General features: G+C 42.1%; 1 protein-coding gene across 4 annotated transcripts; it reads right to left on the bottom strand.

Moving 5' to 3' along the window:
- Window positions 1-21,971: 21,971 nt before the first annotated feature.
- Window positions 21,972-71,561, bottom strand: LOC147602988 (OVARIAN TUMOR DOMAIN-containing deubiquitinating enzyme 12-like). Of its 4 annotated transcripts, XM_086797485.1 has the most exons (12): window positions 71,415-71,439; window positions 71,103-71,249; window positions 70,633-71,001; window positions 70,356-70,525; window positions 70,064-70,137; window positions 69,046-69,100; window positions 44,312-44,386; window positions 44,082-44,155; window positions 43,916-43,964; window positions 22,604-22,688; window positions 22,461-22,517; window positions 21,972-22,308 (listed from the first exon to the last, which is right to left on the bottom strand). In XM_086797485.1, the coding sequence occupies exons 3-12, from the start codon at window positions 70,916-70,918 to the stop codon at window positions 22,232-22,234; spliced, it is 1,002 nt and encodes a 333-aa protein (XP_086653611.1). In that variant the 5' UTR covers window positions 70,919-71,001; window positions 71,103-71,249; window positions 71,415-71,439; the 3' UTR covers window positions 21,972-22,231. The 4 variants fall into 4 exon arrangements, with proteins under 4 accessions (XP_086653611.1, XP_086653610.1, XP_086653612.1 ...); XM_086797484.1 differs by lacking the exon at window positions 71,103-71,249 and having other exon boundaries at window positions 71,415-71,561; XM_086797486.1 differs by lacking the exon at window positions 71,415-71,439 and having other exon boundaries at window positions 70,633-70,985; window positions 71,070-71,396.
- Window positions 71,562-72,089: the final 528 nt, after the last annotated feature.

Here is a 72,089-nt window from a genome sequence, read left to right as displayed (position 1 = left end):
CACTTGGATTAAAAAGGTAAGTCGTATCACCCTAAGCCACAAATGTATAACCACTTGGATCAAACACAAAGTGTCTTCGTCCCACCATCGAAAGATCGAATGGAAATCCCCGAAATCTGCCACCAAAAGATTGAACGGAAATCCCCAAAATCTGCCACCAAGTTAATAACATGAATATCTGTCTGGAGGATCAAAGATGAAGTGTCATGATGACATGTCACATCCATAAGCACGATACTTGCCAAATGACCTCCAACATGACCAAAAGTGAATGCCATAGATCTTATGTCACTTGGGTCAAAAAGGTAAGTCGTATCACCCTAAGCCACAGATGTATAACCACTTGGATCAAACACAAAGTGTCTACGCTCCACCATCGAAAGATCGAATGGAAACACCCAAAATTCGCCACCAAGTTTATAACATGAATAAGCACAATACTTGCCAAATGACCTCCAACATGACCAAAAGTAAATGCCACACAATTGGTATCTATATCAATGCATAGGCATCCATGAGTATCACAAAAGATTGCGTGTAATCCAAATCAATGTTTGGATAAAAAACTGATGTATTATGATGGAATGCCTTATCATCTAAACCAAACTAATCTATATAGCATCCACCATGAATAAACATGAATAACCATGGGTAATAAACCAATGCCATCAACACATGAACCATCTTGCAACTCAATCAAGGCATGGTCCACATAAACATAATCCATAGCATGTATATCCATAGAAGCCTAATCTGCATGAACATATTCATCATGATCATAATCCTCCTCATATGCGAGCTCATGGACATGGTCTCCAACATGTGTCATGTGTCAAAGTCCTATAGACATCTAATGTAACATCAATATAAGAAGGATTTGCATCAAGTACATAAGCATGATCACCATGTACCAAATCATTATATTTACAATTATCATCACGTATATAATCATTCCATTCAATGAGTAATCCTGCTACTACACTGAGGTCTCACCTCAATGAAGTCATCATCACTACCCTCATGTATAATGCTTGGTTGCTCAAACACATGAGCTATATCCACATGAACGCTGCCAAGAAAGCTATGAGAACTAAGAGAGTTGGATGAATGATGAATGTCTCCACGTGAACACTCTAGAGGACTAGTCTAACACATGTGGAGTATCACCAACCCCATTGGTAATAATGGATGCATCACTAATCATTCTCATGGGCATCCAATGCATAATCGAATGCTCATGATCCGCTAATAAAACCTCATGATCATCTAATGCATGCAAATGATCCCTAGGAAGGTTAGTGGACATAGGCGTATCAAACACAATGCTCGGTGCCAACCTTACCCTCGAGATCATGTCCACATGATCTAACTCACATGCATCACTATCACATACATCATGATATCATGACTATGTGCATGTGTCAATATCATCACCATGTGCACGTGTATTAATATCATCATGTGTATGTGTATGTGATGATACATCATCATTATTTGAATCGGTATGGCATACTTCTGCCTCGCTAGAACATAATTGTAACGCTTAAGAGTGTAAGATACTAATACAAGTCACCAAGAGAAGAATCATCGCATGCGAACAATGTCGAACCATTCGTGTCTCGGTAGCCAATGAAGTCATCATGTGCAGACCATCTAGACCATCTAGCACATACATCCACCTCATCAAGCAAATGCCTCAATTGACTAGGGATCAAACCCTCAACTCGAACATCCAACCATGGCATGAGTATGCCACCTCATCATAGCATGAAGTCGGTGAATGAGGATCTAGAGATCTAAGACTCCAAGTGCAAAAGGTATGTGTAAACTCGGCAAAAGATACGCGAACCATGACACCAAATGGCAACTCGAAGTAATGAGTGTAGAGCCATGATGACATGCATGAGTGGATCTCCTACGATCGAAATATGAAACAGCATCAAAGTGCTGTTGATGAGAGTTCGCACCATGGGATCATAAGAAGGATAGAAATAATAGCCCATGGTCGTGTGTGAATGACCACCAATCACAAATAATACACCACCTAAGATGCTCAAACCCAACACCAAAAATGCTTAATGCATGCACAAATCTACCCAAAAAATAACTGCATGTAAACAACTCCAACACAACTCACACATGGCCACAATGCACAAAAATCGCCTCTACATATGAGCTATCTCTTGTATAAGGGAGGATGTGTGGGTAAAGGCGGATGGGCAAGTAGGTGTGAATGAACAAGGGTAGAAGAGAATGTCAAATATTGCAATAAAGTTTGGAGAATCAGCTGGGATAGGAACATTTGGAAGAAAAGGTGGAACCTGATATGGGAAGCTTTGATCCTAGTGAAAGCCCAAGTGTTCTTGTGGAGAGTTTGCCCACCACTGGCTTTACCTCCCATTTACACACCTGCACAAAACAACATATAATAATTAAAATATCAAAAACCTACATTAATAGCTACATCAATAGGGTCTCAATCTTCATCATCACATCTAGAATAGAAAATTATAAAATTAAAAAATTTATGAAAAGCACAAAGAGTCTTTTGATTATGATTGGATGTACAATAACAAAAGGCACTCCTAGTGGAGCTTGAGAAAATCAGCAACTTTATTAGTTAAGGCACTCCTCTTGACCACCCCTGAGCAAATTAGCAACTTTATCTTGGAGCCTTTGGCTTACACACATTTGGCTTATGGAAGGCTATTTCCATCCTCATGGTGGCGAAAGGCTAAACCACTTAGGCATCATGAATTTATATGTTATTTTTACTTTGATTACATGCAAGCTTTCATGGTGATTATTCTATTTTCCCTAATCTTAGCTTTCATGTGCACAAGTGATTCTCCATTACATTTGGTATTGTTCTTGGCTTTCATGTGCACAAGTGATTCCATTACATTTGGTATTAGAGCTTTGATTTTGATCATGGGAGCTTTTATTTTCAATTTGGGCAAGAAATTTGCAAGAAAATGAATATCTAGATACATGTGATTTTGGCAAATTATTGATTTCTTGCACACTATTTTCTCTATTTTTTTAAATTTTCTTAGAAAAAATTGCATAGATTTTGGGAAATTTTGTTAGATTTAATGGGGATGTTCATACTTTGGGATTCTTTTGCAAAATACATTCAACTTCGCTATCCACGGCAAGAGTAACCATATGCATGTAGACTTTGGGAAAATTTCAATGATTTTTTCCCCAAAAAAAGACAAGTTTGATGTTTGCATTTTTTTTCCTCTTTCTAAGCTTTCATGGCAAACTCCTTTCCTTGCTCTCTACCACTCCTTGTGCTCACTATTGAAGCTTCTACCCCACCCCAAGTGATGCACCACTTCATGAGAGTCTTGTAGAGCCCCATATTGGCTTGAAGAACTTCACAAAAAGCATCCCTGCTGCTACATCCCAAAAATTGCATGGGATACTTGAAGATGCCAAACACCTACATAGGGCTCAACCATGTTATGGAGCTTCTTCTTCTACATCACTTAAGCTTCCATTTGATCCAACTCTTTTGCATGTTTCATGTCATTTAGGAGTTCCACCAAAATAAGGGATTCTACCTTATTTTGGCAAAAATTGATGCCATATTCTTCTTTCTCTCTTCATACATGCTATTGGTTGGTATTGAAACCATGGGATTAGGGTTTCTTTCCCTTTTCTATCAAATTAGGTTTTCCTCCAAAATTAAGGTTTTGCCTCCCTTTTCTCAAGTTTTTCATTGTCATGGGCTTCTACACTCTCTCAATATCCTATCCTATGACCATATGAAGACACTTTGGAGAATTTAATGGTTTCTTGAAGGTTCTTGGATTTAGGTCAAGATTTGGGAATTTTGCTCTTGATCTTCAAAATTGGACAAATTCCTTCACATGGCATGTTTCTCAAGCTTCCATAAACCCATTCCCTCTCTTATGTGTAGGATTTCAATCAACCTCATTGGGAAATTAGGGTTTTTGAAAAAAGTAGGTTTTGGATCAAACTCTCTTCATAAGTTACCTCTTACACATTCATGTAGATTCTAATTGGCCTGAATCAAAAGGATGAATAGAAAGAGTATGATAGAATGACTCACCAATTATGCATGACTCATGCCAATTTTACAACTTATCATCATATATTTCGCTTTTCAATCTCCTCATTGCCACAAGTGATCAAAACCACCAAATCTCCATGTCCACATTAGCATTAAAGTGTAATGGAAGCATCCAAATCCATTCAATCCAATCCAAAAACCCTAATTTTTGATAGTATAATATGTATAGCCGTGCTCACTCAACACATATAGAACAAGTGTACTATAGATATATGTATGGTAAAGACTCTCACTTATATAAACTTCCTTGCCTAGAGTTTTGATTTGATTATAAATATCCAAAAGCATAAAATTATCTCCTAGTTTAATCATAATGTTTGATCATCTAATCTAAAAAATCCGCTTTTGGTCAAAAATCTATAAATTTGCCTTATTTGAATGATCTCCTTAAAAAGCATGCATGCATCTATTGATAGGGAAAGTTCCCATGCATGTGTATTCAAAAAACTTTCTTTTAGAGAAATAAAGGTGACGTTAATGAAAAATACAATAAGTGGGAAAATGGGCACTATTTGGGAGGTTGTATCTCTTAAAACCGTTTGTCTCGCCATGTAATGAAGTAGCAACTTCATTAGTTCAATTTAGGGATCATGGTCATGGGCTTAAGTATAAAAGGGAGCTCATGGGCCATTATGATATCTTTTCTGGACATTCTATATTTTGACAATCTTGAAGCCTTTGGCTTTCCTAAGTCAGGCCTATGGAAGGCTATTCCATCCTCTTGGTAGAGGTTAACTCACTTAGGAATCCTAGCTTTGTATGAGATTATCTTCTCGATATATGCAAGATTCCATTGTGATTTTCCATATCTTAGCTTTTAAGTTTTGCATTAGTGATTCTTTAGGCATCAAGCTCTTGGCTTTGATCCTGGCAAATTTGAGCAACATTTCTATGAAATGCAAAGGTTCTTGATTTTCTTGAAATTTCTCACTTTTTCTTGAAAATATTGATTTATGCATGAAATTTTTCGAGTTAAGCATACTTAGATTAGTGGACATGAAGATATGGTACTTGGCTAAGATTTGAGCTCACTTTGAAGAAAATTGCATCAATTTTGGAGCATTTTGGACGACAACGATTGGCCATGTTTTGGGCTAAAAATTTGATTAAGGTGGATGAATTATGGAGGTGTGGACTTGTAAATCATGCTTCTTCTTTTTCCCTTCTTGTGAATGGTAACTTGGTAGAGATGGAGGACTTAGAGCAACCATTAAGCACCATGGAAGCTTCATTAGGCATTGAGAAGATTAATGGCAGGCATGGCAAGCTGTGGAAGGTGCAACTGAGAGGGAGGGAGCTGTTATGAACCTTACACGTGGTGGCAACATGCGGCACACGTACACATCGATACATGGAATTTACACGGTAGTTATACATGGGACACACAAGCATTGCTAGGAAAACCAATGGCGACATACTATTGCACATCACTGTTAGCCTTGTGCCTCAGGAAGTTCAGGTGTAAACAAAGATGATCACAGGCACTTTTTACCTTGTGCTGGCACGGGCTTTCCCCCCGTGAGAACACACCCTTAGTGTGTTAGCAACCACGTCAGCCCTTGAAGGGCCACTAGTATGCTGTACTGTACACGCTCAATATGTGATTGAGTACTATCATCTCTGTTGCTCTCTGAGCTTGTGTGTGTGTTTTTTCTGTCTTTGATGAATATGCGTCTCAACCCATGCTTTCCTATCGGCTACAACCATCCTTTTGAAATTCTGGATGTATTTGATACCTTGTTGCCTTTGTTTGGTACTATGCTGACTCCTTTGAGCCTGCTTTGCCTCGAACTCAACCACATGCTGCTACAACCCATCAACGGATTCGGTGGTTCGGCAGTGTCCCTGTTGCTTCGAGTCGGCGGCCCTTTAATCTGGATGCCTTGGGTGATGCATTAATTGAAGAGGATGCAGCTATTCGTGATTCTTAGTGGATTCCGCGCTGGCTTTGGGCTACTTTACATGATAGCAAGCTTCCTGAACCTTTGCTAGGAAGGACACAAGCTGCTTCTAGACATGCATCTCATTTTGTCGAGACAACTGTATCTGTTCACGCCATTCACTAGCCTTTTGCCTGCAGGAAGTTCAGGTGTAAATAGAGCTGATCATGGGCACTTTTTACCCTGTGCTAGTGGGCAGGGGTTTTTTTCCCATGAGAACACACCCTTAGTGTGTTAATAGCCATGTCAGTCCTCGAAGGGATACTAGTACGTTATACTCCACCCGCTCAATATGTGATTGAGTACATTCCAGCTATTGCTATCGTATCTATTGCTCTCTGAGCTTGTGTGTGTGTTTTGTCTGTGAGTCTGTGCATAGCATCTACTTTGACTTCCGACAATCACTGCTTATATTAATAAGTGTGAATAGGTAACATTCATGGGTTATAGTTGTGTAGGCCAAAGACCGTTGATGTGTAGCATGAGGGTAAGGTACACACTCAATGCTCGGGGTCATTGGAATAAAGGTTGGGTGGTTAAACACATGGTATGCCAAGCTAGGTTTATTTTTGCTATTTTGGAGCTCTTCTTCTTCTCTCTCACATTTTTTACATGAGGCATAATTCATAGAGCCAGGGTTGCTTGCATGGGGGCTTGACATTTGGTATCAGAGCTTAGGATTTTCTTCATGATTATGAGGGAAAGTTTGGTGCCCGTTTAAGCTTGGAAGGGAGGGTTTTGTGTCCAACAACAAGGTGCATCACAACCCACATCCATGGATTCCCATTGAGGATAGTGAGAGCTCGTTATGTTCTCTCTCTTACAAAACTATAGGCAATCCTAACCTGCACAACAATAGCGTGACGTTATCAGCAACAATAGTACCTTAGTGTATTGTCGCCTCTCTGTTCAACCAGTAGGCTACTGCACATCCCTTCTGTGGAGCTGCCCGACGTTTAAGCACAACAGCCAGGCATTTACATGCCCCCTCTTAAGCGTTTCTCAATCCAACAATGCACAGGAGTAGAAGACGTCCTCTTCTTTAAAAAGCAAGAGACGCCATCGGCTTCTGCAGAGCTATGTGTTGTTAGTTTTGAAGTACTTTTTCAAAGATTTCCATTGTTGCCATCGTCGATTGTCAAGAGAGAGAGAAGGCCACAGTTTCTTTTTTTAAAATAAAATTTGACCTAAAGCTTCTTAAAAAAAATAAGCCTAAGGTTCTCTATTCAAAGGTTGCGCGGGTGAATCTGAGGAAAAATCTCTCCTCCGGTGGTTCATTATGTGTAGCACCTATACATATGTGCAAACCTGTAACGTTTCCGGCAAGTTTTCTATTGGTGGCACGCTCCACGAAAATGTAGCTCTACATGGCTTCAACCTACATCAGCATTGGACATCTTTGAAACCAAGGGACTCACTTATCCCTTCTCTTTCTATTTTCTGTTGTTTGGTGCTTCTTGCATATTATTGCTTTAAAACGGAATTTAATCACTGTGCCCCACAATCACCGGAGTCTGTTCCTCTTCGCCAACAAGTGCATGATTCGTATAGGAGCAAATGAACTTATTTATGAATGATATTTGCACTATGTTAACACTTGCAGTGCCTCAACTGACTTCGGATACCTATCACTTCGGTAGTCGTGAGGGTACACCGAAAAAGGGATTAAAACCAAAACTTGCACTAAAGGATTTGAAACCACCAAAGTACACTGGCACTTTACCTTCTCGCACGACTAACGCAGTAGATTAGTGGCTTTCTAAGTGGTTACTTTATGTGATATCATTTATGAGCACATTATAATCCAGCATGCTACATATAATTTACAAGATGTGGCTCATCATTTGGTGGAAAAAAATTCAAAAGGATAAGGCAATTCTAAATACTTGGGAGGAATTTAAGGATATGTTCATTAAAAAATTTTGTGCCACCAGATGAGCAGAGTAGAGCCCTTAATACTTGGTTTTTTATCTCTCAAAAGAATCTTACAATTCAAGAGTACGTTGACAAGTATCGAGAGGTGCTTATGAAAATTTTACAAGTTTTATCAAATTTCTTACAAGTTCATAAATTCACCTTAGGGTTAAATGATAAACTTTGACCATTAGTGCGCCATGAGAAGTGTTAAACTTTATCAAAATCTATAGAAATGGCTTTGGTTTATGAAGATGGTCGAAAGGGTCAAAATTAGGCAGTAGCGCAAATTTCCAAGTCTCATTTTATGCGACCTACCTATGAAGCGTTGAGGTACACTAGTGAAAAAAGGGAAAAACATCTATGTGTCTAGTGTACATTCCTTTGCACTCTTGCAGGAGTTAAGAGAAAGGTGTCAGTAAAGAATGACCGCATATCTTCTCTTACTCCAGAATAGTTTGAGAAAGTAAAAATTGAAGGCTAATGCTATGCTTATATGGGCAAGCATCAAAGGCGTGATTGTACATTGAAGAAGCAGTGCATAGCTGCAAATATGACCATTGAGCCTATAGATTCAGATCACGTTGATGATCTAGAGGAAGATTTATTAATGATACTCCAGAGCAAACACCCTAGCAATCTACTAGGATACTCTCAATGTCAATTGAGAAACGGTTGCCCATGGCTGCAGATATGGTCTTACCTTCAGAGGCAAGTTGCAGTTACCAGTTTCCAGTTTATAGAACTTATTTTACTGAAGGGTTCAATTGAAGGGAAACCAATGAAGGTACTCTTCAATATGGGCTCTAGCCATAGTGTGGTTAGGTCTCAACTTGTCGAGAAGTTAAAATTGAAGACCCAACCATCGCCATATCACTATATGCAATTGAGCTAGAAGATGGCAAAAAGAACAACGATTTGGGACCGACAGTTGTAGGCCTTGGTCTCACCATTCAATCCTACTTTGAGGAGCTCACCTTTGATATCAATCAACTAGCATGTTTTGATGTTCTGATAGGGAAAGAATGGCATGCACGGAAGAAGCCTCTCATTGACTTTGCAATGCATGCATATTAATTCATGCATGAGGGGAGACGCATCACATTATAGGTGAGCCAGATCTACCCAAGAATGCATTAATTTACTGCTGCATAAATGCTTAAAATATCTTGTAAGTCTCTCTTTTTGGTTGGGTTCAAGAATTTCCAAGCATTTTAGACACGCATGAAAGTAGAACTCAAACTTGTAATGCCACAAAATCTTTGCAAAGAGAAAATTTTGACAAAATTTTATGATGTTTTCAAATCTAACTGCCCTCTTCTTTACCTCTGCGCAGAAATGTGGAGCATCGAATAGAGCTTATGCCCAGTGCAATTACAGTCAATATACTTCCGTACTGGATAAGTTTGGCCGAGGAGTACAAGGTGTCAAATTCGGATGATTGAGGAGTACCTAGAAAAAGGACTCATTCACCCTAGTTTCTCACCGTTCACTTCTCTGGTTTGCTAGTTAAGAGAAAGATGGTTCTTATCAAATGTGTCTAGACTGTAGAGCCTTAAATAAACTTATCAAATGTATATAGATTGTAGAGACTTAAATAAACTTACTGTAAAACATCGATATCCAATGCCAAGGATCGATGATTTGATAAACGCTCTAGATGGCGATAAAGTCTTCAGTATTAAAGATGAAGATGTATCTAAGATTGCTTTTTGTACTCGTTTTGGTCACTATGAGTACCTTGTAATGCCATTTTGGCTTACTAATGCACCAACCACATTTATGATGTTAATGAATGATTTCTTTAGGCCATTCATGAATAAATTTGTGGTGGATTTTATTCATGATATTTTGGTTTATAGTAAATCTTTACTAGAGCACGAACCACACTTGTTTATAGTGTAACACGTAGTGACTCACTTCAGAAAGGAAGTTCAGCCACTCGCTATCCAAGTGCTCAGGAAGGGCATCAACAACAGTTGGAATGTGATAGTATTTGGTTTGCTCAAGGAAAATGTGTTATATGCCAATAAATATTAGACTTCCCTATGTCAAGAGGCAGTTGAATATTTGGGACACATTATATCGGCGCTAGTAAAGATTGATCCGAAGAAAGTAGTAGTAATCTTAGCTTGGCCCGTTTCACAGGATATTACTACACTCAAATCTTTCTTATGACTATCTAGTTTTTATAGAAAGTTTATTATTTTCTATTTTGAAGTAGTAGCACCATTGAATGACTTGTTGCAAGTTACTGTTGTTTATGTGTGGATTGATATTCAACATCAAAGTTTTGATAAATTAAAGCAAGCGGTTTGCAACTGCACCTGTGTTTAAGATTGTGTGGATCCTTCATTATCTTTTATTGTTGTTAAGATAAATTCTAGTATCATTGCCATGTTGAACCAAGAAGGCTCACGAGTGGCTTTTGAGGAGTAAGAAACGGAGAAGTTTGCAATGCAAATGGCCCACACATGAGCTTGAACTTTATGCAATTATACATGCACTCAAGGTGTGGAGGCGTTAATTGTATGGAGCTAAGCTTAAGGTAAACACAAATCATGATACACGGAAATTTTTTAATGACTAGCCTGATTTAAGAGTCCATCAAGCAAGATTGGCTGAATTGATGCAAGAGTTTCACATGGAAATCTTGTATTGATGAGGTAAAGAGAATGTTGGTGCTGATGCATTGTCTTGTATAATGTATCATATGAGTTTCAGTATAGTCGAGAATGAGATCATTCATAGAATACGCGAAGCTCAAAAGACGGATCCTATGTTCATTTGTTATGGAATAAGGCTAGACAAGTAGATGAGGAGCCAACCCCATTTGATTTATTGTCTGGTAAACATAGATTTACCATTGACAATGGGATTCTCAAGAGGAACGACAAGATATACGTTTTTGACTCAGGTGATCTGAGCGTATTAGTGACACAAGAATGTCACGATAGTCCATGTACTGGACACTTGGGAATTAAGAAAACCATTGAGCTCATCAAACGTTTTTACTAGTGGCCCCCATAATTAAAGAAACATATTAATCATTATGTGACACATTGTTTATCGTGTCAGATTACTAAATTCGGGCATGTGAAGTCGTCGCGATTGTTATAGCCGTTGCCTATAGAAAGAGGAAATGGCATAGTATTTCCATGGATTTCATTATGGGTTTATTCACAGAACCAGGAAAGGTAATAATGCTATCTTTGTCATTGTGGATAGATTACCTAAGATGGCACATTTTGTTTCTACTATGAACAAATTTAGCTCCGCAAACTAGCATAATTATTTCTTGCCAATGTGTTTAGATTATATGGCTTGCCATAATCCATTATGTCGGATAGAGATCCACGTTTGAGAGGCCCCAACAGTCACTCAAGCAAGCACCAGTAGATCTCTTGCCCCACAAAAAGGAAGTGGCACGTAAGTCTGCATGAGTAGCGATAATCATCCCTAGATTGATGGTCAGATTGAGAGAGTCAACCAAGTCTTAGAGGATTTGAGAGCTTATGCCACACGGAATGACCTTCCTAGGGATCATGGGGATGAATTAGTCGATCAAGAGGGTTTTTTAGACGATCATAGGCATTCGACTAGTGATACATCTATTGTTGATTATGAGATGATACTTCACATATTATTGAGCATATGATAGACTATTAGGAGCATAGGCCTGAGTTCTTGGTGTTAGATGTGTTAGGCTACTCTTCTAGAGATTTCACATTTGGAGTCACATTTGGACATAGTCATCATATGATCACTACTCCTAGTTGTTCATAGCTTACTTGGCAATGTTTGTGCTGGGATAGTTATTGTATTTAAGTAGCCAAGCATAGTGCATGAGAGTAGTGATGAGTTTGTTGAGGTGAGACCTCGCACAAGAGACATCTTTATACACATGGATCTAGAGTGTTTTACTTTTGATTTGGAGATTTTTTTAGATCCAATATTGATAGAGGTTGACTTATCATGGGATATAGGTCATATAGGAGTACCATTGATGGAGGTAGATCATATGTTATGTGCGCATTATATTATGTGCATCTACTACTAGGAGACTAACCCATCCTAGGCATGTGAGCATGCTCTAATGGGGTAAGGGTTAGACCTAACCTTGGGTTGAGGTTAGGGTCATCCAACCAAGGGTCACACATGGAAATGGAGAGTCAAGAGTCACTTGAGCGCTCTACTATATAATAGGGGCATGGGAAAATTTCAAGGGATGTTCTCGTGTGTAAAGCATTGTATCTACTCTCTTGCCATTTCATACTAGAGCTATGTGTTGCTGGATTGAAGACTTACATATTGGTGGTATGGGATACCAAGGTTAGGTATGTGATTCTTTATTATGTTGATGTGTGTACCCTTGGGCTCGGGGGTGGTCGGGTGGATGAGTATATGCTTGGTTTATGTGTGTTTACGTATAGTGATTAGCTAGAGAGATCTTTAGGGTTTTAACAGTGGTATCAGAGCGATCTCTAGTTAATTTTGATATTTTTTCTCTTTTTAATTCTCTCATTATACCAAATTTTTAGCATTTTTAAAGTAAATTTTAAGGTTTACTAAGTAAAAAAATATTATTTTTTGGTTTATTTTGGTGGCCTATGCATTGGGAACAACAATATGGCGGTTGGAACGTGGTGCTTCTTGACTTGGATGGACGTATTGACGATGCGGGGAAATTCCGTGAGTGAAAATGCTATTTTTCTTTATTTTTATAGTTAAAATAAGCATTTTACGAATTTTTTAAAACCAAAATACCACTATCTTCTTTGTCGAAATTGACACTATGATTGTGGGAGATTTTGGCTTCCATATATAGCCTTTTGTATATGTTTGATTTTTACACGACCACCCTCTGATTTCGAGGATGAAATCATTATAGGAGGGGATGATTTGTAATGAAGCAACAACTTTTAGATTAGGTCTAGGACCATGGTCATTGGACTCAAGTATATAAGGGGCTCACGGGTTGTCATTTGTACCCTTTTATGACCTTTTATGATCTTTGGACATTACCTCTCTTGGACATTTGTATGTTCTTGGAGCCTTTGGCTTTCACAAGCTTATCGAAGGCTATTTCCATCCTCTTGTTGAGAGGTTAACTCACTTAGGCATCATGGCTCTTTGTATGAAATTATCGCTTTAATCTTGTATTAATCCATGGTAATTATCCCATATCTCAGCTTTATGATCACTCCATTACACAAAATCAGCGTGAGAGAGACAAACAATTGTCACCTATAAAGGGGTTAACTCACTTAGGCATCATGGCTCTTGTTGAGAGGTTAACTCACGTAGGCATCATGGGTATTTCCATCCTCTTGTTGAGAGGTTAACCACTTAGGCATCATGGCTCTTTGTATGAGATTATCTCTTTAATCTTATATTAATCCATGGTGATTATCCCATATCTCAGCTTTATGATCACTCCATTACACAAAATCAGTTTGAGAGAGACAAACAGTCGTCACCTATAAAGGGTTGTATTTCTCAAACCCTAATTACCCCTTCTTGTCATTAACTTCATTAAGCTTCTTTAAGTATGAATGGTATTAATCTCATAAATTCTTGCAAGATTTGAACACTTCCTTGAGATTTAGGGTTTCTCATAAAATTAGGGTTTTTGAGGGGTTTATGCATAAATTGACTCCATAATCCTCTTCCCTGCTCACTCATGTGTGTGGTTGGCTCTCAAACCATGGGATTAGGGTTTCTTTACCAATTTCTCTAAAGTTGGGAGTTTTTCCAAAATTATAGTTTCCACCATACATTTTTGAAATTGAGGGTATTAGTTCCCTTTCCCTAGCTCTTCTCTACCCTCCCATACCATTGATTTTCAATAATGAATACAATGGCTTTCTTGGGAGAAATAGGGTTTTGGAAATTTCCTTCAAGATTAGGGTTTATGGTGGGATTTCTAGATTTTTCAATCCATAATCCTTTTCTAGATTTCCTTCAAGATTAGGGTTTATGGTGGGATTTCTAGATTTTTCAATCCATAATCCTTTTTCCCTTGATCAACTTGGCTAAGGGCATTAGGGTTTTGGAAGGAAACAAGGTTTAGGATGGAATCCTTACAAACCAGGGGGTTCTCTTTATTTCTTTGCATAATGTTACGTTGCTTTGAAGCTCTACATGCTCTTGATAATTCCCACACATTTTTCCTATCACCTTTACCCTATACGTGTGAAGAAGTCCACACTTGGATTAAAGAAGGGAGAAATCATGCAATCATTGGTGGTTTTTTTACATTTTTATACCTTGGTGAGGGCATTATATTGATTTTCTATTGGTGGATGACCCTTGCAAGCTTTGGAGCAATGGATTTTGGTGAAGAAAAGAGAACAAGCAGCATAATGCAAGCATGAGTACATGCTAACGTTTGTAATATACATGAGCATGAGCACATGCTTTGAATTGTAAGCCCTTGAACATTCTACTCTCTTAGATTCGCAATCCAATTGTGTAAGTTCATTCCAAACAAGATCTAGAATTTACATGTTGAGAGGGTACCCTTGGCATTGGTGGAGAGGCCAAGGGGGGGAGCATGTCTTGAACTCTCCTTGCGTGAGTGCCTTTGGAAAAGCAGTAAGGAGGGAGATTAAGTACATTGGTGTGAATGCTTGGCCTCAACACTTACCATCAAATTCTAAACTTTGATTGGGAGTGAAAAGGCTTGGCCAAGAGATTGGTCAGCACAAAAGCTCATCATCGACACTCTACTCAATTTGAATCACCAATTAGATCACTTAGCATTGGATTTTTGCAAACCATAGACAATGTATTGGCTATGCATGTACCAATGGATGGGGATTATAGAATGCAAAGGAGGCTAATGGTGGCAATGGACAATGAGAATTGATAGCAATAAGTGCAATTGAGATAATAGTTGCCTATGCATGTGGTATAAATTGTTGATGTTCTTTTTGCCACTCTTTGCCTGAACATAAAGCCCTAATTTAGTCCCAACCTTTATGGATTGATCATAAACCACCATTGTAGTCTTATTCTTCGGCATCAAGGTAGCTTTCCAAACAAAGAGCCCTAGGTTGCCCAATTTCGACACTTCTATCTCATTTTATCTCAATTTAGGTGAATCTGTGTTGGAGGGGTCTACATCCTCAAAAACATAATCATGATGGCTTAAGAGTGTAGGACACTCATGTAAGTCACAAAAAGAAGAATCATCCCATGCATATAATGCCGAACCATCCGTGTCGTGGTAGCCAATAAATGAATCAATAAAGTTCCCGTGTACAAACCATCTAGATCATCGCACATATATCCCTCTCATCAAACAAGTGCCTTAAATGGCTAGGCAGCATCAAACCCTCAACCTCCACCATGGTATGAGTATGCCACCTCGGCATAGCATGAATTTGACGAATGAGGATCTAGAGGTCTAAACCTCGAAGTGCTAAAAACTCAACAATCCATGACACAAAAAGGCAACTTGCGAACTACGAGCATACAACCATGATGACAATGCATGAACAAATCTCCCACGATCAGGATTTAAGATGGTTAACGAAGTGATGTCAATGATGATGATGGTGTGTAGCATGTCAGTCCAATGAACGATAGTAGTAGTAAGCCATGGCTGCGCATGAACACCACCCAACGCACTTAAAATGTGTGAACACTAACCAAAGTGCTCAAATCAAACACTAACCCACCCGAAATAATGTGAAGTACATGTGAAAGACCTCCACAAAATACAAGGTATGTGAACACTCTCCACACCCCTAAATGAATATGCCCACAGAAGATTGTCCGGAATATAAAGTGCGAATGAAATAGCCCGAATGATAGTTCAAAGCATGGACCAAATGGTGTGAAAAGGGTAAGAGAGTGGGACAATAGGGAATGAGCAAGGGAAGAGGATGGGCAAGGAAGATAGAGGGCCACAAGCTTAGAAACCCTAAGGCTAAATGAACATTATGAGAACGTCCCCAAGCATTCTCTTTGCCTCACAGACATGTGAGAGCGGGAGCCGAGCTTTGCCTTGCTCTTCCCCCCAAAACTTGAGAGCTCAACTCAGTGAGCTTTCTGATTCCTTCCCTTATTGCAATGCAAGGATAACAAACATAGCACACACGAGCTTTGCTTATTACTCACAATTGCTGAGAACTCTTTGAGCTTAGTGATGCTGCTAACACCTTGCTTCCATATTATATTGTCTCTTCTTCTTCTTTTGTACTGCTTTATTTTTCTTCATCTTTATTGTGCTACGCTTATTAATAAAGCTCTGCGCAGGGTGATGCTGCTGCTCTATTCTAGAATGAGTCTAACGCTGCAATCCGTCAAAGCTCAGAGACTTGGATAATAAAAACATGTGTGTAATAATATCTATTCTTCTTTCTCTCCCACTTCCACTTCCACTTCCACTAAAAGCTCAGAGACTTAGATAATAAAAACATGTGTGTGCAATATATATTCTCCACACATTGACTGTAAAGACATAAATAAACATCACAGAGAATCCATGCAACTGCGCGAGCGCCTCGCTATGGCGTCTCCATATGATTGATGAATGTCGTTGTTTTGAATCGCTTGTTTTTTTTTTTTTTTTCCTTCGTGTTAGAATAGTACTAGCATGCAACCAAGATAAGCAAGAAGCATCTCCAATGCTTCAATGCTCTCAAGCACTGAATGCTTGACAAGCTGCTTGCCCTTGTAGCGAACTAGGTTAAGCAAAACTCATTGAAAAACTTCCTCTTCCTCACAGAGCAACTCTTGCTTGCTCCTCTACTAATTCCAAGCGCCTTTGGGCCTCGCCGCTCTTCTCTTATTATGGTGAAGCAAGCCTCCCGTCAGCTTCTACATAGAGATTCATCACCTATGCTATGCTCCAAATTAGGATGACGACGATGATCTACGAGATCAAGATGTGTAAGCCCCCAGTCCAAAAAGGTGCTCGAGCAAGTCTGCTGTAGAGACAGATGACTCTCAGAGTCTTGATGTTCCCACACTAGAACTTGCTTGCTTTATAAAATAATCCTCAATCAAACTTAAGGACCTTTCATCAAGCTGTTGCAACTGTTAACCAAGCTGGTAGAGCTTAATCAACAACTTAATCTATTGTTCACTATTGTAGGTTGCTATAAACTCCTCTGATTTTGCCAAGGCATGATTAGCACTAATTAGCTACTGTTCATCAAAGTTAACTAAAGATTAGCACTAATTAGCTACTATTAATCAATATTTTGTTAAGATGTTGATCTTTGCAAAGAAAAATTGTCATAATGCCCTTTATCCACAAAACCTTGTAAGATTTATCCTTAATCATCTCTTCAATATAATCTTTACCACTAATCAATTTGATTAAGCCTTAAGCATGCTCAATCTCTATGTATTAAGTCCTCAAAGCATTATTTTTCTTCTTGCTATTAATCACTTTCTTGATTAAGAACTTCTTAGATGACAATTAATCATGCAAAATGTGTCACAAGAGATTGCAAGAACTCGATCAATCTTATGCCACTTCCACATGATTCATTAATCTTGCTTTTCTTGCATCAATTTTAGCAAGAATCCAGCATTTGTGCTTTTTTTGCTTGAGTTTTCAAAAATATTCATGGTTTCTTGAAGTTTGTGGCAATTTTTTTTAAAAGAAACATAATTGCTTGTAAAGAAATGATCAAGATTAGGAAAGATGTAATCAAGAATCACTCATTGATATTAAGTCTTCTCAAGATTTGATTTTTGCACTTAATCTTTACAAACTTTATAAATATGCACCAAGATTCCTCTAAACTCCACTCTACACAGTAAGCTTTGCCTAATTTTGCAAACAGAATTGTAGATTGTACATAAATCTACTCAAACTCCAACAGAACTACAATCTGTACAAAAAATTGCTCAAATTTGAAACAGAACTGCAATCTGTACACTTTCTTGATAAGCTTTGCATACCAAGATTTGCACAGCAACCATCAGTATCTCCCAAACTACCAAGAATCTAAAGTAACTAGACATAGCCTTGCAATCATTAGCATGAAGTACACACACATGCTGCTAATGGGAGTAGCCACCATGAAAGGTTAGGCCATAAACTCCAAGAAGATAAAGTGTATAATGATTCAAAGCCGTCAAAAGGTTTAATAGTCCTAGGGCTGATGCCTTTTATAGTCCCCAAAGCCCCATATGCCCCCCTAAATCACATATGCTAAATGTGCCCTAAGCCCCGACGTGCCTAGACCTATACCCCATGTGCATGTGCGCCCTAAAATCACTTGTTTATAGCTATGATTATGTTCTAGTGTATGCCATGCCGATTCAAATGATAATGTATCACACACATACACATGATGATATTGATACATGTGCACATGATGATATTGATATACGTGCACATGGTGATGATATTAACTTAAAAACAACATTTGTTAAATATAACAAACTCATTATCAAAATGTTCAATGACGCTTGCTAATGATGATCCTATTAATCATGCTTTTGTTTTGGAGGATCACACACATATAGATAGTCTTGTACATGAGGATATATTGCATGGTATGGATCATGTGGACCATGTCTTGGATGGTGTGAGTGATGTTATATAGATCTACGGCTTTGGTTCACATTGGTTCTTGCATCATGCCTACTATGAGTCATGTTCTTTTGGCTCCCGTGTCGTCGACATGATCCTATGTTCTTTGGATGGTGCGAGTGATGTTACATAGATCTACGGCATTGGTTCACATTGGTTCTTGAATCATGCCTACTATGAGTCATGTTCTTTTGGCTCCTGTGTTGTCGACATGATCCTATGTTCTTTGGAACCAAGACATTTATCTTTGGATGTATTATATGCCATTGGGGATGTATGGTACTTGATTATGTGGCATATCTTGTTAATGCACATCCTAGTTTTGGCCTATATGGTCTGACCATGAGTTATGGGATATACCTTGGATGTCAGATTCACACTATAGTCATGAGGATGGGCTTCCTTCGACCTAGGAGCTAGTACTATATTGATTTCAGAGGGGTCCATGATGTATACTATGGTTATCCATTTGACGCGAAAGAATATATGGTGGTTCCCCTACATTTTCCATTTGATCCATGTGGTCACATCTTTGATGGTATTCCACCATCCTTTTTATTTGATCATGGGGGTCATGCATCCTTGGCATGGCTCATCTTTTTGGTCTTTTTGTTTGACTTGGCATCGATACCTAGTCGTGGGTCAATTTTTGGCTTTCGTATATAGCCTCTTGTATATGTTTATTGTGCATGACCACCCTTCAATTTTGAGGATGAAATCATTATAGAAAGGGATGATTTGTAATGAAGGAATTTTGGTAATGCACATGAGGGATGGGTCTAGGCATATGGGTGATTTAGGTACATTTAGACGTGTGTATTGGGGCAGGGGCGTATGGAGCCTTGGGACTACAAAAGGCACATGTCCTATGTACTTAGAACCCTTTTGTCCATTTTGACATATACAATGTTACCTTTCTTAGAGCTTATAGCCCAAGCTTTCATGGCTATGTCATGGTACACTTCCCATGTCTAGATGCTACTCTCTCTAATGAGTGGATTTATGATGGTACTCCCTTCATGAGTGCAACATTCATCTCTATCCCTAGACCCCTCTCTTACAAATACATCTATTGACAAAAGGGAACACTTACATCAAAGATGTAGCGTCTAGAGCTATAGAGATGATAGGAAGTGGTTACACAAAACTCTTTATTTCATTTAGGGTATGAGATCTCTTGCTCTATAGAGTTGGGTTGTGTGGTTCCCAATGGAACTTGTCCTCTGCCAACCTAGCTTTGGACATGTTATGTAAATGCCCTTGTGGATCCCTTTGGTTTAAGGTAGTCCTCGATATTGGTTCTTTACCCTTCCCCATGTTCCTTGTTTCTTATATGAACAGAGAAGAACTGGAACTTGTGGCTCCATGGGCAAAGATGCTTCTATAATGAGCTCCTGCGGTGGAGAGTGGGGCTCCTACTTGCATTGTGTATGCTTATTGTTGTGTTTTTTGAGGAACACTTATCCCTAATGGTAGAGAAAAGGAAACATGTCGTGATTGTCATAACTTGCAATTGTTGGGCTACTTGTTAGTCTCGATCAGCTTGGAATAAAGCTAGGATTGACACCAAATGTTTGAAACATTGTGGCGTCTTAACATGGTTTTGACACACTATCTTTCCCATCTTTGCTTATGATTTTTCTCCCCAAAATATTAGAGCTCAACAGTGGACACCTTGAACTAGTATAAAAAAGAAGTGTTTACTCATGGATTGATGATTTCAATATGGTGGAGAAAGTCCAAAATAGATTCAATAACAATTGACACTTTTATGGATACTCTCTCCCATTTTTGTTTATGCTAGCTCAGTCGTAAACACCTCCAACTAGTATAAACAGATTGCTCATGGATTGTTGATTTCATTAAGGTGGAGAATGTCCAAAATAGATTCAACAATGAGGGACAAATTATAGTGAGGATTAAAACGAAGAGTTAGTGGGACACCTTTGCGTGAAAGACACCTCCGAGTTAGTGGGACACCTCTGCGTGAAAGACACCTTGTTTGGGGATTTCAGTTGGTCTAACAAGTAGATGTTTCCTAGTCCCAAAAAAACTTGACTTGATGAATTAATTGCTTCATATTCCCAGTTCTTTAGCAATAGGTGCCAATCATGTTCTTCCATTGTCTAGCCCAATCATTTTGTTGTCTATTTCACTTTTACTTCTCACTACAACAAAGCTCACTCCTATTGTTAAGTTAAACTAATCTTTTGCTTCTCATTGCTGCAACAAAGTTCATTGCTCTTGTTTTCACACTAATCTCTTCTTCTTTAAGCTCCCATCTACTACGAATATGATTGATGACAAGTCCAAACCTACATTACTTGTCTAAGGCCTTTCCCCAAGAATTCAGACTCCAATTATAGTGCCTTGAAATGATTTAGCTCACGGGTATGACTAGCACTTGAAAGCCCAAGTGCTTTAGTATCCAAGTATCATTTGATTGAACTCCCAAAATTTGTAGAATGAATTGGCACACGAGCTATAAGATGTGAATGCAAGGGAGTCCACTCAAAGATTTCAACTCAAGTCTAGATGTCGGATTGAATTGGAATCAAGGCTACAAATGTGGTGTCTAGAACCAATTAACCAAAGATGACATTTATGAGAATCATTGGTTTGATTTGGCAAATGTTGATGACTAGGGCTTGGAACCCAAGATTTAGAGCCCAACGCTCTAGTACCAAACTACCAAATGATTTAGACTCAAATAAAAAATATGTAGAATTAATTGGCACAAGCTTGATATTTGGACTTGAATCTAGATCAGAGGAAGATTTGGAAGGTTTGACATTGTCCAATAATTCATTTGTCCCCATGATTTTGACCCAAGGAATATAGGTTAGAAATACAAGATTTAGTGCTAAGTACATCACGCTAGGGATCTAAGCCAAGTCCAAATCCTAAACGCATGACTAGGGGTTGGCCCCATTGATTCACACTCAAGTCCAAATTCTCAATAGAGAACTAGGACTTAACTTCGTAGATAAAAACAAGCCTCAAAATCGTAAGTTTTGATTAGACCCGAGATTTTGGCATAAAGATTCAATCTTGGGGATGCAAGTCTCAAGTCTAAATCCTCTATGGAAAGACCAAGGCTAGACACCAAGATTATGGACTCAAGTTTGTAACTCTTAAGATTCTATTGGCCCAAAGAATTAAATCCAAGGACTTAAGGGTAGGGATATCCAAGCCTCTATTGATTTGGACACTTAGAATCCAAGTCATGAATGCTTCGTCTAATTCCTCCATGGCTTAAAGTCAGTATTTGAACCCAAGTTTGAAACCCCTTTGCTTTTTTACACGCCCAAGGTTTGGACCCCGTACACTAAGCTAGGATTTCAACCAAGTTCTACACAGCCAAGCAATATAAATTGTATTAGGTGGCCAATCAAAGACTTACATTTCATGAAGGATCACATTTGTTTACAGATGCAGTGCAATTAGGGAGAAATTTATTTTGAGGAAAATGCTTGTATGATGGCTGATAATTGATAAGCAAAGTATTAACAATCTTTTCTTGAAAGCACCTTGTTTGCATACATCACATATAACAGTTGACACTCTCGTCAAAGTTAGGTATGCTGCTATGCTAATTTCATTAAAATAACATTCACGTACATAACCATCTGTTAAAACAACTCTGTTCACACAAGCCTATTACAAACGTAGCTTATTTCCATCATATAGGAGTGCCGGATAGTTAATTTAGTTTCAAATTTTCAACTTATTCTTGAAATACTGCCCCCAATGTCTGCTCTTCTTCTTGTGTCCGAAGTATAATGGAACGTCTGAGGAGAAAAGCAAAACTGGAGCTTAAGAAGGGGGACATACTTCATAAATTGTAGCTTTTAAGCTGTTAGAACCCATTTTCATTTCATTGATAGAAAGCATAGTTTAATTCAAAGAAGGCGAAAATAAGTGGTGGGCTTCAAAACATTACCTCCTTCCGGGTAAACAGAGTTGTAGTGCACCTCAGCCCAAAAGCTTAGAAAAATCACTGCAGAAACACGTGGTTATCAAATCATGCTAAATCAAGTAGCTGCAACCTTGTGGAAGACTATTTACGCATCCAATATCACGAACCTCTCTTAGACTTTGTCTGCCTTGGTAGTATCTGAACAAAGGACGTGTCCTTGAATGATGTTAAGAGACATATCCTCACTCCATACTGAACCACCTCCAAATGAAGTGCTTAGAGCTCTCGCTCTCTCTCTCTCTCTCTCTCTCTCTCTCTCTCTCTCTCTCTGTGGTGGCCACCTATTCTCTTCAACCTTGGCAGTTGACATGTGTAGAGCATAACAATGCCAATGTTGGATAAGTCGTCATTTCTCTCTCTCCGGTGTGCTAGTGGTGTCCTCATGATGCACTCTACGAACGATGACTGAAAAATTGATGGTATAATTTTGCATGCACAATGGACAAATAGTGAACTTGGGAAACACCAAAAAGGGCCTTCTTCTGTTGTAGTACTCTACCAAACACAGCCAATGGAAATGGAGCATAATCTCTTCACCAATGGCAGCAATATTTCATAACTACACTGAAAGCAAGGAAAGGGTGTGCAGAACTATGCAATTAAGCTGAGATCAAAATTTGGCCTCTAAGCAAATCAAAGCGGAGTGCACGTATGGGGTAGCATGCCACAATTCAAAATGTAAGCTCTTTAAAACACCCCCCAAAAGCCTTGCTGACCTTTCCAAGGACCGTACTTGGGCCTCTAAAAAGTTTCCAAACATCTTCATTACACCTCGCAGAGCAGCCAAACCCACATTTGGCAGGGAGAGGTTGTAGGACACCTCATTATCTAACTGAGCTGGTGCCATAATATATCAATCCCATAGGATCTCATCGTTTGCCATGCAAGATGAGATATAAGATGACAGATCTGAGTCAAAGAGGGCCTGTAGGACTTTGACCCCTTGGAGTGCAATAGAGTGAACAGAACATATTCTGATGTGCTTTCTGAAGCCTTGATGAAAATGTTGGCTTAGTTGTGTGTCATACACCAATACATCAATGATAAGCAATCACCATGCATCACCATGCAACTCTGGTTGTTACAATGCAACTTTGTTGGCTGCTCACAAGTTCAGCAAAATCTACCTCACCCACAGTGCCTTAAGATAATATGAAGCATGTGAAATTATACTAAGTCTCCATCAACGCAAATGCCACTCTAGCCTACTTGCTGATCCAATAAACACAGTGAAACAATACCCTATCACTGAGTGTCTTGTGTCCGAATCTCTGCCCAATCTGAGTCACAAAAGCTGGTCAAGGTTTTGCCCGACCAATCAGTAATGTCAAAATATGTGGCTAGGCATCTGCATTCTTGCCCCCCCATGCTTCTCCTTGGGCTGATTTGAGACCATGCATTTGTACTTGGATAATGCTTGACTTCCAACACTAGATTGGGTGGAGGCTGGGAGGTAAATGAAGAAAAACGCCTTCTGTACTCTGTGTGAACTGCTGCAAGGAATTGAAGAGCAAACATTATAGGGTAGTTCAGGGTTTGACGGCTGTTCATACTTGAAGATGATTATTGCACTATAGTGAACCCCCTAATGCGATGTACACCCATAGTACAATTTTTTTAAATAAAATTTTTGCAACTCTGTTGTTGACTTGCAATTGCAGCTTCAATCCTATAATTCAACGGGCTTCAATGTTATGCTATACACTAATGCCCGTCCATGAAACCTAGCCCAAATGCACGGCCCATCATGTCAAGTCAGTCCATAGGTACCGTGTGTTAATGTTCCTGGAACTTATATTAAGTGGCACATAGGCATGATTGGTGATGGCCCATTGAAAAGAATCAAAGTTGACTGTTGATTAACACCAAGGTACAACCTCAGTGATTTGGTGAATCAAATCAGTCACTTCATTGCATGTGGTACAAATGAGAAGCAGCCCATCACACTCCATGCAAGAACAAGTGTCTACACAGCGTAAGTTCAAGCGTAGAAGCCTTTCACTGACCTGCCTGAAGAACACAAAGCACCACATTGCATGAAGATCTGATTTATTAGCCTCAAAGTTAATCTTGAAAGTACTCTCCATCAAAAAAAGAAAGAAGTGGCTTCTGCAAGGGGAAAGGGAGAGATCATCTTTTTCTGCATCTACCATCAGGATCTGGGAGGAGATAGGCATGCAAGAAATGCCAAGAGAGAATAAGATAGCCAAATATCTGAGGAATTGGGGCAAGAAGTAGGGCACAAGATGAAAAAAAAGAGTATTTCCAGCATGATGACAAAGAACAAGAAGATGATGAGCAAATAGCATCAAGATCACCATCACAACTGACTTTTAAAAATCCCAGTAAAAAATCTGGCCGAATCTGTTCAAAAATTGGTTGAGCCAACAAGTCTTCTCCTACTCCCAAAACTTCCGCTCATAAGATTGTTTAGGATACGCCTACTGTGACAAAACCTCAAGACCAACCCCCCAAGCTAGTGTTTTGCTTGGTTGCAAGAGGTGGATTGTTGAACGAAGCAAAGGCCAGCCGATAATTTGGAAAATTCGATAATTTGGAAAATTTAAGAAAGCAATGTATGACATAAGCAAGAGAGTGCTTTAACCATAATAACCAGCCGGTTAATTGGAAGAAGTTTGAGAAAGCCATGCATGAAAATGAGCAAGAAAGAGCTTTAACCATACTTTGGAGTGAAAAAAAAATGTGAGCATGAAAAAGGCTCAAGCTAGTTTAAAAAGTTAGATAAATGGCAACTTTAAGGGTAGTAAGAGTAAATCCAATTGATATACTGAGTCCTATCAGCTAAAGATTTGAAAAAAGGCCAGGATTAGGGTCTTTTCTACATGTGTACGAGAATGGATGACTGCTCCGCTTTTCAGTGAGATAAAAAAGAAGGAATAGAGCGCTAAAATAAATAAGACTCCATAGAAGCAAGTGAACTCAATGCAAAATTATAGGAATCGGAGCTTTACCAAAAGGACATCACTCATCATGAGCTAACAGTGCAGCTAAAAAAAGGCTATGGGCAAACATCCTCAATATGGCACTTCCTTTTGGGAAGATCTTGAAGTGCGGTAACGAGCTATTGAGAAAGAGCCCCCCAAAAGAGGCTCAAAGTGACTTGGGGACTACCAACTCGTGGCACCAATAAACGTACTCCTGAACCTGCCGCAATCCATGCTCGCCATGATTCTGTAGAAATCAGTGTCAATCTGAGGTAGAACATAAAACTTTGAGGCTAAGAGAAGAAAGAACTTATGCAGAGGAAAAAATTTCTAGACCAGGAAGCTCTAAGACGAGGAGAATTCTCATGCTATTCTGCAAGAGAAACTACCTGCAGACCTGAAGCTGAAATCAGGCTCTGCTCCCCATTAGATCCGATAAGGGAGGAACATCTACTTCCATTGGAACAAGAACCATTAGGTGAGAAATTGTGCCTTTAGAAAGAAACCCCCAGTTGAGCCAGTCATACCAATCCATTAAGGACGGGGAGCTGCAAGAGTTAAGAACCATGAACATAGAGCCTGAAGCGTACCGATAACTCATGGAGTTTGAGTATATGGATATCCAAGAACACATGCTAGCTTCATATCTCTTGAGCTACCAAGAGAAGCATCTTTTGGGACCTTTTGGTTATGCAGGAGACTCCTTGCTCTGATACCAATTTTTGGTTACCCAGCTGAAAGTTTCCACGAACAAAACGACCTGCACAGAGGAGATGGCGCACACGACCAGAGAAGCCTTATGTAAAGTTATTAGATACAAGCACTTTTTTACATAATAATACCAAGGAGGTGCATGTATAAGCCACCAACTTATGCCCAATGTCAACAATGCTATAAGTGAGTGTGTACTAATGTTATTAACCCTTTGAGCGTGTACTAAGGTGCTCCATCTGGTTCCACTAGGTGAAAATCCCACAATGAAGGTGTGTCTCAAGACCTCGTACTTCAACTTTTTAAATGGGTTTAGTGCCCTAAACCACTAACCTGCTTTGCCTTCAAGGCAAAGTCCAAATGAACATATCTTGGTGGGATCATCAATCCTTCCCTTGGCTCCGCAAACTTGATCGAACTTCTCTAGATATCGAATGGGATCTCTAGTTCCACCAAATTTGGTCATCATCCTTGAGATGTGGGTTGGCTTAGTCTTGCCCAAATATGAGCCTCTAGGTGCTATATTTGTGGAAACCCTCCTTCCCATTTCAAACACCATCCTTAGCATGTCTTCTACATAACCATGTGGCAGTTGAACGTAAGGGAATGGTTGCACAAAACCCTCTATCTCTCATTTAGAGTTTCATATCCCAAGGGGTTGGGCTCTTCAGTTTCTAATGGCACTGGTCCTATGCATGCTTGGCTCTAAGGCTGCATGATAGCGGCGGCAGCTGACACATTAGGGGATGCCCTTTTGGAACACCGGGGTTGGAAGTAGTCCCTGTAAACTGGTTCTTTACCTTTCCTTGCATTCCTTGTTCCTCGTCCATACGGAGAGGAACTGGAACTTGGTTATGTTTTCATAATGGGCTCCTTTAGGAGGTGGTACGCCCGCTTGCACTCTGCGCGCTTGCGACCTGGTTTGTGGATTGCCTGCGTGGATGCACCTCCTTGTGTCTAATAAGTGCACCCAAGGCACTTACATAGCAATGACCCTGCTACTTTTGACCCTTGCTTTATTTATTAGCTTTCTCACTATAATTAGCCCTTGGCTATTATGTATAAGCCCATGGCCAATCTAGACCTCATCTTGCTAGCGCCCTTAGCGCATGTGTGGACCAACTTGATCCCCACGCCATGCTAAGCCCTAACCCTAACTTGGGTTAGCACATGTCCCTCACCTTGGGTTAGCCTAACCCTAGACCGATCAAGACGTAACGGCCACCCCTACCAATGCCCTTGAGTCCGGAAAGAAGCCATATCTTCACCTTGTGAAGTAGACATGGGCTCCACATATTGCTACATGGCTCTGTGACATGATCTCCTTGAGAAAGGCGGACATGAACTTAATCCAGATGTACCCATTACCGAGGAACTCAATATCCACAATGCACCTCTGCTCGCCGACGAGGGCGGCTTTGCTGGAGATATTGGATGTGGCTACGAACAGGTCTGCTGCTGATGAACTTACAGAGCAAGGTTGTGGACCGAGGAGAAGAGAAGCTGGAGCCCCGCCTTGCGTGTTCAGTGCCCATAGCAGCGCTCTCCACCTTCGTGCTTAGCCCACAGAAGGGCCTGCTCTGCCTTGTAGGCTGCTGTGCGATCCAGTCATCGCTTTTGCTCCACCTCTGCGGCGCCCACTGCACCGCCCCTGCTAAGCCCCTGTGCAGCCCACAGAAGCACCACATACTGCTCGGTTCCACCGTTGTGAAGAGCCCAGCGTTGCCTTGCCATTTGTATTGCCTGCCTTGCATGCTGAGCCCACATAGCAATGCCTCCAATAGTGCCGCCTAGAAGAGCCACTAGCGTAAGGTAAAGCTTCCGAAATGTGTGGTGTGCTGCCTTCAAACACCCTTGCTCCACCTTTTGTGCTCCGCCACAGCAGCAATGAGGGGAAGGGCCGCAGCCAGAGCAATTGGGTAGAAGATGAGCCACCACCGGAAGTGTGAAGAGGGAGGAAACACCCACCTCATGCTTTATGCACTCTGTCGAAGTTTGTGCATTTAGGAGCTTCAAGTAAATTTCAGAAGCTTTTTACAAGTTTATTTTTCAGCACCTCTCTCTGCACATTTGGTGCATCAACTCTTTTGGCAAGCGTTTCTGTTGGGCACATTTTCAGTAGAGTAGTTCACTGGTGAATTTGTCAGCTATGGCACAAGCTACACCACGTGTTTGAATCCACATGCATCCTATCATGCCAGCAATAACCAAGAAAATCATCTTCTTCTTTGCAACATCCAAACACAGACATGGCGCCTGAGAGAAATACCCGAGTTTGGGTGACACGATTGAAAAGCACAAACAAAGCACACAAACCTTGCTTTCCGCTTGCCTAATCTCTCATAGGATCACCTAGAGCACAGGCTAAACACAAGGTTAGTACAAACAACATAGAAGGGTGTTTTTTTTGCAAGGCACTCAAGTGGGTCAAGTTCCTTAGAGATACGTGCGCTGGTGCTGGAACTCCCCCCTGTACGTGTGACTGCAGCAGCCCTCCTTCACCATTGCCTCTACGCACTTCCCCGTCCCCTCTTCCTATGCACAGCCCCCCCCTCCTTCGCCGTCTCCTCCCCCTGCCTCCCGCATCGCTGCCCTCCACCTCCCCCTGTGGCACCTCCTGCCTGAGCCCTTCCCCAGCGTTGTCAGATCAGCTGTACGATAGCGGCATTCAGGTGGCCAGTCTTGCACCTGGCGGTGCTGACAGGCCAGTCGGCGGGGTTCTGTATGGCACAGATAGTCCGCAGCAGCACTATGGAAGCGAAACAGGCCTGTGCAGATTTGTAGGCAGCTGTACAGTTTCGTATGGCTGTACGGATCAGTACAGTCGTACTGAGATGATGATGTGGCACAGCAGTCGTCAGTGACATTCTGAATCAGCAGGCAGCGATGATAAACTCCACGATTTGATTGATGAAGAACTCCACACCTCAACGATGATGATCAAGAGAGACTCATGCTTGTTTTTTACCTGTGGGAGGGGTCTTGCTTTTTGCCAAAATCCTAGTAAGGCTTTTGCTTTTCTTTTTCACTTTGGTTTTCCTCTTTTAATTTTTTACAATAAATTATTACTCTAACAAGGCCAGCTTTTCCAAAGTTCTTTGTGCTTTGCTTTTCCGGCTTTAGGGCCTTGCTTTTTGGCCCTAGAGTTGCTTTTTGCTTCTTGGTCGTGCTCAATCCCCTCTTGCCAGTGGTGCTCCTGGCTTGCGGTCAACTCAATTTGACTTTTTGTTTTTCTTTGCTTTTTGAAAATTGGCGCTTTTCCATGTGCAAACCTTATGGTCACTCTCCCCATGCCTTCTTCCACCTATCTAGTGTTCGGACAAGGGTCCCATCATGTGAATAGAGTGCTAGGAAGACCAAATAGTTACATTCCCTTCCTCTTATATCGCAATTGTCCTTAACTGCGGAGTACAAGTGTACCAAGCATATCCATATGTTCCAAGTACTAGCCCCATTTGGTGAGTCTTGTGCATTTGGACATTCCTCATATCTGTCGTGTCATCTGCTCATCTGGCAACATCTCTATGCCTTATCTTTGACCAATGGCTTTGTCCTTGATGCTTCTTCTTCATGACCTGTCACATGTGTTAGATAAAAGAAATCCATACTTACCTCCTGCAAAAAATAGACAGAATATAGTCAACAAATAGGTATGCATCATTTGCATCTACTAGGTATTCCAGGTACTAGTTTGGAGCCCAATGGACTATCACATGCCATAAATCCAATCATTGTCCACGCATCAAAAACAGCACACAGTCAAAAAAATTCAAACATACATCAGTATGCAATGCACATGTAAAGATCCTCCTGTTCATGGATTGTCGTATCTGCTTTCATCGAAAACCGGTTTTGAGCTATCTGGCTCCCAAAGAAAAGACTTCAAGGAGCCAAAAAGATTGCACCCATGTATGAGAAAGAGTTGATGGCTATCATTCATGCATTGAAGATTTGGAAGCATCATCTTATGGGTGTTGAGTTTGTTTTCAAAACGGATCATCAAAGTCTTAGGTACTTTATGTCTCAACCTAAGATGTCTGAAAAGCATATAAGATGGGCTAGTTATTTGGGCCAATTTCATTTCCAAATTATGCATACTCATGGAAAAGACAACAAGGTAGCAGATGCATTATCTCGGAGACCCATGAGCCATGTGGTTTCTATGGAATATCATATGGATTTTACTTTGATGAAAGGTCTTTATACTACCGATGAGGATTTTAAGGACATGGAGTAGATTACAGAATGGAGATTTGATGACCTCCTATGTCATCAAGGACTGTTTCCTTATGATGCAAACCCGGTTATGTGTGACAAAGGATTTTTGGCCAAAAGTGATGGAAGAATGCCATGCACCACCCTACATGGGGCATAGAGGCATCTTCACTACAACTCAAGCATTGGAAAGCTATTTCTATTGGCCTAGCATGAGAAAGGACATTGAGCAATATGCTCGAGAATGTTTGGTTTGTGAAAAGGTCAAGTTTGATCGACAAAGCTAGGGGACTATTGCAACTATTGCTGATTCCGAATGTTCCATGGGAGAGTATTGCTATGGATTTTATCTTTGAATTGCCAAAGTCAAGAAATGGGAATGATGGTATATGGACTATTATTGATAGATTCAATAAGCAAACCCACTTCATTCCAGTAAAGAAGACTATTCGTACAGAGCATATCGCAAGATTGTTTATTCAAATAGATTTCTCAGAACCATGGATTGCCTAAGTCCATTGGGGGGGATGGAGATCCTCAGACTACCAGTTTCTTTTGGAGAGCTCTTTTTGACAATATGGGGACAAAGCTGAATTTCTCTTCAACTTATCATCCTCAAAGTGATGGACCAAGTGAGATTGCCAACCTCACTATCTTGGATATGCTGAAGTGTTATGCTCTCAAAGCAAAGGATCAATTGGAGAAGTATTTGCCTTTGATTAAGTATGCTTGCAACAACACCGTTTATACATCTACAGGCAAAGCTCCATTGAACAGGCCACAGCATGGTCTTCTTGTTTCAAGACTGCTCCAATGCAATCTCTTGAAGCATCACATACAACCAAAAAAGGCTTTGACAAGTCTGGAATAATCAACACTGGTCCTTTGCTAGCATAAAATTTCAATGCTTCAAAGGATTCTTTTTCAGCTTTGGTCCACCAAAATCCCACGGCTTTCTTTGTCAAATCATGCAATGGACTAGCCACCACTACAAACCACTTGATGAACTTCCTGGCATGATGTCAATCTGATGATCTTCCAGTCTCTTGCTTGCCTTCTTGCTTTGGCTTGTTGAGACATTTTACAGCCATGTGTCCCTTCTTTCTACATTGAAAACACTTCCCTTGACATAATCCTCAAGTTGCTTGTGGAACAATTTCCTTTGAAAGAGTGAAGGTTTGTCCCCACTCCTATCCTTCTTCCCATGAGGCTCGGTCTTTGATTGGGATTCATCTTTAAACTTCTTTTTTCGAGGTGGATCCCAGTTATCATTCATCGTCTTGCCCACCATCCAAGGCATGTACAAAGCCTCGGCTTGCAAAGCTTTGTCTTGGGCTTCTTCCAAAGATTTTCGACCAGCCATATACACTGCTTGCATAAGCTTAGGTTGAAGTCCATTCAAAAACTTACACATTTCCATTAGCGGTGGAATAGGATTATAAGAAGTAAACTTCAATGAAACAGCTGAAAAGTTATTAAGATAAGTTGCCACATTCTCACCGACTCTCTGCTTCACCTCATCCCACTCATGTGCTTCAAAGGTTGCATATAAAAACTTCTTGTTGAACATAACCTTGAAGTCGGTCCATGTCTTTGGCTTAGTTCCTTCTTGTACCACCTTTAGCCACCAATTCAAGGAAGCATCCTTCAAGTGCATGCAAACCATGCGAAGCTTGGACTATTCGGAGAAGTCTTCTTCTCCAAAAGTGGCATCAAATTGGTTGATAAAGATAAGGCCTTTTGTGTATCACGCTTACCATAGAAAGCATCGAACTTGACACTCTTCTGTCCCAGCTTAAAGTCCACTTTGTCTGTTGTTGTAGGCTCCTTTGCCTTCCTTTCTCTAGCTTGTCCAGATGAGACTGCATCTGAGAGAGCAGGCCTGGGAATAGCCTCCCTGTCTCCTCCGCGGGAAGTAGATCTGGTGGCTTTAGAGCCTTCTGCAACGGTGACTCCTTTGGCACGAAGATAGGCTTTAGTAGCTTCAACTCCTTCAGCTTCGGTGGCTCTATCTTTCATGAAGTCTTCAAACATTTGAGCCCTTCTTTTGTCCCATTCTATTTTGGCAAGGAGTTCTTCATCCTTGAGTAAACACTTGAATTGCTGAAGATCATGGTACTATTATGATGATATGGCCGCAGTCTCATGAGTAATGGATCGTCGACTCTGGTTGCCATCTTGAGGTCTTGGATCGACCTCATAGTTGTTCCCTTCATTAAGCCCTTGGTTCCCTCTATTCTTGACATGGCTTTGGCACCCCAAGAAAGATTCCTCGAGAGAAATCTTGCTCTCATACCATTGTAAGCCCAGCAAGTCGTGCTGTGACAAATTCTAGATAGCCAACATAGGACAACTGTACGGCTGAATCTAGTTGGTGCAGATCAGGCGACGATAGGTGGCAGTAGCCAGGTAGCGGGGGCAACAACCACGCGATAGTGGCAGTGATTCAACAGGCGAGTGGCAATGGCGCTGTCAAATCAGCTGTACGGCAGCATCATTCAAGCGGCCAATTTAGCAAATGGAATGCTAGTAGGCCAGTCGGCAGAGTTCTGTACGGCATAGACTGTCAGCAGCAACACTATGGCAGCAAAACAGCGCTGCGCAGATTTGTAGACAGCCGTACAGTTGCATACGGCTGTACGGATCCGTATAGTCGTACGGACAAAGGATGATGCAGCACACCAATCGTCGATGGAGTCTAAATCAGCAGGAAGCAATAATAAACTCCACGATTTGATTGATGAAGAACTTCACGCCTCAACGATGATGATCAATAGAGACTCATGCTTGCTTTATACCTATGGGAGGGGTCCTCTTTGCCGAAATGCTAGTAAGGCTTTTGCTTTTCTTTTTCACTTTGGTTTTCCTCTTTTAACTTTTTACAATAAATTATTACTCTAATAAGGCCAACTTTTCCAAAGTTCTTTGTGCTTTGCTTTTCCGACTTTAGGGACTTGCTTTTCGGCCCTAGAGTTGCTTTTTGAAAAAGCACCTTTTTTCTTTTTGGTCTGCTCAATCCCCTGTTGCCAATGGTGCTCCTGGCTTGTGGTCACCTCAGTTTGACTTTTTACTTTTCTTTGCTTTTTAACCAAAACTGGCACTTTTCCATGTACAAACCTTATGGTCCCTATCCCCATGCCTTCTTCCATCTATCTAGTGTCCCCATGCCTTCTTCCATCTATCTAGTGTCCGGGCAAGGGTCCCATCATGTGAATAGAGCACTAGGAAGACCAAATAGTTACATTTTATGCTCTTCCTCATCATTAGAATGTACTAAGATATCATCATCATCATCTATGAATTTTTTATGAGCTCCGAAGATTCTATCCATCATCTTGTTAAATGTGACAGGGGCATTGGTGAGACCAAAGGGTAACACAAGAAATTCGTATAGCCCAAAGGTAGTCCTAAACGTTGTTTGGTGCACATCCTATGGAGCAATCCTTATTTGATGATAGCCACTCTTCAAGTCTATCCTGGTGAACGCTTTGGATCCATCCAACTTGTCTAGGATATCATCAATCCTAGGTATGGAGAACCTGTTCTTTATAGTAATCTTGTTGAGGGCTCTATAATCCACGCACATGCACCAAGACCCATCCTTCTTCTGGACTAACAATACTGGAGAGCAAAAGGGTGAAGAACTAGGCCTAATGAAGCCCTTTTCTAATAACTCATTTACCTGCTTCATAATCTCCTCTTGCTGGGCTAGACTTACGCGGTAAGGTGGGTGGCTTGGAGGCAAACTCCCAGGAACGAGATCAATCTGATGATCTTCTGGCCTCTTTGGTGGTAGTTCATCTGGTAAAGAATCTACAAAACTAGAGAGGGACACTTTAGGCTCATACTCTTTATTTTTAGTGTCTTTTACAAAAAGCAAGTACAAGCAAACAACTGATTTCATTACTAGGAAACTTGTACATGGGATATCATGGGAATAGAGTTTCCGTCAACTCCCACATCAAAAGATACATTCTTGCCTTTGAAAGGGAACCTAAACTTGCTTTGGTCCCCATCAATGGCTACATCAACTCTCCTATGCCAAGGCATACCTAGTACAACATCACAACGGCTTAGATGCAATCCTTCTACTTCTATGGCTGTACCTTGAGCTACTTCCAAGGTGTCCGGTTGTCATCTTGATTGCCCGTTTGGAGCTAAGCCATGGATAAACTTCCCTATCTCCATATTTGAGGATTCCATTGAGAGAGGTGAATTTGAAAGAGGTTGCAGTAAAATTATTGATATAAGTTTCAACATTCTCCCCTTGCTTTTGCTTCAATTCATCCCATTCTTGCTGCACATCAGCTTCAAAAGATGAAGGTAAAAACTTCTTATTGAACATCTCCTTGAAGTCCTTCCATGTCTTCAGTTCTTTCTCTTCATGGACAATCTTGAGCCACCAATTCAAGGCTGCTTCAAGTGCATTCTTGCCATTCTGATCTTGGACTTTTCTGAATAATCTTCGCCACCAAAAGCAGCATCAAATTGCCTAATGAAAGAAATCGCTTTTTGAGAATCTCTCTTACCATAAAAAGCATAAAACTTGACGCTCTTTTTTTCGGGCTTGAACTCCCGCTTGGCAACTACTTGTGAAGTTGCTTCATGAACTGTTGCTCCTTTCACCATAACAATCTTAGGCCAATCAGCCACCATGGACATTTGTGGGTTTTCGGCTCTCTCATTGTCCTTATATGAAGATTCGCAGGACAAGATGAGGCGGCTTGGGTATGGTGGTACTTTGAGGTTACAACTTGACTACCTCCTTTGATGATGGTGGGTGAACAAATTTCATGGTTTTTGACTTTTTTGAAGTAGAGACTCCTTTCATGTTGAGGTAGGCTTTTGAGCTGCTGCAACACCATTAATCGCAAGTGTTAAGCTAAATTGACAAGTCTAAGGTGAAATGACAAGTGTAGGGACACTCGTCTCGTTCTAGATGCCACATGTCTTAATTTAAAGGCTAATTCTTCCATAACCTTCGATGCTAAAAATATCCCAACTCGTAAAGAATTTGACAAAGGTGCTTTAGTAAGTCCTGATCCTTGCAAAAATCCGGAGGTTTTGACGCGAACGGAATTTTCCATCAGAGTCTGCCAAAAATACCCTCTCTCCTAGATTCTAGGAGTTGCATGCTTTGGGTCCAAGAAGGCTTTGTTTGTAAAGATTCGCCTCTTCATCGTTTGTTCAAATGATTTGAGCATAGGTTTCACCTTCGAAACCACTCCTCACTTATCTAGGCGTTCTGGTCAATTTGACCACCCGAGTGCTAATTCGGGTGCATTTGTTCTATGACCACCCAACTAAAAACTTCGGGCGTTCTGGCCAATGGCCACCCATAAATAGAAATGATGATTCTAGCTTAATTAGCTATTGAAAAGATATACAAATCACAATTCATGCTCGATGAGCTATCTAATAATTACCAACTCACATATGCAACAGTTTTGTAGACCGGCAAACACAATAGAGAGCAGATGGAAGGGAACATGGGCTTATGTGTAGCATAATGCTTATGGAACACTAGGCTATCTATGCCTGCGAGTGATTGTTCTATCTTATTACTTGAGCCCACCTCTCATCCAAGGTGTGTCGGAATGCACAGTAGAAAAATAAGACAAGTATAGAGAGAGAGAGGCTGTATAAACTCTGCTATATACACAAGATCCAGTACAAAAATAGGTGTGGGCGCAAGGGTGGTATTTATACCACCCTAGGCTGTTGGTCGGCCAGCCCACAAAAAAGCCAACTGGGTGCACACATGTCCATGACTGAGAAAATGACCAGTCAGCACGTGCGGTTGGTCAGGACAAGACATGGTCTGCCAAAAGAAAAACACAGTCAGCCAGGACTAGATCAAGTTAGCCAGCACCAAACAGTCCCCACGATCAAAAACACGGAGGAAAAAACACGAAAAAATTGAAAAAAATGGGAAAAAAACTCCTGGGCAGTACACCCACAACAAAGGTCCTCACTCTGCAATATGTACAGACAGGAGATGAGTGCTAACACCCCCTCTCAGCTCCTGGATGTGGAACCAACCCCAGTGAGCCAAAGTGCTGTCGGAGCATAGTCTGAGGTAGAGACTTCGTGAATAGATGCATTGTCCTCCGTCGAACAAAACTCTAGCAAGATGTCATCAATAAAAAACGTCTCATGAACAAAGGACTCTGGATGACCGTGGGTTCCGCCAATGGAAACCCAATCTTGCCAAGTAACCTCAGCACCCTCACCACCTCGCAAGCAGCACCACAAGCAACCTGATACTCTGCCTCTGTAGATGACAAGGCAATAGTTGGCTGCCTCTTGTTGCTCCTGAGCCAAGGGTAAATCCGTAGCTTGATGTAGATCTCCTCGTGTCTGGATCTCCTCCCCAATCTGAGTCACTCCAACCGTGGAGTCTGACTCCATCTGTCGTTACCCCTCTAGTGTCATAGAAGAGTCCAAGATCCTTCGTATCCTGCAGATACCGCAAGATCTGCAATCCTCGTTCCAATGAGTCTTCAAAGGAGTCTGCATGAATGAGCTCAACAGCCCCACCGGGACGCTCAAGTCCAATCTGGTGTTCGGCAACCAAATCAATGAACCAACACGCTTCCGATACAAGGAGGCATCAACCTACTCACAAGGATCATCAACTGTAACTTTGATATGCCGAGTCCTGGGAACCTGCTGACGACCATACAAGGCCTTCCAAAACCTATAAACCACTCCCTCTGAACCCGAAACCTCAAAGCCTGGAGGCTTCTCAACAAACACCTCCTCCCGCTAGTCACCATCTGCCACTTGCATGGCTTTCCTACAAGTCCACTGGGAAAGAGCTTCCTCAACTGTAGTAGGCTCTTTGTTCCGAATGATACGAGACATCAAAGCATAGTTCACCTGTAAAGGTTTCTCTTACGGACAAACGCGAGAACAGGATTGTTCCAGCCTACTCCTGCCAACATCTGGCAAGCCATCCACCATCTAGTCCCGGAAAGCCTGTCGCCGCAACATATCCACATTCAAGTGGTCATGACGAAACTGCCACAAATCACCTAACTGAGAACATGTAACGACTGAGAAAATGACCAGTCAGGGCAAGACATGGTGAAAAACACACAAAAAAAATGGAGAAAATGGAAAAAAACTCCTAGGTAGGCACACCCACAACAAAGGCCCTCACTCAGCAATATGTACAAACAAGAGATGACTACTAACAGGTGTGTGGTCAGAGTACTAACACGGAATGCAACCAACACGTAATGCGAGTGTTAGAGTGGACATGATGCCTAGTTGGCACAGGACTTATGTCTACACCAAGGGTCATGTGGACTGATGCCTTGTTGCCAGGAGACTTATTTTGTCTCGCCCATTTATTTTGGGACATGATTATGATATTTGGACTTATGGGACTGTTTTGTCTCGCCCATTTATTTTGGGAGATGATCATGAGATATTTGAATTTATGGGACTATTTTGTCTCGCCCATTTATTTTAGGACATGATTATGGTATCTAGACTTATGAGACTTATTTAGTCTCGCCCATTTATTTGGAACATGGATTCTTTTAGTTATATTGAATTTTTGAGACTATCTCGTCTCGCCCACTTGATGATACATGGTTATATCTGATATATGTCTTGAAGCTTGAAGTTGCGAACAACTTTTAAGAAGCTAGGGAGGATGTCACCTGCCTAAACATTTCCCAATATGAAAAGCATCTGATGGACTGCACGACCTCTAAATATTTGAAAAGCACAAATGGGGGATTATCCTCGAATACAAAGGATTACATCCCTAAAATTTAGGAGAGTTGCTATTTTTGGCCCAACTCCGATGGAAATTCTATTCGCATCATTACGTGTGGAGAGCAAATGCTAAGAGTTGCCAAAGTACCTATGACAAATGGACTACCAATTGGGAAATTTTTAGAGATAAAGTTTATGTCAAGACACATCTCTTAGATTGGGACATGTGGCAAGAAAGTGGACCAAAGTGAGACAAGTGGTCTCACACTTGTCACTTCATCTAGGATACTTTTAGAGCCAGAGATTGTGGAATTTTTGGCTTTTGGATTTGGGACATGTGGCAAATAAGAGGATAAAAGTGAGACAGGTGTCCTCACACTCATCAATTCAGTTCTACACATGGCATTGTAGCATTTTCTTGCTTATTTGAACATGAGAGAGTCATCTCATGGGCGAGTTAGAGCTTCAAGGAGGTTTTTAAACAATGAAAACTATTTTTCATCATTTCTAAGCTCACCATCGCCATATACAGCCAATTCCGTTGTTTAATTGCATAAATGGTCAAGTGTTTTTTGAAACCCTGGGCCTCCCCGGGGGTTACAAGAAACCCTCCCCGTTGAATTTTCAATGAACATGTGGGAAACATTTTTGCTTTGACAAAAGAAGGAAAATCCTTAAAACATACGAGTGTGGAAACATGAATTTACCCTTCATTTCAAAAAGGCCCAATTTGATTTTTGATGTCTACATCCTTTTAGGTTTTTGCCATGGATTTTGCTGCACAGGTTTTTTTTTAATTATTATTATTTGAGGTGCCGGCTGGTCACTGTAGCTACAGTGCTGGATGTTGAGCTATGTACTTGGCTTAGCTTCAGTAAGCTTAGCTTATGGGTGCCAAGGGCAAGCGCACAGTAGTTGTTAAAGTCGGGCCACGCGACAGTGCGAACGCCACAACCAGACAAGGGGGAGCTAGACGGAGCAGTGCTGATTAGATTGGGCAGCGCACGTATGCGAGGATGGCTGGGCAGAGGCACACAAGAGAGACGCACAGAGTCAAGTAAGCAAAGCCAGGAGCAGTTGCATTCTTGACAGTTGGCAGCCTTGTTGGCAATCGATAGCACACAACGACAGAGCAAAGTAGTAAGGCGCTAGGCGGGCTACAGCAATAAGGCAGCAACGTGGTGCTTTAGGTGCTCCCCTTGCTGCCGTATAGCTACCGTCTTGCTCTAGGCTGCCATACATCTGCCGTACAGCTCCCAGCTAACATTTTACATTACCTGTACTGCTTTGTTATGCCAAATAGACCTGCATACAAGATAAGCAAAGCACACCAAGAAGAGATCATGAAACAAGTGACGGAGTTGTTGGACCCAAGATTGGTTTAGCCAAGCTCTTCACCATACTGCTCATTTGTCTTCTGCACTGGTTCCTTCCATATGTGTGTGGATTACTGTGCTTAAACAAGCTTTACCATCAAGAACCGGTTTCCAATCCCACGCATAGATGACATCCTTGATAAACTTGACGGGTCTGCATGTTTCAACAATTGACCTTAAGAGTGGATATCACCAAGTGCGTGTGGCCCCACATGATATACACAACACGGCATTCAAGACATCATTTGGTTTGTATGAGTTTTTTGGTTATGGTGTTTGGTCTCACGACAGAACGATGGATCGCACTTTCTGTGAGCATTGGAAATTCACATGTGTGTGTTTCGATGACATCTTGGTTTTCTCCAAGAATGAGCAAGAACACTGCCAACACTTGGCTAATGTGTTTGAAGAGCTTTGTAAGCACAACCTCTTTATCAATGCAAAGAAGAGTGATTTCTTCCTCTCATAGATTCATTATTTGGGCCACATTGTGTAAAAGGATGGCATCAAGATGAATCCTCCAAAGATAGAAGCCATTCCGAATCGGCACAAGCTATCTTCCATACATGAAGTACGAAGCTTTTTGGGTTTATGCTCATACTACAGGCAATTCGCATGGATTGCTTTGCCATTACATCAGCTTACTAAGAAGAAGACAGTCTTCAAATGGACAGTTGATGAGAAAGAGGATGCCATTATGAGTGGACCTGTGTTAGTCATCCCACACTTGCAAAAACCTTTCTATGTAGAGTGTGATGCATTCGGAAGTTGCATTGGGGCTGTCCTAAATCAAGAGAGACATGACGTAGCTTAGGAAAGCCAACGTTTGCATGATGTCGAGCTTTCTTTGGGAATCCATGAGAAGGAGTTGTTGGCTCTAATTCATGCCTTGACAATTTGGAAACACTACCTTCTTGGAGCTGATTTTATGGTCAAGACAGATTATTAAAGCCTAAAGTACTTCTTAGCGCAATCAAAGCTTTCAGAGAAGCATATGAGAATGGCAATCTTCTTGTCCATGTTTTCAGATTATGCACACTCCAAGAAAGAAGAATGTGGTGGCAGATGCATTGTCCAGAAAGCCATATGTGGCTGCAATGTTAGTTGCCTCACATGGAGACTTGCCTGCCATGTGTAAACTGTACCATACAAATGTTGATTTTGGGCATATATGGACTCATCTAATTGCTGGTCATGCACATGCCTCTTATGTGATCAAAGAGGGGTGTCTCATGAAGGACAACTGCCTATGTGTGTTGTCAAACATGAGGCAAAAGGTCATTGATGAGTACCATGCTCCTCCATATGCAAGACATAGAGGTGTCATACCAACTACGTACATGACTGAGAGCTATTTCTTTTGGCCAGGTATGTGCAAGGATATTGAGGCATATGTATGTGCATGTATCACATGCCAAAAGGTCAAGTTTGACAAGCAAAATGCTCCATGTTAGCTTCAGCCATTGCCTATTCCCTCACAGCCATGACAAAGTATTGCAATGGCTTTATCATGGATTTGCCTCGTACTCAACAAGGCAATGATGCTATTTGGACCATTGTTGATAGGTTTAGCAAGCAAGCATACTTCTTGCCCGTCACAAAGACCATTAAGCTGACCATATGGTCAGCATATTTGTGGCACAAGTCCAAATACACTTAAAAATGTTGTGGGTAATCTTTGAAGTAGTCTTCATTAACCCATTTGCGAGCGACGATTGGCTAGTTCTTGACTAGGTTTCTCTCCTTGTGAAACACAATCACCTGAGGTTGGAGAACTTTCTTTGGCCTTTCTTCTGTGTCATGCTCTTCTGGCTCTGGTCCCACATACTTCTGCAATAGACTCACGTGAAAGGCATTGTGAATCCTCCAATGATCAGGTAATGAAAGCTGGAAAGCAACCTCATTGATTATTTGATCACCTTAAAAGGTTCCTAATACCTAGTTAAGAGCTTAGGACATGCCCCCTCCTTTCTTGGCCTCTTATGGCAATACCCAATCATTCTCTCGGATGTCCACCTCTCTTCTATGCTTGTCGGAAGCCCTTTTATTCTTATCTTGTGAAAGAGCAATGGCTGTCCGTACTTGTGCAAAGACAACATCAAGATCTGTGACATACTCATCTGCTACAAAGATCTCATCCTTAGTAAGTAGGATGGGTGGCAATATCACTTTGCCATATATAGTCTCAAACGGAGCCTTTCCTGTCAAGGCATGTGTTATATGCAAACTCTACAGATATTTCTCCCAAGCTGTTTTTTGATCTGCAACATAGCATTTGAGAAGATCCAACGCACCTAAATTTGCAGCCTTACTTTGCCCATCCGTTTGGGGGCGATAAGCCAGAGAAAAATCCAGCTTAGTGTCAATATTGCTAAACAGAGCTCTCCAAAAGAGGTTGGTAGTCCTGGGATCTCTATCCCCCACAATGGACATAGGCATACCATGGTGTTTGAACAGGCTTTTCAGTTAAGGACAACTGTTTAGAAGCCGGAATATTATTGGAGTATTTAATCTGTGTACAATGTTCCAAGGGCTCTCCAACGAGATAATCCAATGCAATGCAAATATGAAGACAGGTTACCCAAACAAAAGTGTGTCAAAGTAGATTGTCGATACAAGAGTCATTGAGAGAGTCAAAGTAGCCTCGCCACTAGACTCACACACTTGGAGGAAAGCGAACACGAATTTGTGTCATACTAGAGCATGGCTCACTCCCTCGCACAGACCATGGTTCAGTCCTTCCATGTATGAGTACACAACGACGTACATAAAGAACCCCCACACCTGTCATAGACCCTAGCCTCTAGAAAGCCTATGCACAATAGTTGTATGATGTGCCAAACCAGCCTATACCACAAATGCCACACATTCCTTGGCCCACTTCTTACCACTTCGATGCTCTCAATGTTACTAGGGCTTTTTCAAAAGTTGCATAATGGGAGAGCAAAAGATCATGAGGATCTAAACACGGAACACTTTGCTCACAAGTGCACTTCATGAAGGCTTCCCCCCCCCCCCTCTTGGACCACCAACATCATCGTCCCCATCCACAAAACAGGAGATACAGGTAATTACAGGACTACTCTGATTGGCCACACAATGGCCAAGATGTACGGAGCAGTATTAGAGGATGTGATGAGCTCTATTGCAAAGAGGATGGGACAGAGAACATACTGGTTATAGATGCCCTCTTTCAAACCGTCACTTACATTCAGCATGTATACACTCGTGAAAAAGACAGCCTCTCATGCCCAGCACTGGAGTCCTCTACACAATTACATCAAGACAGGGAGACGGTCAGACGGGCTGGATTGCCCTCCTCACGGGAGGGGAGGATGCGTACAGTATGTACCACGGGAGAGGTAGAGGATGAGGCAGGCTATCTGTTTAACTGCCCAGCCCACTATGAGATATGGGGAGAGGTAAGGGTGAGGCACACTATCTGCACACTACCACGGGAGAGGTACAGACTCTGTTAACTGCCCAGCCTACTATGAGATATGGAGGAGATTCAACTGCCTTTTCCGCAGGGGTGATTCAGTATGAGGATCAGAGATGGATGGGCATGTACTTGATGGAACTGAGATGACACAAGGAAGTAGTAATGAGGCAGCACGCCAAAACACAGGCTCAGCCTCGATAGGACACTCCCAAAGAGCCATCACATATTTCTTCACGGTACAGGCATCCACATTAGAGTCCACCACCCATACCAGTGCCTCTGCTCTGACATCAGAACCTACCACCGATGCCGCACTTCGGCTCCGCACCCAAAGGAGTTCTCAATGAGAGAGAGCGATCTATCATGCAGGCTAGATGCCCTCAATCTAGAGCACCATGACCCTTCATCCCAGGGAGACGGATCCAGGAGACTCTCCACCATTATGACATGCTCACATCACATAGGCCTAACATTCCCTCAACCATCAGATCAGTTCTAGCCAAGGTAGGTATTGTCATTAGCTGATCAAGTCAGATCCCACTCTACATAGGATAATCTGTTGATTACCTATACATGGACTAGTGTTAGATCATCAGTTCTAGCCAATTAGCTGATCACGCCATATCTCACTCTACATAGGATCATCTGTTGATTACCTATACATGGACTAGTGTTAGATGTATTCTCTTTACTTTTTCTTTCAGTTTTCCATGGCTCGGTATATCCATGGTACCATTGTATCACTTCTGGTCTCATAGATCTTTGGGGTCTTTCGTAGACGTTAATATTACTCTCTCTCTCTCTCTCTCTCTCTCAATTTGTTGTTGAGCGATTGCTTTTGGAAAACTGCTAACTGCATCTATACCCAATCCATAACATTTTTTGCTCATTTTATCATAACAAATACAATTTTGAAGGGATGATTCTAGCATCATGAAAACCTCAGAAACTGTTTTTTGGCCACAACAAAACAAAGAGTTCATCGAGACTTGTGCATACAAAATCAGCAGCTGCTTGCAGTGTAACATGGTCTCCCCATTCTCCAGACCTTGCAAAATTAAATCACATCTTTAGCAGTTCTGGTTTGCCAACATCCATAAAACTAAAGAAGTCCCCCTCCCTCGCTCCTTAAATTGTCTTACATAGAAAACAAAGAGACACATACTTGGCCAATTTTTTAACATAGTCACTGTACTTCATCGGTACATATCCCTCATAAAACTCTGGATGTGATATCAGCTGTGATAGTAAAGCACCATCCATAAGAGCATGTTCTAGACAAGTTGAACTCGCACAATAAGGTGGACAAACAATGAGATCATGTACAGAAAATGAGAACAAAGAATCATGCAAATAACAAATAAAAGCAATTAAAAAAAAAGTAAGATCCAAAACCTGATTTACGACATCATCTCTGACGGATTTATGATGTGTGGGTGTCCGGTACAGCTGGTCTGAGAACGCACGAAACTGGTTTCAGCCCATGCATCAACAGAAACAATATTCTGGCATCAGATACAGGCATGGACTTTTGGAAGTCACTTAAGCAATCCAACGAGTTTTCCTTGCATTCTTTTCAAGTAAGTATGAATGCATCTTGAGTAATCAGCTGACAAAGAAGACAAATGCCCAATAAGTAAACATGCATATCAAAGAGAAAACAAAGGATAAACACGATTACAACATTTGTCCCATATCCTCAGGAGAAAAACTAATAATACAAATCATGCATTCCAGAGTCATGTCTCTAAAGATATTTTGTATCTGTGTCAGTTCACACACGTGTATGCCATTCATTGCCAAGGATAGAATCACCTCCCAACAGCAGTCTCCAACACTTAACAAGATGAAGAGACTACCAAGCCACTATATAATACCATACAAATAACCACTCAAGCTTCCTAGCTTGGTGTCTCTCCATACTTCATTACTCCTGAAGCATTTAAGCACCTGCGAAATCAGCCTACAAATAGAATAATTTAAACACTCTTATTTGATAAGATTGGATATAATATTGTGATCCAAACTCCTCATGCCTCAAACCCCCCTCTCCCGCCTTACAGATCACAGATCATGGACCGAGAAGAAGCGTAAAAAATTTGTTCTCAAGTTGTGCAGGGACTTTGTCATCATTCAAAGAAACTTCAGCCTCAATTTTACATTCAATTCTTTTGGAATCCGAAAAAGCAAATTAAACATACTTAATGCATCTTGCAATCCAAATAGATCAAATCTTTGTAAACTCTAAATGAGAGTGTGTGTGGCTGCATAGCATTATAGCAGTACACATCATGGTACACCTAATTTATTTACAATGCTTCCCTTTTCTCACGTCACACTGTGGTGGTAACTTCTGATCTTTGTGTTTTCTGCTTTACTTAATCAAAAAGTCTTTTCTTAAGAAAAAGTACAAAGTGTCTTTACTTAATTCTTAGGAATCCATGGTGCCAGGATGATACATGTGCAAGCATACAGATGGAGGTTCAAACCATAGGGTTGGTGCACAGAGAGTAAGAGGGAGAGAGAGAGAGAGAGAGAGAGAGAGAGATGTGATAGCAAGCACAAGAAAAATATGTTGCATGGCTCAAATGATACTCTTGTGATTAGAAAACCTCCCAAGTGCATGCTTTTAGATTTGGGGGACTTCCCGAGCAGAGAACCCATGACTCAAACATAATAGAAACTAGAAGGCTCAATCATAATCTTCCTCCTTAAGACAAAGATTCTCCATTGTTGGTACAATGGTCACTGTCAATGCCTTTTCTTCTGGTTCATGATCTTTTTTTTGTTCTTCTTCAACTACAAGGTTCGCATGCTCTTTTCATGTTCCTTTGCCATCTTCTTGAAGCATTTTGCTTCTATGTGACCAATCTTCTTGCTGTTGGGTGGAGTGGACAACAGAAGCAACAGGAGAGGAAGGCAAGAAGCAAAGCGTGCAACTATAGATGTATTGCCTTAGTGATAAAAACTACAAAAGATACACCTAATATGATGAACCCCTAACTGGGTGTCATACATGTACTAGGTGTCCCCATCGGAACTAGTACTAACTGTACCATAGGTCCTAACTGATAATATCTAGGCCTACAAGGCACATTTGAGTCTAGTGCCATGTGGCACCTCTACATTTATCCCATAAGTGAGTCTACTCAATCTTGTACTTCTCACCTATAAATTGTAGGTGTCACATCAATGAATAAATCAATCTTGTGTCTTGTCTACACTCATCTCAAGGTAACTCTTTGTCTTTCATTTGTGTTCTTGTTTCATTTCTAGTCTCTTGCTTTCATATTTCCTACATGGTATCAGAGCCATGGTTTTAGGGTTTCCATGTTTTCCTCTGAGCTTTCGCCATTCTCTCCAAGCTGTCCCACTCAATTCAGCGCAGCCCGCTGGTGTCTGCTTGGTTCAATTCTCTCTCTCGTTTTTGATCCGTTCGGTGCAAAGCCTCCATCGCCGTGGGCCTCTCTCTCTGACGTGCACCAACCTCTCTCTCTCTATCAAGCGATGGCGAATCAAGACACCCCTACTACTGTCGGGACAGTAGTAGGAGGAGCTCCGACATCAGTGTTAGTGTCCTCACGGGCAGCTGCTGGCGCCTTTCTGGGCCGCATCTCAAAGACTTGGCAGCACACCGTCTCGCAGAGCCGGCCATGGCGGGAGCTCGTGGACCGCTCATCCTTCGCCAAGCCAGACTCTCTGGCCGAAGCAAGCAGCCGGATCCGCAAGAACGGCGCCCACTTCCGCCTCAATAACATTAACACCCTCCTCTTTACTGCGGTGCTCGCCTTAACACCTGTCTCTCTTTTCCTGCTTTGTGGCCTCCTTGCAGCTTGGGTCTTCGCCTACCTCATCAGAACCACTCCCCTCATCCTCTTCAACAGAACTTTCAGTGAAAGGGAAGTCAATGTCGGATCTGTTCTCATCTCTGCTGCCATGTTACGGTTTGCAATCATCTGCATCCATGCCACTCTCTTCTTCATCAACATGTGGGTTAGCTGTCCATTGGACCAGCCAGACCTGCAGCAGCAAATTTAAAACAGAAATCAAGTGTATGATGTGTTCTATTTTCAGTCTACTCTCTATCTCTTTAAAATAATAAATAAATAAATAAATAAATAAAAATAAAAAAATATCTCAGTTCTGAATTTCATTTACTTCTCTATCTTGCACGGGATTAGACACTGCCAAATCTGGTAAGACCTTCCCATCTCTCTCATAATTATCTATGTTTTTCATGCTATCTACCACCATTGATCACCAATGATGTAGATCATGGGGTAATATCATGTCTATTTGTCTACATGGACTTATCCTTGTCCCTATCCAAGAGGCACCCCTGCATTACTCACTCTAGCAGGAGGATTGCCCTTGAGGAGGGATTATCTATCAAGGCCCATCTCTCTGTCTATCTACAATCAGTCAGTCTCTCTGTCTATGTGTCTATCTTGTGTGATCTTACAGTCATATGTCTCTGACACTCTGTCTATCAGTCTATATGCCTCTCTTTTGTGGATTAGCTACCCACATTCTCTTTGGCATTTTGTCTATGTCCCCATTTATCTTTTATTTGTCAGTCTCTCTCATGTCTATCTTCTAGTCTCTCTCTCTGTGGGACCACTCTACTGGCTGATTCTCTCTCTCTCTCTCTGTCTATGATCGACTCTTGTCCCTACCCTTGTGGACCCATATGAGGATATCACTTGAGGAGGGGTGTCTCAGGATCTTTTGTCTCTCATGTCTTGTTTCACAGTCTATCAGTCTTTATGTCTGTCTTCTAGTCTTGTCCATCTTGTCTTCTAGCTTGTCTCTCAATCCTTGTCTAGTCTCTCTATCTTGGTCTTATCTTTTGTCATGTCATAGTCTTGTCTTTTGTCTTCCTCCTAGTGTCCACTTAAGGAGGGTGTTGGAAATAAGTGCACACTAGGTGTACTACTTCTCTAGTCTAGTTTCAGTTCAGTCTTTGTGTCTTGAGTCTAGTGCCATGTGGCACCTCTACATTTATCCCATAAGTGAGTCTACTCAATCTTGTACTTCTCACCTATAAATTGTAGGTGTCACATCAATGAATAAATCAATCTTGTGTCTTGTCTACACTCATCTCAAGGTAACTCTTTGTCTTTCATTTGTGTTCTTGTTTCATTTCTAGTCTCTTGCTTTCATATTTCCTTCAGTAGAAGCCACCAATAGATGCGGTCTTCATGGGACCACACACATCACTGTGAACAAGAAATAGCTTGCGAGATGCCCCAACTCTGCCATCTTTGGAGAGAGCAAAGCGGCGCATCTTGCCAAGTAGGCAAGCTTCACAGATATGTTTCTTAGTAGGCATGCGCATCTGTGGCATATCTTCAACCATTTGTGGCAACCGTACCAAGGCATTAAGATTGAGGTGACCAAACCTCTCATGCCATAAATATGTGTCAGGGAGTACATCTGCATCCACAGCATGGGCATCATGGGCTGAACTGTCACTGCATCTATCATATGCATCTAGGCTATACAAGCCCCCCTGAAGAGTACCAGTCAAAACAATAGCATCGGCATGACTCAAGTCATAGATTGCACACCTATGCCCATCAAAAACAATCTTATGTCCACAAGTAACAAAAGCTGAAATGGAAATAAGATTTTTGCGTATGCCTGGCATATACAATACATTCTCCAGAGTGACAACATTGCCTGCAACTGAAGTGACTGCAACCTGCCCAACACCCTTAACCATATAGGATGCATTGTTGGCACACGTCACAGAACCCCCCTTTGGGGCATCAGCAAGGGAAGTGAACAATGTCCTGCAGAAAGTGATGTGCTTAGAAGCAACACTATCAAAGAACCACGTGGAAGCTGAAACTAACATGCAAGCATCACCTGCAGCATCATGTACAGAAGGATCATAATGGCATTGGACTATGAAACTCCAAGACTATTCCGTGGCAAAATGAGCATGCTCATTAGGAATGGCATCATTGCCAGAGGCAGTGGAGACCGCAAGTCCCTTTTCTTTCTTCTTCTTCTCAGAAGCAATCCTTTTCCTGCATTCAGCTATATCATGGCCTGCAACCCTGCAGTAATTACACCTCTTCTTCTTCTTCTGATCACCCTGGGATGATGAAGAAGAAGACTGATTTGCTGTATTTTTAGGGGCAGATTTCTGAAATTTTCCCTTATTCCTATCATTAGCTGCAAATGCTTGATCAGAACGCATACTGGCATTTCTGTTAGAGCGACTCTGCTCCTCCTGCAATAAAAGTGCAACCAACTGATCAAAGGAATAGTAGTTGGCATTGCCCATGGCAACCAACCTCAAGGTAGTAGCAAAACCTTGGTAAGAGTCAGGCAATCCATCCAATGTGCCGGATACAAGCTGAGAATCAAGAATATCCTCATCAATGTTGGCCAATTGCTCTTTCAAATCTTTGATAGCTGTCAAATAGGCATCCATGCTATCACCCTCATTCATATGTTGATCCTTAAACTGCTTGCGGAGATAGGCAACACGGGCCTCGTTGCGTACCTGATACAAAGAGGCAAGCTTATCCCAAGACTCTCTAGCAGTAACGCATGATCTGATATGAGGTACAATACTCTTCTTAACAGAAAGAGCAATCAATGCCTGTGCCTTAGCATCACGGCCATCCCACTGAATCATCTCCTAAGTAGGAGGTACAAAAGCAGCACGGGAAGAACCACTGGATGTGACATCACTAGTGAAAGATGTAGCTTGCTTGACAGGCCTAGGCTCATTGCCATTCACAATATTCCACAAATTCTTGGCCACCAAGACATGCTTCATCATAAATGACCACATAGGATAATTCACCCCATCAAGCTTGTCGTCAGCACCGAAAGCCCCAAAAAGATCATCCTTGCCACTGGCCATTGAGCAGACAAATGCACAAATCCAAATGTGACAAAGGCAAGATTAGGAGCCTCAAGCTCTCAACTGCAAATACCAATTACTAACTCCACAAGCCTCAAGGCTTTCCAGGCATAAACCAACTGTATGACCAACTGAAATCTGCCAGCAATATTTGAATATACCTGAAAAGACAAATCCCCGCTGCAAGAAGGCCAAATGCGAGCAAAGGCCCAAATTTCCAAGGGATAAATTTGCCAAAGCAAATTGGAAATGAAAATGAAAGCTTACCAGGCAAAATTCAAACTGAATGCAAGAATTTCAATCATGGGTGTCTGATTTTTGCACCAAGTAGGGGCGGATCCCTTGTCTGGAGTTCGACAAGGTTGGGAGCGTCTACCGCGAACACTTCAAGGGGGTGGCTACTACGACGGGCGCTACTGGACCATGTGGAAGCTGCCCATGTTTGGCTGCAATGACTCTGCCGCCGTCTTGACTTATAGAACACAGCTATGCCAAAAACTTCAAACAATGGCTGGTAACTCTAGAAAATGGCAATGGGAAGCCTCCTGGGAGAGTGATGACCAGCAAGAAGAGGAAGTGGGAGCTGGGCGCTTGGATCTGCGTCTGGTTGAGGTCGTAGGAGCTGGGCGCCTGGATCTGCAATACAAAAAGTGGCGACAGATGGCCACGGGTGCTGTAGAAGACCTCGAAAATGCTGTAGCAAGGCCTAGAAGCAGTCGCCTCAACGTTGGAAGCAGCAATAAGCAAGTTATCAGCGATGGAATTCCTCTGAACAGCTGTAGGAGCTCACACGTGTGGATTCACGCAGTAGAGACCAGTCGACCAGCAAGAAATCAGCGCCAATGAGCAAGGGGAGGCTCGGGAAGGCTAAAACTGGCGAGGACTGAAGGGCAAAACCTGCTCTGATACCACTGTTGGGTGGAGTGGACAACAGAAGCAACAGGAGAGGAAGGCAAGAAGCAAAGCGTGCAGCTGTAGATGTATTGCTGAAGTGATAAAAACTACAAAAGATACACCTAATATGATGAACCCCTAACTGGGTGTCATACATGTACTAGGTGTCCCCATCGGAACTAGTACTAACTATACCATAGGTCCTAACTGATAATATCTAGGCCTACAAGGCACATACCAAGGAATGAGTGACACCTATGGATAGCCCATAGAGTGGCCTACACTTGCAATAATTGCACTTGATTGTTATGCCCCCTTTCTTTCCTTTCCAATTAGTTGCCATAGCTTTGTCTACATCAAATGCCTTTTCCCCTTGATCCTTAGATGACAGTCTTTTTCTATTAACATTGAAAGCATGTCATCAAAGGGTGTTTCTCTTGTCACTCTCAGAAATGTCAAAATCTCTGAAAACTTGGTGATTTCTACGCTGAATAGAAGAACAGCCTTCTTATCATCTTCTTCAACATTCACTCCCAGGCTTGAGAGTTGTTGGAGAAAGGAGCCAAGTTTGCTCAAGTGTTCTCCAAGGCCTCTTCTTCACTTATTTTAAAGCAAACAATTTTTGCTTCAAGAATACCTTTGAGTTATTTATCTTGTTGCCAAACAAATTTTGTCCCATACCTCATTAGAACTCTTGTTGAAGTCCACATGGTGAACAAGATTGTCAGACAATGCAAGCTCAATGAAAGCGATGACCTTGTCATTTCGGTCTTGCCACGTTTGAATCTTCTCAGCTCCTTCGTTGTTGCCTAGTTTCTTATCGGTGCCATTGACCATAGACCATAAATTGTCCCTCATCACATAAAGACGAAGCTTTGTCTACCAAGTTGAGAAGTTGATGCCACTGAACTTTTCTATCTTGATACTTTCCTTGATGCTCTCCATATTTCTGATTCGGGCCTGAGATGAACCCGTTTTGCTGATTTGGCCCCTGGATGTGCTGCATTTTGCCGATTTCATCCCTAGATGTGTTGTGTTTTCTACTCTACAGGCTGTAGGTGCAGCACATGGACCTCTCCTTCCTTGCGTTAATGACTGAATGTTGGCTGAATGCTGAAGCGATGGTTGAACGTTGCTAAATGCTGAGAAATTGTTGCAGGCTATGTGGACAGCAAGCATCTCATGAAGAGGTGGTGTTGGAGATTGGGTGGAGGGCAAGTCCTCAGAGGTCACCCATCCCAATTGTGTTCACAACTTCACGCCGATGTGCGCTTAACGGAAGGTTTCCACATCTTGGTCTAGCCATCCGGACCCCAAAATGAGACCCCCCCATTCGAGGCTGAGCACAATCTTGCCTTACACTTAAGCAATTAACGCAATTAAACAAGTTGAAAATGGCACCACAAAATGAAGCTTAACAAAGCTGAAAATTGAAATCACTTGCACATTGTACTAGGGCCGGAGCGAACCCCCTTGTAATAGATTGTATTGTCAAGGTTCTTGTTACAAGCTTCACGGGCATTCGCATGCCAAACTGTCCATAGGCATTCATGCAAATGAAAACAGCTATTCAAACATGGTTGTTGATGCGGTTGATTGCTTCCATAGCTTCCATTTGATTTCATAGTCTCACTCCTCGATCCCTCATAGCTAATCAAATGCAACTATGCTCCATTGGCATCCATACACAAACATTGTGTGTGCCAAGACCGAGACATAGGACCATAATGATTGGTATTTGGATCTTGAGTAAGGGAAAGAGAGCTTAGATGAGCTCTTACCGCAATTCTGCTTCTTGCTTTTAAGTACAACCATCGTATGTTTGATGTTCACGTTTCCAGCGGTCCATTTCCACTCTCGGATGAAATTAGGGTTTCTATAAATTAGGGTTTTTAGTAGGTATTCAAACTCTGAAATTCGAGCTTTTGGGTGCAAAAGATCTCCAAAGTAGAGGGCTATAGATGTACTTGGTTGCCCCAAAATTAGGGTTTCTAACAGAATTAGGGTTTTTGTAAATTAGGGTTTACAAAAAATTTGGGGACAATAGAATATTTAGGAGGCTCCATATTCATAAATAGAAGAGGAATTTTGTAAATTGGTGATCATATGGAGACTTAATAAGTAGAAGACAAGATTTCTCAAGCTTTCATGGCTATGGGAATCATGAAAAACAAGAAAATCAGCTTTCTCATAAGTGTGTGTGTCCAAAAATGAAAAGAGAAGCCCCCACATGGTTGGTGCTCACTTATAGAGAGAGGAGAGAAAGGGAAGATAAGCTTTTCCAACATGTAGAGGATGACTGGTGAGTGCCTATTGGGCCACCCGTCCAAACCATCCCTCCTCTTGACATGTGGGAGGCCGCCCAAAGCTCATAACATGCAAAAAAGGACGCCTAAATATGTGCGTGGCCGACCGGGAGTGGAAACTGGTCCAACCTCTTTATGAATTGTCCACCCGAACTTTAATGAGGTGTGGACCTGCAAAACAAAAAATTTGCCATTTGCTCATAAAATGAGCAACATAAAGTAAAATAGTATACTTACCACTTGTCGACATCCCACAAGCGAGGTCAGAAGACAGTTCACTCGCACGGTTCACAAGAGGGCGTCCCCAATTCATAAACTACACACACAATTCACGCATGCAACAAAACAGTTCATACAAAAATAAGTTCAAAATCTTACACGCATAAATACAATGCAAGAATGCACCATGGAACAGTTTCCCATTTCATTTAGCTAGTAACCCATGGTACCTTATTCTAGATATGGACGCAGATCAATATCCCCTACCTACATAACCAGCCTATTGGCTCTTGGTGTTGACGACAAGTCCTCGACCATGCCAATCCATCTTATAGAACTCCCATGAGCCTGAAGCGCAGAGAATGCCCAAATAGTGACATCCCCCCCCGCCCCGCTTCTAAGCAATTGACCGCAGCTGAAATGCTTCCAAGTATGCTCGAAGGAGCTGCGGATACTCCTAAAAGTAAGCTTCATCCATCCATTTTGCTTTTAAACAATTGACCGCAACTGAAATGCTTCCAGGTATATGCTCGAAGGAGCTACAGATATTCCTGAAAGTAAGCGTTATCCATCCATGGAAGAATAATTCTTGATTTTCACAAGATAGCGTCTTTGTAGCTTGCTACCTGCAAGTTTACATATTAGGTTAGGGTTGCACAGAAAACAAAGACACACAGAAAAACACAGCAGCAAGCACCCTCGAGAGAGGGAGAGATGGTGATCGATGCTCAAAGAAGATAGGATGCTCAAAGAACCTAATATGTAAACTTGCTACCTGCAAGTTTACATATTAGGTTAGGGTTGCACAGAAAACAAAGACACACAGAAAAACACAGCAGCAAGCACACTCAAGAGAGGGAGAGATGGTGATCGATGCTCAAAGAAGATAGGATACAAAAGTGTGGAGCTACAGAGTTGACTCCACAATATCAAAATACATAATAATGTGGTGTCCTTTCACACCTAATATCCAAGGGAAAAAACCTAAAGGGAGAAAAGTGCCTTGGTTAGCCCATGTTCACATGTGGCACCACTCATCGCATATGTGCCATAATTCATAGGATATATGCCAATAAATCCCCCCTGTAGTGGCAATGTGAACCTGTACAAGGTCTGAGCAGATCACTCTCTGTAGGAGAGTAAGCCTAAAGCTTTGCGGAAAGCTTCGAACTTCTCTCGAGGGAACGCCTTTGTGAACAAATCTGCAACATTGTTATCTGTAGAGAAGTAAGATAATAAGATCTCCTCTACATGAATCCTCTCCCTGACATAGTGATAATGAATCTCTATGTGCTTAGTACGTGCATGAAACATTGGGTTTCGTGCCACGGCTATAGCACTCTGGCTGTCAGTGAATATGGTGGTGGGTGTCTGTTGACACTCACGAGGTCAATCATCAATCTCCTCACCCATACACAATCTACTATGGCTGTAAAGGTTGCCCTGTACTCAGCCTCACAAGTAGATGTGACAGCACTGGGCTGCTTTTTGCTCAGCCATGATATGCATGAATGCCCCAAAAAGAAACAATTCCCACTGGTGGATTACCGTGTATCATAGTAACCAGCCCAGTTCGAATCACTGTAAGCATGTAGCTGCAAGCTGCTCCCCCTGGGATATACCAACGAAAGATCCAAGGAGCCCTAAAGATACTAGAACATCCGCTTCACTGCTTGCCAATGCTTTGTACCTAGGTTGTACATAAATTTGCTACACTAGGAAACCCCAAACTGAATATCCGGGCATGTGTTGCATAAGTATATGAGGCAGCCCACTGCTAATGCAACAATCCCAAATCGGTCATCTCAAATGACGTTTGCAATTCAACTTTGAATGCTGAAATTTTTTTCATGTCATTCCCAGTTAGTAACATGTCATCCACATAAAGAATTAGCATAATCAAAGTGCCATGATCCTCTTTCACATAGAGGGTGCTCTCCGTTGGACTATTGCAAAATCCCTACGTGGTTAAATAAGTATGTAACTTCTCATACCAAGCTCGAGGAGCTTGTTTGAGACCATAAAGTGCTTTTCGAAGCTTGCATACTTCGTTTTCATGACCATGCATCACAAAACCAATGGGCTGATTTACATACACTTCTTCCTACAAATCCCCATTGAGAAGAGCTGCTTTTATGTCCAACTGATGCACATTCCATCCATGATGGGCAACCAATGCAACAACACATCTAACTGTGGCCATACAAGAAGTACGTGCGAAAGTCTCATCATAATCAATGCCTTTTTCCTCGACAATTCCTTTGGCCGCTAGCTTGGCCTTGTACCTATCAATGGTACCGTCAGACTTTCTTTTTAACTTGTAAACCTACTTTGTGCCAATGGGCTTCTTGCGAGTAGTAAGTCTACCAAATCCCAAGTGCTGTTTTTATGGATAGAATCCATCTCATTTTGCATGGCTTGCATCCAATGCTCATCCTCATGAGCCTCTACAAATGAATCTAACTCATCTGTATCACAAAGCGTACTCATGCAAGCAACATCTACATGTTCTCTTGCATTACGTGAACCAACCCTAGTCGTGCTACCAAGTGGAGCTGAAAGTTTGCTCTCCTGTAAAGTACGGAGCAACCAATGAGGCACAACTCTGCCTCTTTCGTTGCTATCTGCTCTTGTGCGACTGCTTCCTCCACATTTTGAGGTGTAATGAGCTCATGCATGGACTGATTTTGAGTACCCAAATGCTGTCCATTAGGCAAAGTTGATGGTTGATCTGTTGAGCCATCAATTCCCAACGGGAGAAGGCCTTCAAACATGTTAAGTGGGCCTGAAGGTGGCTGAAGCCAATGGTTGGTCTGAATTTACAGCAAATACAACATCTCTGCTGTCCAAAATCCTTTGTGTGGAAGAATTAAAGAGACGATAGCCTTTACTACCATTGCTATAACCCATAAATATCCACTTAGCTTCTTTGTCATCAAGTTTACCTCTCAACTGATGAGGTACATGTGCATATGCTATACATCCAAAAACTCTGAAGTGATCAACTTTAGGTTTCCGTTCGTACCAAGCCTCATATGGCGTTATGGTTTTCAATGCTTTGGTAGGGCATCTATTCAACACGTGTAGCACACATTATCCCTCCATCGAGAATTTGTGAGGCAATCCTTTGCCTTTAACCATGCATCTAGCCATTTCCATCAAAGAGCTGTTTTTTCTCTCAGCAACACCATTTTGCTGAGGAGAAGATGGCATTGTGCATTGATGTTTTATGCCTTTTTTTGCCATAAATGCTTTGAAAGAAATGGACATGTACTCCCCCTCTCGATCTATATGGAGGGTCTGCACTTTGCAACATGTTTGATTTTCAGCTTGTGCCACAAAATGCTAAAAACATGCAAATACATCACATTTCGCCTTCAAGGGATACACCCAAGCAAATCTGGAGTAGTCATCGATAAAGGTTACAAAGTCTAGATGCTTTCCAAAAGATGGTGTCCATATAGCTGTGCACAAGCTGTAACTTCCAGACAGCCCTAGTTGATCCATCTTTTGGGAATACATTTCTGTGCATCTTACACAATATGCACCCTTCACATACATGTTTTGGTTGCAGCTCTACATGAGGCATATCTTGTACCATTTTATGCCTTTGCAATAGCATCAAACGGATATAATTCACATGCCCAAACCTGGCATGCCACAATTCTGCCTCATGCATGGCAGGTGTAAGAGTGGTAACCACATGAGCATCATGCTCTCTCCTATCAAACCTGTCAAGCTGAAATAACCCATGGTACAATGTGCCGGAAGTGACCAATGCACAGCCACCTTCACAGTCTTTGCATCATGATGGATAGCAAGTTCTTCTTAATCCCTGGCACATACAATACTCTGGAAGACATAAGTCTACGCCATCTGCTGTTGTGAGAGGAGCACCTCACCAACACCCTGAACTCAATAAGAAGAATTGTTTGCACATGTTACCCGCTTGCCTTCAAGGGCAGCCACAAGCTTCTTAAACAAATCCCTCCATGAGGTAAGGTGTTTAGAAGGACCACTGTCAAAGTACCATGTGTTGTGCCTTTCATTGACACTGAGAGACATATGCTCCAATGATGCATCATAACTGCAAGTAATGAAAGTCCACTCATCCTGCACGAGATTTACTGATGCATCATCTTTCCCTGCAAGTGATGAAGAAGAATCTACAACCATGCCGCTTTCCTTTTTTCTCCTTTGCACTCATTCAAGTAATGAACTGGCTTTTTGCAGTAGTGACATTTGCCCTTTTTCTTGGGCTTGCTTGCATCATTTTTAGCCTTTTGTGAAGGCTGTCCCGAATCAGCCTTTGGCTGAAAACTATGTTTGGCTTTCCCCTTGCCTTTGTCTTGGGCAGCAAAAGCCCCATCACCACGCATGCTCTCTTGTAGTAACAAACCAAGCAACTCTTCAAACAAAATTGGCTCCAGGTTTCCCCGCATGGATAGAGTGAGTGATGTGTGAAAGTTCAAGTAGGTTTCTGGCAAAGATGATAGTATCCTAGAAACCAACTCCTTTTCGGAAATGACCTCATAAATACTAAGCAACTACTCCTAAAGATCCTCGATCTTCGTAAGATGATCAGCCATACTATCACCTTCATTCAAATGCAACCCTGGCCTCATACTTTGCCTGATACATGGTTTCAAGTACATCCCAAGCTCGTCGTGAGGTCCTGCAAGACCGAATATGCGGTATGATTGATCGCTTTACTAACAAAGTAATCAAAGCCATTGCTTGGGCATCGCGAGTATCCCATCTCTTCTGCTCCCGTGAGGGAGGAGTGGGTCCTGCAGCTTGTTGAGCACCACGGCCAAGCATGTTAGGTGCTCTGTCAAAACAGGGCGTACATCTTCACCTGACACATAACCCCATAATCCTTTGGCCAAGAGTAGATTTCGGACCATGAAACTTCATAGGGAGTAATTACTACCATCCAATTTGTCCTCTTGGGACAAAAACCCAAATATATCGGTTGTATTTTCAGCCATGTGCTGAAATCTCTTGCAAGAGAGATGCAAACACGTGCAACCACATATGCTATAAAAAGCACCTGTAGGCAAAATCCCAAACGCACCGGAGTGCAATGCCAGGCAACCACAAAGTCCTATACAAATGTTTTGCCCCGAATACAAGGCTACAACCTGCAGATAAGCAATGCTGAAAATCCCCAAATTTTTGAGCACCAATGGGCTGATTTATGTGTCAATTGCACATAATTGACAAAAGCCCCAAAAATCTATGTACCAATGAGCTTTAATTGTGCAATTAAGCACTGATTTTAAGAAAGCCCCAAATTTCTCTCGTGTCCTGTAATTGCAATTGTGCAAATTCTGAAAAATCCCCAAATTTTCTTTGTCCTGCACCTTAATTCTGCCCTACACTGTTGCCTGCACGTGATTTTTGCAATGAAGCAAGAAATGAACAAAAGCCTCTTGAACTGAACTAAAAAATCAGTACCTGGTGGAACCTTGAATTTCGCAGAGATGCCTATTGAAGAAGTTGTGTGCAGACCGTAGACTCTGGTGATGGCAAGCTGAAGACTGTGCACACAGCTATGCAAAGACTCTAGCCCACAGTGCTCCTCTGACTCTAGCCCACAGTGCTGGAGAGGACCTACACACGACGTGGGCGCATGTAGGACCTACAGACGACGTGGGCAACTATAGGAGCCAGTGCTGACAAGACAGGCTGTTGACAGGAGATAATGGCGTTGATGGAAGAAGAAGGCGACGAACTACTGACGGACTGCAATGGCGACGTGCAGGAGTTGGTGGCCTCAAGCAACAGGCAGGAGCCAGCAACGTGTAGGGACTGCAGACACAAGGCGGTGACAGCTGGCAGGCTGGCGGGAGACGGAATGTGACTTGCAAGCAACGGCGACTGGCGGTGACAGCTGGCAGGCTCGCAGGCTGGCGGGAGACGGAATGTGACTTGCAAGCAACGGCGACTGGGCGTCGAACGGCGAGGTAACTGGTGGCCAAACGGGGACAATGACGGAGAGCACACGACGACGAAAGCAAGGCACCAAAAAGCTCACAAGTCCGTCAATTGCCACATAAGCCTCAAGTGGGGCTGAGTGCCGCCAGTGGGCGGGGTGGTGGAGGAGCCCTCCCCACTACTGCCGCCCGAGATGGTGGCTAGAATGGGGGGCGGAACGCCAGCCGGCAGGGAGTGCAGCCGAAAATGTGAAAGCGACGAATGGCATTCCGCAGCGGACGGACGGACTGGGCAACGATGGAAAATCACAGTCGATGACAGACGGAAGGTCGTTGGGCGTTGGGAACTGCACAACTAGAGGGCTGCAACCAGCTCTGATACCACTGTTAGGTTAGGGTTGCACAGAAAACAGAGAGAGAAAAAAACACAGCAAAAACAAGCACACTCAAGAGAGGGAGAGATGGTAATTGATGCTCAAAGAAGATAGGATACAAAAGTGTGGAGCAAGAGAGTCGTGGAGCAAGAGAGTCGACTCCACAATATCAAAATACATAATAAATGTGGTGTCCTTTCACACCTAATATCCAAGGGTAAAAACCCAAAGGGAGAAAAGTGCCCTTGGTTAGCCCATGTTCACATGTGGCACTACTCATAGCATATGTGGCATAGCTCATAGGATATATGCCAATATTACACTCTTTATGAAAGACAATTTGTTTGGGTTGCAAAACCTCTTCCAGCTCATCCACTTTCGGTGGATCCTCTAGGACTGGTTCCATAGGTGGAGGTCCCACATACTTGCACAAGAGGCTCACATGGAATGCATTGTGTATCTTCCAATGATCCGGTAAAGCAAGCTGGAAAGCCACATCATTTATCTTTTTGATCACTTTGAAGGATCCATAATACCTGGTAGAGAGCTTAGGGCATACTCCCTCCTTACCAAGTCTCTTACTAAGCCTAGCTTTCTCAAATTTCAACAATACCAAATCATTTTCTTTGATATCCAATTGCCTTCTATGCTTGTCAGCAGCCTTCTTATGCTTTGCTTGAGAACGTTCAATGGTTGTCTGAACCTGTGCAAAGGCAATATCAAGGTCCCTTACATACTCATCGGCAGCAAAAATCTCATCCTTAGTGCGTAGGATGGGTGGCAATACCACTTTGCCATACATGATCTCAAGAGGAGCCTTGCCTGTAGAAGCATGTACCATATTTATTGTATGCAAATTCCACAAGTGGTATATACTTTTCCCAGTAAGATTTTTGATCTGCCACATAGCATTTAAGCAAATCCAATACAACTGAATTTGCAGCTTCACTTTGTCCATCAATTTGAGGATGATAAGCCGATGAAAAATTCAACTCAGTGTTGGTGTAAGTTTTCTCCACATCTCCTTGTGACAACTCCTAATTTCTTGAGAGGGGGAAAAAAAATCTTCCTTTCTACTCTTGGCTGAATCTCTTCACCAAAAGGCAAGTCGAAACCACTGTAACATGCGGAAGCTTACAGACAAGATTATACTTTGATAATGAATATTCAACAAAATAGAGCTCTCCAAAAGAGGCTCGTTGTTCTAGAATCTCTATCCCCCACAATTAACTTAGGCATACCATGATACTTAAACACCTGTGACATAAAGAGTTTAACCATATGCTCAGCTTTTATGGTCTTTCTGACAAGTATGAAATGTGCTTACTTGCTAAACCTGTCCACAATGGTCCAAATTGCATCATTACCATATTGTGTACGAGGAAGATCCATAATGAAATCCATTGTGATGCTTCCTATGGCTAGTTAGGAATAGGCAAAGGCTGAAGTAAACCTTAGGCCTTTTACCTATCAAACTTTACCTTTTGACAGGTGATACATGCACGAACAAAAGTTTCTCTCTTTCCTCATGCCTGACCAAAACAGATTTGTACCAGCCTCCTTCAAACTTGTGACCACCTCAAACCGGGACTTTAGCAATACTCCCCAGCTTCAATAGAGAAGCGCCTCCAACAGCCCTTGATATGGAACCACCCTCTCGTCCGGTTACCCAATGGTCACATGTTGGGTGCGCATCCGCACGTGTCATGGGGAGATCTGAGCATGGACCCAACGCAGTCCCTCGTGAAACAAAGAGGAGATGCGAAGCATGCACGTGTCGTGGAGATAACTCACGACTTCCTCAAAAGAGGGAAGATGATCACGAAAATAAATATTATCCTTAAAAGAATCAAAGGAAGCAGGCAATTTACCAAGAAGTTTATGGATGGGATTGTTGATGGTGCTCCCGTACTCCTCAAGCTGCAGCTTGATATGGGTGAACTCTCCAATCTTCTCGATCAAGTTATTTGACTCATGATGAGCATTACTCCGAGTAGAGACAAATTGTGCCTATATAGATGGAGTCATGCAATGGATGATGATAAGACGAGCCTGAGCATCCAATATGCTTCTCAAGGGACAGTCCACCAAGTGAGGTATGGAGATAGCCATCCACACCCCAGCTCCTTCTAGCAATAACTGAGTGTAGAAAGACCATGTATGATAGTTGGTTGCTGTAAGCTTCATGGAGTCACTAACTTGGGGAGGATTGTAGGATGGGATATGGGTAGGGGTGGGAGCAAGACCTGGATGAGAGAAACTCAAAGAAAGATTGGGAAGAGGTCGCTTGTGGAGCTAGAGCAGGAGCAGGGGATCCAGGCAATGAAGAAGCTGGAGTAGCAAACGAGAGAAGGAGTAGCAGTAGAGAAATCTCCTGAAGCCATGTCCTCTGACAAGAAACCTTCTTGGAAGAAAGAGGGCTGTAAAAAAACAGCAAATAGCCTCCTCTAAAGCTATGCACAGCAAGAGGAGAGAAAGAACAAAGGGACAGAGGGTGGGAAAAGAGAAATAGAGTAAGCAAATCTCTCACGAACCCTGTCCTCAGCACCTAGAAGAGAGCTTCAACATCACAACGAAAACACGGCAGTCCAACAGTACAGATGCAGAAAACGCAACTAATTGATGAAGCCTCTGCTCCAATCAGAAAAATGCAGCAACTCCTTACCTATAAATCAGTGTTTGGCTCTTGTACCATGACAGAAAGAGCATCACAGGTTGTAGCCCAAAGCACAAACTGTAGAAGGCTGGAAACAGTTGATTATTGCTGAAAATGAGCACAAGGGAAACCCGTAGGTGCTTACAAGCATAAGAGACTGTCGCTACAGTCAATGACCTCCAGCAGATATGCAAGAATGAAATGAAAACTGAGGGGAAAGGTGAGCACCCTTATATGTCCCTCATGAGAGCTGATCAGCCAGCTGTAGTAGGCCGACAACTAATATGTAGCATAAAAGTGCTATAAAATGTCTTAAAAATGGTAGAAAAAACCCAAATAACATCTACTAAAATATGCACATGCAGGGTCTCATAAAATGACCAGTACAAGCATGAAAAAGATGTAGACCCTCTGGAGATGATATATAATCCAACACCTTGGGGATTGATACTTTTCACATAGCTTCCCCCCGGATTCCCAGGCCAAGAGCCTCACTGGGATATGAGGTAGGGCCAGACTTAACCTTGACATCGACTCTTCCATCCCCCCCGGAGCTCTTCCATCCCCCCCAAGAGCGGCTTACCCCGATCCCAAACCCTCCTCCCCGCGCAATGGTTGGGAGTGTTCACCAAACATGACATACCTTTGGCAGTACATGGTGCTGATGAGAGTTCAGCCTTCCTCACTTATTCTATCTAAGCTAATGGCACACTTGTCAAAGCAAAACCCCCTTCCAAGGATGTCAATGGGATGCACTCCACAAAGAGTGCAGGTGATTGGTTTCCAAAAGCGTGGTTGGTACATCAACCCTCCAGCAGCCAAGGTGGCGAGAGAGGGATTTTGGCGGTTATGGTTATGGGAGGGCTGCCCATAAGGCGAGTGAACATGGCAGGATCCCTTTGCTAGAGAGGAGGCTCCCGGCACCCCCTTCTTTGCTTGCACAACATGGCTGGGCAGTAGGATTCACATGCCTAAGATTGAGAGCATTCAAGCAACAGCAGGGCACTAGTAGCCCCAGCGCCTCCCTCAATTTCTTCCAAATTTCTGAAAGAGGATGTGGGATAGTTTTTAGCCGCGGAGATTACACTCTTTCTGTGGCAGTTGGCCCACCGGAGCCTAGCGGTTGGCACTTGGTTAGCCATCGGATGTACATTAGCACTCTATTCAAGGAGTGGGCATCTACAGGAGTCCTAGCGTCATTGCCTTTGGGATTGCCCAAAGGCTCAGCAAGTTTGGCAAAGGATTCTCCGCATCTTCAATATGGACTGGGCTCCCCCCCACACAGTTACTTGGGGCAACCGACGTTGAGACAACCATGGCATATGAGGAGGATGGTGAGGGACTGGCACTACAGGTTTCTCATCATCCAATCTCAACAACTCCAGTTTCCGTTCCCTCTTCAGTTCACCGGACTCCAAGCTCCTACCAGAGATGGGAGATTTGCAGCAATATTGATGCATGACATATTTGGTGAGCTCATTGTAGTGAGGCCATCGAAGGCACCCCCACCCCACCAAGGAGTCCATCCGGAGCATATGGCTCAATATCATTCACACCCTCCATGGACACTCAGGGAAATTCAGGGGGCTCTGATCTCATGCAGAAGTGCCGCAAGGCCCTCCTGCGAACTTGGCATCACGACCTGTTTCTCACTGACACTAGCGGTGAGCCCACCTAGCATTATAGACCACCGGTATGTTTGTTCCACCACCCCCCCCCTCCCACCTCCCAAATTGTATGAGGTAGCCTCCACCCCCTAGAGGAGCTAGCCTGGGGAGGAGAGCGCCCCCACCCCCTCCTTGGAACCCCTTTTTGTCATTTTGATTATCACTCCCTCTCTAGAGCTGAGTTGTACTTGGCCTACGTGGTTCATTTTGGTAACTAATAGAAGGATCTCTTTTCCAGAAAAAAAAAGGAGTGATCTCTGTAGAACTCACACTTCTTTACCAATCTCTGACGACGACACCCATATCCGATGTATCTGTAGTCCGAGTAGATCTAACCGGATGATCGGTGATCTCATGTCATGACAGGTTGAGGTAGGGCAAATCTAGGTTGTACTGAAACGGGGGGAGATGGTCCACCATCACAATGCTCTCACTAGCTATTGGGCTCGACTGGACCAATGGTACATGTTGAATCAGTGCTTTGATGCTTTTACCTGCGCAATGAGCTTGGATTTCTCGATGCGCTTGTCGGATCATTTCCCGCTCTGTATAACGTTGCATTTTGGTCTCCCACCACAAGATGTGCCACTGCCTTACAAGAGGCTATTGTTGGTTAATAATAGTTATCTCAAGCATCAATGCTTCCAGTTCATGATACATGGACTCATTGATCGCCTTGTTTTGCATGTTTTTGTTGATGCCGACTCGGCATGGGATCGTTTTTCCATGGGCATGCAAGATATTATCCGAGACTATGGCAAATGCTACATAGGAGGCTTACAAACTCGGGTGGCCAATGCTAAGTCTCAACTACAGCAGCTTATATAGATCTTAGTCAGCAACGTGTCCTTTTTGCTGCCGAGTAATCCCGCCTTCAATCCGCACATCATTGCTTGGTTGACAATGATAAACGTAAACTCCACAAATGGCGAGTCCGTTCTCGTCAAAAGCATTGCAAGATAAGGGCTGCTCCTCTAAGGCTTTTTTCAAAAGCCTCCACACTTCCCGACGTATGCATTCCCTTCATAGGGTGCAATGGCATGATGGGACTTGGACTGCCAATAAGTAGCAGCTTGATGGTGTTGTCCAATAGTATTTTTTGATTTGTTTGCTGCTCCTGGACCCTCCACCTCAAATGAAATTGTAGCACCTGATGTGTTCTTACGCAAAGTGCATCCTATTCTCTCCGCGGATGAGGCAAATTTGTTAGAGATGCCATTTACTGATGAGGAGTTGACAGTTGCCTTGGCCCGATTGCGTCGCTTCAAATCCCCCAGATGGGATGGTCTTACAGTTGAGTTCTTTGCTGAGTTTTGGGATGATTTGAGCGCTGTTTTACTACGCATGATTAATGATATATATATATATTCATAAGGTCAGAAAAATCTGAACTTACGAATTGAGAGATTTAAGAAAGAAATAATAGAGAAGAAGGACAAAGACAAAAACAAAGCATTTGAAAGATCAAAAATAAATAAACTAACAAACCTAGCTACTAAGGAGAGGAAATTAAAAGATAATATCAAACGAAGACTCTTAATTAAGACATTAACAAAAAAAACAAATATACAAACAAAAACAAACAAACAAACCAAAAAAAAAACAAAAAACACGAAACAAGAAAACAAGAAAACAAAACAAAACAATTACATGAATGAAAGAAACTTTAAAAAATAAAAAATAAAAAACACACACACAAGCATACACACACTTCTTCTTAATAAGAACGTAAATCTTTTGAGCTGAGATACTAAACAACAACACAAAATAGCAAAACAGAGAACTGTAAACTCTAGGCCTAAAGCACTTGAGAGCCAAAACCAAACATTAAGCTAAACTTTAAAAAAGACTTCGATTCATGCTTGGCTTTTTGGTGTGATGCCTCTCTCATGGAAAAAGGGTTTGCTGCGTTTGCTCCCTAAAAAACCATTGTGTGAACGTCTATCGGATTGGCGTCCGATTACTGTGATGCCATTGGTTTAAGTTGGTTTCTAAGATGTTGGTTCTCCGGCTGTCCCACATTTTATATGCTAGTTTGCATCGTGCCTAGTATGGTTTTGTGCCTCGCAGGCAGATTCTTGATAATATTGCTAATACTTACATTGGGATAGAGTATGCAAAATACACTGGTCAAGATGTTCTTATCATGCAAGTAGACATTGAGAAAGCTTTTGATACCATTCAATGGGATATCATTGCAGCTGTTCTCGCCTAGTTGGGCTTCAGTCGTCGCATGCAACATGTGGTGCATTGGCTCTATGTGGATGGCTCTGCCCGTTACCTGTTGACTGATGCTCTCTCTTCCTCTTGGACATTGGGCCGCTCCACTTGACAAGGCTGTCCTCTCAATGCCTTGCTATATGCTATCGCCACTCACCCGTTACTGCTATACATGGATGCTTTGGTTTCGGAGCAGCACTTGCATGGCATTGCTATTCCTGGGGGGACACCTTTTGTTAGCTAGGCTTATACTAACGACTCTTTTTTCTTCTTGCGCAATTCTCAGTCAGATCTTCAACAGCTTATGCAAGATCTTGATCTGTAAGGTTTGGCAGTGAGGTTAAAAGTTAACTTTGCAAAATCAATACTCCTACCTTTGCATGCGCGTGACTGGCATCGTTTCTTGTGACCGGGCCTCTTGCTCCCTCCTGATCATGTGGTGCGGCATTTGGGGTACCCCATTGGTTGGCACATTTTCTTGTCACAGTGGGTGCTTCAAAAGCTTTACCATAAGCTAGACTACTGGAAACTTTCCACTTGGCCACTTCATGTTCACCTTCAAATTGTCTGGTCCATCATTATGGCTTATGTGCAATTTCACCTGCCGCTCATTCCTTGGTCCTCTTCGGACATTCAGCAATTTATGTCCAGAGCGATGGAATGTCTTTGGCATACCAAAACTGACTGTAAGGCGGTGCGTCTTCTCAAATGCAGTTATGTTTGAACGCCAAAGATGCATGGGGGCTTAAACATCCTCAACATACATGTTCATGTGCTTGCTCGCAAGGCCATGCTCTTGCCTACTTTCTTGGAACAGCGTCAGCCCTGGACACTCATGCTTTCTCATTTCTTAGGACAGCAGCATTTGGGCATTGGTCACCAGCTATTTTCGGGCATTTTCAAGGTCGCATTCCTACCTGTCCTTTTTCTACCCGTTTGATTTCCGATTGGATGCAGCTTTTGGCACATTTATTTTGGTCTGGCCGCCCTCTGGATCCGAGCAATTTGCTTCGTTAGCAAAGTCTACACTAGAGTCGGGTCTTTGATTCTTCTCTAGCACTTTTTCAACCTCGTAAGGCTTATTTTCTACATCACTTGGGCATTTCTCTAGTGGAAGATATAGTGGATGACAGTGGCCACACACTCTCTTTCACTATATCTTCCACTAGAGAAATGACTTGGGCATTTCTCTAGTGGAAGATATAGTGGAAGATATAGTGAAATGCTGCAGGCATTTCTCTAGTGGAAGATATAGTGGATGACAGTGGCCACACACTCTCTTTCCCACAGGCCCAGACATGATTTCATATGGGGATGCATCACCAGCATATATGGCATGCTATTGTTGAGTTACTATAGCCTTTCCAGCCGGTGCCTCACTTGTTTTCTCCTCTTCCACTGCTTGATTGGAAGTTTGATCGGAGGCTACCAAGTTATTCCACTTTTTCTTTTGCTGATTTGTCTGCTAAAAAAGCCTACCATCTTCTTCTTCTGCAACCATGGATTCAAGAGCATGACAATCGTTTGTGGCATTTGGACAGGCCGCTTGGGTGGTGGAAAACAAGTCTTCATCGTATATGGAAAAGTAAGCTTCCCCTCAACCAACGGGTCTTTCTATGGCGATGTCTAGTGGGGACCCTTCCAGTGGGTGTCCTTCTGGCTGCCCGACATATAGTCTCCTCGGTTTGCCCTACTTGTTCGCATCCGCACGAGACGGTTTTGCATTTTCTGTGGGCTTGTCCTACCACTCGAGATTTCCTGGCTCATTTGACAACTCTTCTCCATGCCCGATTTCCCAACCTTTCCTTTGGCATGCACTTTTGGCTTTTTGGTAGATATCCCTCTACCGCCAATTATGCTCTCTTTTTTTCGTGGTGCCGTTACTGGGCCTTATGGAGTTTATACCATGCCCGCAACACTAAGTTGTTTGGGCACACTTTGGTGGATGTCTTCGCCTTTTTCAGATTTTCCTTGCTCCAATCTCTCCAAGATGCCCACTTTCTTGGAGATCTTTCCACGGCCCAATTGGAAGTGTTTTATCACTGTTTCTAGTTTTTTGTAGTAGCTGCCATGTTGGGGCAGCTATGAATGTACATTGCTTTTATAATAAAACAGTAGTTTTCACCAAAAAAAAAAGTTTGTGGTGGTTGGGGGAAGCCACTATTCCTTTCTTTGGTCATATAGACATAGGTTAAAATATCTATGCACATGAATTCTTTATGAAATTCATGTATAAAACACAACACCCTAGAATTTTTGGATTTTAACTCTTGCAAGACTTGTCTAGCAAAGGTGAGTTGTTTTACCTATTCTATTCCAGCACAATGACAATGAAAATTGTGTGCTTAAGCTATGTTGTAATTATCTCAATTCAATTTCTTAGATATATGAAAAGTTGCTCTCTTAGTTCATATTTTGGCTATTTTTTATGTTCTCTTGCTGCTTGCATGGCCCACCATTTTCTTGTGGCTTCAGGTTAGTCATTTTCATGCTCCTGATTTTGGTGAGCTTTTGTTCTTATGGGCCTTTGTGCTCCATGTGATCCTTTGTGATTTTGCTCAACTGGGTGTTTGGGCTTTCGTGATCCCATTGCAAATGGAGGTATAACATGGCTGTATCTTTTGTTCCGCCTTCCGGTATGCATCCTATCCAAGTTATGGAGCCTTTAACCTGATTGACATTTTTAATGCTTTTAACTTTGATGTTTCTATTTTAGCATCTATCTGACTTGCGTACAGCCACATGGTTCTTAAGAAAAACTAGGTTTATGAATTGGAGTTTAACCTTGTAACTTATTAACAACACATCTTGTTGAATATGTTGACGTGCACAAGCACCACTAAAAGTTGATCTAAATAGATTAATAGACATGTTGATAGAATTATAAGAAACAGTAAAGAAAATAATGGCAGTATAGTGATAAGTAACATGACATAGTAGCACTCAAGGTCTGAAATTTGTGTAACCTTACCTGGCAGTTCCCATCACCATCAACCTTAAGTTCGCTTAACCCATATAGCTTTAACCTAAAGTGATCCAAAAAAAGTTTTAACTCAAAGTCAGGACTTTGCTTACAAACATGAATCTTCCTCTCTTACATCAATAAATAAAACTTATGCACTCCTTTTACATTAATAAATAATTGTAATTAATTAATTCATGTTTACAAGGTAAGATTTCACACATCTAAGAGGATACAACGTAAAGTGTATGCACGCAACACTCACACGAATTTTTTTCCCAGGAAAGAGATCGTTTTATTAGTTAAAACAAACAGCCATAGGCTACATGTACATGCTCAGAACCCTGCCAAGTGAAATCCGGGGCTGTTCCCTCCATTGCTGACCACTCTTGGAGTGAAACTACCTCATACAACGGTTGGGGGGGAGGACCACACAAGCAGCCTGTGACGGCAAATGATCTCTGCCAGTGTCACTATGTACCCGAGTGCAAGGTGCATGTGACAATCGGTCTACCACTACTGGTATTGTCAGTCTGTTGTGGACAAGGAAAAATGCCAAAATTCAGCAGTAAATGCTTGTCCCTTATGCTGGCCAGCTGGCAGGAGCTGGCAGACTGCATGTTTGTAAGCCTATACAGGCTGCCAACTGGGTGTCCTTTCTCTCCATAATGCCTAGAAAGTGGCCGACTTGCTGAATATGCTAGCTAGGCTGGCCCACATGCTTAGGAGAGGTGGCATAGGGTTCTTAGACCCATGTGCAAGGCAACCCCCATAGTGGGGTAGATGTTCCTTTTTTCACGTTTCTGGCATCCAATTATTCATGGATCATATGAACGCATTCTTTGTCTCATAAATCCTTGGGCCTTTCATAGATATTTAATACAAACCTCTCTCTCCATCTCTCACACGCGCGCGCACATTGTTTCATATTTTGAATGTTTCTACTCAACTGGCCAAGATTGTATTGTTTTATGTAGTACAACACAAACATACAGTATTCTAGCTCAATCCGTTCTTCAGAATTTACCTGTCAAGCAAACGCTGGTGAGCAGCAGATGCATCATCAACAGTTGGTATTTCTCCATTAATCCTTGGTACATGCTGCAAAATAACAACTCTTTGTAATGATTTAGATACTCATATATTATTGTCCTACAAATGTCAAAAATCCTTTTAAGCTGAATAAAATTGTTCATGTCTTCATGACATTCAAATTACCCAGTTTTCCATAGGCTTTGTAAAGATTATAGGTCAGCATAAACTAACCCAAACAAGGCAGTCACAACATAAGGTTCAAGAGAAAGTATCTATCAGCTTACAGGAATAGAGTCCATGTGAGTTAATCTTTTTCCAACTTCTCCATCATAAGTGGCAAAATCTTCTGAAAGTTCTGGTACACCACCATCATCACTGTCTGGTCCCGAATCATAGTCATAATTTGCACTTGGATCGTAGTCATTTTGAGCTATTCCTCCAACTGGCCAAGTATCTGATATCAACAGCCAATAGTTATTTGAATGGCCCTTCCTTTAGAGTTACGTGATGCTTACAGCTCTTCCATGACAGTACTACACAGATCATGCACTATACAAATACCTGTGGACGGTGCTGACCAATCCCACCAGTCTTGAGACCTCTCAGATCCCTCTGCATCTTCTTTCATGGCAAGTTGCGATAGCTCTTCTTGCAGAGCATGTGCAATGACTTCGTCATTTTCAACAGTGCTATAACCTCTTACTGTGTATGATTCTCCAGGTTGAACAAACTCCGTTCGAGCATGATCACTCATTTGAACACTAGTCCTGCCAAGTCCTGTACTTGAATAACCTTCTAACAAGTCATGGAGGCCCCATCTCACTAGAAGTGGGTCATCTGTTACCATCTTTTCCCTCCACTACCTACAAGTCAACTGCTTCTAATACTGGAGTCTCGATTCACAACTCCTGCACCTGATGCAAGGGCCACCTGTATTTGTGATTCAAAAAGTAAGTACTACAATTCAAATAATAATTGGATTTCTTACTCAACGAAACCTTCAGTGGAGTGGATTTGCTGCCAAGCATAACTGATCATGAAGAGGCTATATCTTGGGACCCCTGGGCGCCAAGACCGTACGAACGAGCCAGAATAAATCCGGGTGTGGGTGTGGGTGTGGGTGTGTGAGAGAGAGAGAGAGAGCGAGCGAGCGACCGAGCAACCGGACGGGGTGAAGGCTGTGGGGCAGAACACATAAAAGTCTTAATCGATCAAGTGGTTTGCTCTACTTCTTATATCTCGATATTTGGGATGTTCGACATGCGACATGTATATACAAAACAAATAAAGCAGGAAGAATATCGGAGGGAAAAAAAAAAAAAGCAAGAGCAGGGCGAATGCACCTGAATCCTGATAGCAGTGATATGATAGGCGTTGTGTGTGTGTGTCGGCGCAACACGCGGGATCGATGAGAGAGAGAGAGAGAGAGAGAACGCAAATGTGAGCAAAACTTGGGGCAAACGACGTGGAAAATGTATTTGTTCTTGTGCCTAAAGTAAGATAGAACATACACGTCTTCTTTAAAGGTTGCTAATCTATGACGTGTCGAACTTAAGTAAGCAACGTCGTCCCCTTACGATCGGATGAGGAGAGTGCATGAGGAAAATAAATCTTCCTTCCTCCTTGTAAGAAATTTGTAGCGGAGTGCATGAGGAAAATAAATCTTCCTTCCTCCTTGTAAGAAATTTGTAGCGGCAAGAAATGGGGAGTTGCATGTTTTCCTTGCTTTAAGAAATCTTGAAAAACATATGAAACCAATAAGAACAAAGTAGCCTTGTTTAAAACATGTGAGAACTTCAACTACCTATCCAAAGATTTGCTCGCCTTAGATGTGAGAGAATGTGCTCTGAGTTGCCAACTTCTCAAGTGCATTCTTGAAGAGTGAGGGTCCTTTGTTTCTATACGGGAAAGTTAGCTTCTGACCTCAACCAAGACCTTCAACAAGACATGGACTTCAACTTTCAGAGGGCCTAACCTCATAGCACAATCCAAGGTTTGAATTTTGGCATGATGAATAA

The sequence above is a fragment of the Cibotium barometz genome, chromosome 65 (assembly GCF_041138505.1).
Source record: "Cibotium barometz isolate CiBa-2024 chromosome 65, ASM4113850v1, whole genome shotgun sequence".
In the NCBI taxonomy this organism is placed as follows: Eukaryota; Viridiplantae; Streptophyta; class Polypodiopsida; order Cyatheales; family Cibotiaceae; genus Cibotium; species Cibotium barometz.
The sequence above is the reverse complement of the archived record's forward strand: the minus strand, read 5'-3'. Positions and strand labels throughout refer to the sequence as shown.

What these genes read in the sequence shown, in the direction of transcription:
- LOC147602988 (XM_086797484.1), bottom strand. Translation starts at nt 70,918, where the DNA reads ATGGTAACAGATGACCCACTTCTAGTGAGATGGGGCCTCCATGACTTG. An exon ending in TTGGTCAGCACCGTCCACAG is followed by an intron (nt 70,526 to 70,632) that starts GTATTTGTATAG and finishes TGTTGATATCAG; the next exon opens with ATACTTGGCCAGTTGGAGGA. An exon ending in TGCAAGCAGCTGCTGATTTT is followed by an intron (nt 22,689 to 43,915) that starts GTATGCACAAGT and finishes GAGGTGGTTCAG; the next exon opens with TATGGAGTGAGGATATGTCT.